General features: G+C 38.2%; 1 protein-coding gene and 1 long non-coding RNA gene across 2 annotated transcripts; one reads left to right on the forward strand and one right to left on the reverse strand.

Annotated features, from left to right (window-relative positions):
* Positions 1 to 5,502: 5,502 nt before the first annotated feature.
* Positions 5,503 to 14,825, reverse strand: LOC18432708 (putative cellulose synthase A catalytic subunit 1 [UDP-forming]). Its single transcript, XM_006842809.4, has 14 exons — positions 14,466 to 14,825; positions 13,380 to 13,575; positions 12,817 to 13,007; positions 11,581 to 11,698; positions 11,245 to 11,431; positions 10,782 to 11,048; positions 10,123 to 10,468; positions 9,692 to 9,829; positions 9,388 to 9,513; positions 8,988 to 9,200; positions 8,432 to 8,690; positions 7,229 to 7,425; positions 6,762 to 7,112; positions 5,503 to 6,562 (listed from the first exon to the last, which is right to left on the reverse strand). The coding sequence occupies exons 1-14, from the start codon at positions 14,544 to 14,546 to the stop codon at positions 5,981 to 5,983; spliced, it is 3,252 nt and encodes a 1,083-aa protein (XP_006842872.1). The 5' UTR covers positions 14,547 to 14,825; the 3' UTR covers positions 5,503 to 5,980.
* Positions 14,826 to 21,727: 6,902 nt separating this feature from the next.
* On the forward strand, positions 21,728 to 55,249 carry LOC148782061 (uncharacterized). Its single transcript, XR_016056148.1, has 3 exons — positions 21,728 to 22,340; positions 24,437 to 24,528; positions 54,323 to 55,249. It is a non-coding gene; the product is annotated as an uncharacterized LOC148782061 (long non-coding RNA).
* The last annotated feature ends 5,699 nt before the right edge of the window (positions 55,250 to 60,948 follow it).

The following is a 60,948-nucleotide window of genomic DNA, read 5'->3' on the forward strand; positions in this document are numbered from 1 at the left end:
CAAAAGATAAACTTGGACGATTTTGTTCTAAATGTCACACTTCTCACTCCACTAGAAGAGCGACATTTAGCAAGGCAAGTTGTTAGTGCGTATTTTTGACGCACTAATTCCCCGATACGAATAATAGAGGAGGTGGTTGCGAGTCATGCTTGTAGGTACCAGCCACACATATAGACTACGGAAGCCGCACATGAACAAGCCATATTTTGAAGAGCCATGATAAAGATGTCATCTTTGCCCCAAATCAAGTATATGAGTCTCCTATGATGATCCTAGGATGCCTTCCAAGTTTCTTCGAATTCAGGGGTGAATAGAAGAAACATGTACCAAATCGGTTTTTGGCCGAGGCTACTAGCATAACCATGGTGCACCGTAGCTAGAACTCTACTTTAGAAACCTTTAATAAATATGGAATCACCGTCAAAAAATTCAACAAGTCGAAAAAAACAACTCAGTCGAATGGACCTTTCTAGGTCTTACTTTCCAAAAATGCAAGCTTTTTACTGTTCACTTGAACCCCTCTGAACCAGTTACTATTTCATAGTAACTGTGTTTTCAAAAAACAAGGCAATTTGTGCAGTATGTTTTCCTCTCGTTTTGAAGTGGATTGACCTCAAATTCGAGTATGTTGTTCCTCTCACCAAAATCTACGATTTGGGGAGTGGCACGTGCGATGGGGACTCTCGCATAAGGAGAAATATTAGAGAGAAGTTCACTAAAACTGCACTAATTGTAGAAAGCTCAAAGGGTTTCATTTTGAGTACTTAATTAGCTAGAAATGGAGGCTAAGAAGGCATCCTGTTAATCTCAAAAGAAGGTATAACTTTCGGTCACCTGAATTCCATTTTTTGGTGACCTTCAAAAATAAAAAATTGATCAAATGGACTCCAAATCGAGGGGTTTTCCTTGCAAAACGATTGCAACAACTTCCCATTCGATTTGTGATAAGAAACATAATCGAGAATGCGGCGAAACGGGCAATATTAAAGATCAAAGATTGCAAGTTTATGGGTTTGGCCGGATTTTGGGTTCATTATCAAATGAAGCCACAAAAATACATATTAAATCAATTGTCTCGAGAAGACCAACATTTCTAAGATGTTGGATCATCCAGAATATCGCCGCAAAGTGTCGAAAATAGGCTCGAACCATAGAAAAGGCAAGATGCCCCTTTAAGGGATGGTCTTGTCATTTCTACAAAAGTATGTAGGGGCATAATGATCATTTGATAAAAAAAATCACTTTTTAATTGTTTTTAATATATTGTTTAGCAATTAGTCATAGTATTGAGCATCCAGTCTTGTTTGATGATGACTTTATATAAGTTCTTTTTCTGCATTTGTAAGCCTAAGTAGTAAGGCATTAAAAAGAAAGGTGCAAGAACTTGAAAAATTAATCATTTTCTTGTGTGTGCCTTCACTTTTCACTTCAAAGAGAGGAGAGAATATTTTTACGCTTGAGAGCTACTCTTTGACTACCAATCCTAAACCCTAGACCATAGTCTCGACCCAACCCTACTATACTCAATAGACCAACAACCCTAAACCCTACACCGTAATCCCTACCCAATCCTACCATACTCCATAGACTACCATTCCTAAACCCTAGACCATAGTTCCTACCCAATCCTATCATATCAACAATCCTAGATCCTATACCATAGTTCCTACCTAATCTTACCATACCCCATAGACTATTAAAGACCTACCTATTCAAAGTTCCATACACCATAGTTCACCTAGGTCCATACCATCCAAACTATATACCTCTTCCACCAAGACCCTAGCCATTCTCAAGAAGGACTCAAAGCACATCGGGACCGCACCTAACATCTGAGCTCAAGCTGTCGGTTTGCCACTAAGTACTCGGTCATTTTCTCTCTCCTCCTATCTCCTTCTTTACCATCTTCTTTTTTCTCTCTCGTTCTCATCCCTTCTCTCCCTCTCTCTCTCTCCTCCCTCTACTAGAGAGGCATGTGACTGGGCCACCCACCTCGCTCTCTCTTCCCCTCTTTTTCTCTCTCCCTCTCTCTCTCTCCCTTTCTTTCTCTCTCCCCCCTTTGCTCGAGAGGTAGGGAACTAGGCCACCCACTTCCCTCTCTCTCTTTCTCTTTCTCTTCTTTCCTTTCTCTCTCCCTTCAAAGCCAGTCAGCTGGGCTGCCCAGCTTTCCCCTCTCCCCCCCTCTCTCTCTCTCTTCCCTCACGTAGGCAGCTAGGCCGCCCACCTCTCCCTCTCATACTCTCTCTCTCATACTCTCTCATTTTCCCTCTCTTCTATTCTCTCTTTATCTCAATCTCATACTCTCTCATTTCCCTCTCTTTTATTCTCTGTTATCTCTTTGCATCTCTCTCCTTACTCATTCTCACCTTTTCCCTTTTACCTCCCACCTCTTCTTTCTTTTTCTCCTCTCCCCTTCTCTTTTTATTTCTCCTCTCCTTTCTTCTTCTCCTCTTCATCTATTTTCCGTCTCTATTCTTTAAGGAGGTACGTGCACTAGGTCAACCTTGGAGATCTCAAGTGCCCAAGAAGTTCGTTCCTTTTCGTCGTACCTCCGGGGTATTAGGTTTCGGCCTAATACCTTTCCTTAGATAATCGGAATAAGTTCTGGGGGAGGTGAGGACATAAGGTTGCAAATTTTAGGGTGGTTGTCACGACCCCTACCATACATGCTGGAGGGTAAAAGGGTACGGGATCACGACAGTGGTTCTCTTCTCCTCTTTTTTCATCCCACTCTTCTCTTCCTTTTTTATTTCTACCCATAAGGAGGTCTGTGTACTAGATCAACATTGGGGCTCTCGAGTGCCCAAGAAATTCGTTCCTTTTCGCCATACCCCCTAGAGGAGGCAATGCTATAAGGCAGCAGGATCCTTGGGTAGTTTTCTTTGTCTTCTTCCTCTTGCTCCCCATTTCTCTTATTTCTTTCCCTCATCTATTCGTTTCTATCCCCATCTAAAGCCCGAGCTTAGCCTGCCTAAGCCTATCACCTACACTGGCAAAAGGGACGAAACCAAAGGGGCTCTCAACCCCAAATTCATAAAGATGAAGGTGTGAAGACAGACAGGTGTCGTGTGTTGTGAAAAAGGAGAGAACTCCAAACCGTACCAAGAATGCCGGGGGGGCTTTCCTAAGTGATCTAAGAGGGCTAGCCAAGCCTGGACGCATCCCTGAACCCACCGAGCAAGGTAGGTGCCTAAATCCCTCGCCACTAAAATCTCTCTCACTCCGTTGACACGTATCTGCACACGGACAGGTGCACACGCGACATACATGCACAGTCCCCGTGCTTTTACGAGAGAGTGTCCTTGGGCCAAACCTCTACTAAGCCATCGAAACGACAAGGATGAGGCCAAACCACCTGTGTTTCTATGATATGGAATGCGGGGGCGAATTTGGCCCCGAATGTGTTGTTATCTGGTTAATAATTTGGAGTCTATTGCTCATTTAAATATTTCCAATCATTATCGCTGACACATTTTTGGAGCATCTACATAGTCTCCAGAATCATCTGGAGCTACATTTGGTTCAATGACATGGGTAATGTAGCTCAATCCAATGGCCCGAACGAGGCATATCACATTGTTATCAATTTCAGGCTCTAGATTTTCCTGGAGACATGCTGACATGGTCTAGGGTCTTCTTTTGACTCTCTCTCTCATATAATTTTTTAGAAAGGAATAGAAAAGGATTTCGTTTGTACTTTTGTTTTAGCTAAAAGGGTGGGATCAAAAGGGATAAAGTTGATCTAAGGGTTAGAAGACATACTATGTGGGATCTCTATGCGACCATATATGTTTTCATACCCTAGGTGTACTGAGAAATGAAACCTTAAAAAAAGGTTTATGGAGATATTTTCTATTTAACTTTCTCTTCTCATTCTTTAATTTTTCTTCGTATCCCTCACTGAACTTTTTTGTCCTTAACATATGCACATTTATTTTAGAAGCTCTCTATCTCTCTCTGCATAGCTAAGATATGTCCATAGATAGCATATGTGACCTACATACACTCTTAAGATGTTCTTCCTTGAAAGTCACGTACCCTATATTCTTCGTCACCTACCTAAATTCTCTCTAGCAATAGGGTTCAATATTATTCTTGTGATAACTGTCCACCGAATTGTGGCTTAATATGGTATAGATAATATCCTAAAAGACACTTTTAGCAAGAATAAGAGGAGGCATCTTCTCACTTAATATCTAACACAATAACAGGAATATTGAGAAGATTCCCTAGTCCTATTGGAGCATACTATCCATTTGCTCCCTTAGGTAAGATCCAAACTAGTGTTTATGGGACTCCAAATTTGTTAGATGCAACCTCCTTACCCTAGTGATCAATTTTCAAAAAGACAAAACAGCACTCAAATTCTATGGGTACCTAAACAAATTAAAGTAAAAATATTGAAGGACTATTCCATTTTTTGATGGATAGATCCAAGTGCTTTAAACTCATTTCAGTTTTTTCTCTTGGTAAAAATTAATTATCTGGTGATGCTCTAGTGGATCTCAAAATTTTAAAGTTGAAAAAACAACAAAATCCTCTTCAATGCCTCTACTGACTCAAAGAAGTAAATTTACACTATGATCCTGCGGGAGCATAACATGCACTCTCGTATAGGGCACCTACGATGGTAATTGTCCCTCTAGATATTTGCTGTTCGTGTATTTATGCAATACCACAAGGTATTGCATTATTTGTATAAGGTTGAAAAGTCACACCGTCCATTTTAGTTTTCTAAATTGCACATATCAATGTTTAAAAGTAGCACGTCTTTTAAGACATCGAAACAATACCATTCATCTAAAGTGCATACGCTTGCCTACAAAAAGACCATTTATCTTTGGGTGCGGACTTTATCTTTGGGTGCAATCAAGTTAGAGCCTACCTTCGAATAATGATGAAAAATATGGTTTCAATATTGAAAATCTTTATGATAGCCTTCAAATACATTTCCATATTATCTATAAAATTTAAAGATAAAAAAATAGTGTATATCAATATATCTATGAAAACTTGAAAATCTTAAAAATTGACTATCCAAAAATACATCACAAAATACACTATTTCCAAAACTTAAGATCCATTTTTTCTCATGTCCATGCATCTCGATATATCAATTTGAAGATATTTCGACACCAAAACAACCTCTTCTAATGCAATGTTTTAAGTTGGCTCAAATTTGAGTATTTAGAGCCTCGACTCTATATAAACTTTTCCCTATTATCTTTTGTACATAGAAGTCAAAATCATTACTCCTAAATTTCAAAATGAATGGTTGTAAGAATGTTATTGAATAAACACAATTCCAAAAAAAAAAAAATTCTCAAACTTCATAACTCATCCCAAGCCATCCAATTTGATATGAATTAATGCATCCTTACTTCTAGAAATTAAGTTAACCTAGTATAAACTTTTAACTTTGCAATTAGGGGAGTAATGGGTATTATACATGACACAGTATGCAAGGTTAGTCCTCTAGCACTATTTGGAAATGATAAATGATTTTTCACTCATCAAAAACTACATTCATTCACAAAATGCTGATTCAATAATACACGCTTTATACTACATCATTTATGCTCTACTAAATTCTCCTGGTATTCTTCAAAGTTCCAAAAACATAAAGATACAAGAAAACCATTAATAAGGTCCCAAACAAAGTATCTCTGACGAATATGACAACGACACAAGACTTGCTGGAGAACCCAATGCCTGGTTCAAGACCCATGCAGGGAAATAAATAAAGAAGCATGACAAAAGAGAACCTCAAAATGTCCTGATTCCACAATGCAAAAAACAAACCACTTTGTCAACCCCGACTGATAAATACAATAGCATAAGCCTTGACTGCACTTTCGCTGTTATTTACAGAGAGAGAGAGAGCGAGAGAAAACGGATAAGTTGGAATTACCTATTGATTCAACAAGGCAAGGGAGAAGTGAGAGAGACTCCAACATCCAGAAGCAAAATGCGATGGGCACTAGCAGTTGATCCCACACTGACCTTGAGCAGTACTGGTTCTGGAAGTGAAGGGATCAATCCTTACCCAAAGCAACGAGAAGATGGAAGCCAAGAGAATCGACCACACAATAACAATGGTGGGTGTTCGGTTTTGGCGACCCAACAAACCCTTGAGGAAAGGGTAGAGATGAACAATAACCCAAAGAGCAAAAAAGAGCTTACCAAACAGGGGACCCCAAGATTGGTATCCACTGTTTATAGCATAAGAAACACCAGCTACTATTCCCACCATGTTTATAAGAAGCACAGTTGTGGGAGGGATGAGAAGAGCGGTCCATTTGAAAACGTAAAGCTCAGCAAAGTCTCCATCCTCATCTGAGGCCTTTGATGTAACCGTGAAGTTGGTATCTATACCAGCAAGAACTTTAAGAAGGCCTTGAAAGACAGCAAAGAGATGGGCAGAGGTACCACCAATAACCCAAAATTGCTCATTTCTCCACCAATCCTCGATACCTACTCCACTCCATCGAAGCTCCAAGATACCGGTGGAAAAAATGGAGATAAAGAGAAGGATGAACCACATGCTAGCATAGTTGCTTATCTGCAAACCAGGAGAGTCAATTTTTTATTTTGATTTAGCCCCAAGAAGAAATAGCTTGTTCTCTCATGCATCTGTGTGTGTGCGCGGAAGCATAAGCACACGTGTATCAACAAGAAGAAAAGTCAAAGGTTCAACGCAAAGTGAGATAAAGAGAGGTACAAGTAAAGCTTTAATAAAAGGTGAGATAGAGAGTACAAACCGCAGGAATGATGAATTTCCCAGTAAGTAGACAAACAGCAGGGAGAACACAGTATGCAACAAGGGGCAATGAGGTGAGTGGGTAAACAATGGTATTGATATAAGCCAGTCTCTCCAAAACCTTCAGCCGGCCACTGTAGCCATACCATATGGGGCAATGCCTACTGAGAAGAATCTCAACTGAACCCAAAGCCCATCGAAGCACTTGGTTCAGACGATCAGAAAGATTGATAGGTGCAGACCCTTTGAATGCTGGTCTTGGGGGCATGCAATAGATGGAAATCCATCCTCTCGCATGCATCTTAAATCCAGTCAAGATATCTTCTGTGACCGATCCATAAATCCACCCAATCTAGATGAAATCCATAAATAAGTATTCAATTTAGTTGTCCAAGAGAGAGAGAGAGAGAGATAGAGAGAGAGAGAGAGAGAGATCGACTGTTTGTGGCTAAACTGCAGAAGAAATACCTCTTTTCCCCATTCAGTTTTGTCTTCATAACCACAGCTGATTACATGGATGGCTTCTTTCAGGAGTGATGCAGGATTTGTAGATGGGGGAATGCCACCTTGTTCCATAAAGGTGGATGCGATGAAAACAGGGGACTGGCCAAACCTCTTCTCTAAGCTCTTCTGAGACATAAGGAGGGACTTCTCATCCTCATAGCCTGCAACAAATGTAACTTCTGAGGTTAAACATAAGATCACTTTGATGAAATGGTTGCGGAAACTCGATTAATATTTGGAAGAGTAGAATAACTAAAAATAGTTGAAAATGCTTTAATCAAAGCAGCCACATATTCGAATCACCAAATGTAGCCAGATGTGAGATCATTGACAAATGAACACCAAATTCAATTCTAGATAGTAGCCATAAATTATTCATTGGCACAATGACATTTTATTCTTTGTAATAAAATGACAATTTATTAATAACAAAATGTTGTTGAATTGTCATTTTCGTTTTCTTGACAAATATTTATCATAGTCAGGTGACAATCTTTGTTTATACAAAACTACGAATGTAAAGCTGCTTTTGTTATGTCCAGATTTTATAAACCATCAAAGAAAACAAGGACACAATACTAGATCATCATACGTACAAACATTTCCAAGACTTACAAGAATTCAATACTCCAAGTAACCCAGTTCAGTGGGAATCAATTTGGTCATTTTTAAATAGAAGAAGAGAATTATGTCATTTTATAAAGGTTGTGGTTTATATAAGGCTCCAACCTTAAACCATCAAAGTAAGGTTCACCTCCAAACCTTGCCGAAAGATGTTGTTTTGGTGCCAAAAACCCTCGTAAAAGTCAGGAAATCTATTTTCACCCCTAATTATAAAATTTGAAGATGCCAACATTGCTCAGATCAAGCAGATCTACAAAGACTTGAGAATCATGAAAATGGCAATCCAGATAATGTGCTACAACATGCACTATTTCCAACACTTGAAATCCTTTCTTTTTTTCCCCATCTCCATGCATCTCAAGGTCGAAATGATAGATTAGATGGTTTTCCGATGTCAAAACAACCTTTTCCTTGTTTTTTTTCTGTAGTATAAAATTGATACCTTGTAAAAACTTTTTCCTTTTTTTTTTTTTTAAATGTTATAAAAACTTTTTCCTTTGTATAAAAGTAATGGATATTTTGCTTAACTAAAAGACCCTATACCTTCTACAGCTTCCTCCATGTCATCCATGTTGAAGATGGGAATAGTGGATTCAGTGCGCGCAATTGCTCGCTTTTTGTCAATGTACTTTTTGTTCTTTCCCCTCTTTCTTGGACCACAACAGCTTTTGAAGACGATGTTGGGCTCTAAATCAGCCTCAGTCAGGACTGGGTCATACCCATACAAAGCTTGCCTGTTGAAGCAACACCCAGTTCCCACATACACTGGACCCTGAATGCCATCCAGACCCTTCAAGTTTATCTGGACAACACAAAAATGAAATATGTTAGCCACTGGTCTCAATACAACACTCTCTCTCTCTCTCTCTCTCTCTCTCTCTCTCTCTCTCTCTCTCTCTCACATTACCAGCCAACTAACTAGCACCCACTTCTCTCTCTCATTACGAGCCAACTAACTAGCACCCACTTGTATTCTATCCTCACCATAGCAAAAGTAGGCACTGGATAAGTGCTCTGGTGAAAGGTGATTCAATAAACAGGGTTTGAACTTTTTCTCTCACCAAATAACACAAAAAAAAAGTGTAAGAGCAATACATACATCAAAAAAGACAATGTTACGATTAGCATATCGATCGTGCAGATCGATGCCATCGAACCTCTGTGGGAACTGAACATAGCAGGTTTTCTTTCCAAGGACGGGGTCCATCATGAAGCACATCGCTTCACGAAGAGCTTTGCTGTTATTGAAGTAATGATCACAATCCACATTTAGAAGGAAGGCTCCATTGGTTAAGACAGCCGATACTCGAATCTGAAAATAAAAAAAAAGGCATTAAAATGTTAATTTACTCTCTCTCTCTCTCTCTCTCTCTCTCTCTCTCCCTCTCTCTCTCTCTCTCTCTCTCTCTCTCTCTCTCTCTCTCTCTCCATATATAGATATATATTTATATAGATATATAGATATAGCTACACTGCTAACTTAAGTGAGAAAAATATACCAAAGCATTCATTGCCCCAGCTTTCTTATGATGCTGAAAGCCTGGTCGCTTCTCACGAGAGACATAAACAAGACGAGGGAGCTCATTCCCATCTGTATCAAGTCCACCACTATGGCCCAAAAATACCTGATTGAAAAAGAAAAAAAGAAATGCTAAGTAGAAATAAATAGGAAGGACGGTGATGTCACAAGTAGCAAGTGAGAAAGTTTGCCCAGGCCCCCTGTGGTTCCCATGGCAACATTACATATCAAACTCCAGAGAAAGAGGGAGACATAAATATGCATGTGGCGCTAGCAATATCTACCTGAATCATGCCAGGATGATCTCTAGGGTTATTTCCAGGCCATGGAGTTCCATCCTGCATTGTCCAACCTTCCTCAGGGGTCTTCTGTGCCTTGGCAACTAAAGCATTGATTCTTACTTTGAACTCCTCGTATTCCCTCTAATTAAGAAAAAAATATCACATTAATAATGCATTATAAAGCCAAAAATTAATTTATCCAAAATATAACCAAATTGAGTCACGACTCACGAATATGCCCAAAATATTAAGCCAAAAGAAATATAGAATTCTGACACAATTCCCAAAATGATAGACCGGAAAAACCAATAAACTGAAGCCAAAAACCTCAAAAAAAAAAAACAAAAAAACCAAATGAGATATTTAGACCCACAAAAATTATTATCAAGCACATTCATGCACAAGATTCAAATAAAAGAATTATAAATTGGTACCTTCATTGCCCGCCGTTCTTTCACAAAAGATGGCTGTATTTTGTCCTTCAAGTAATCTATTTTCTGAGCAAAATAAAATTCAGGAGCCCTCGGTTCAATGTTATGTTTCTTGCAGAAAGGTACCCACTTTCTTGCAAATTCAGATGTCTCAGAAAGGGCTTCAAAAGTTAACATTGCTGAACCATCATCAGAAACATAACAGGAAACCTTGTCAACAGGGTAATCCACAGCAAGAATGGAGAGCACAGTGTTTGCTGTGACAAGGGGGGGCTCTTTCAGAGGATCCACCGTACTAACAAAAACATCAACAGGAGCTAATTGGGAAGGCTCCCCTTCTCTGTCATACCTGTTGAAGGAGAATTTCATAAATAAACTGAACAAAGTACAGAAGTCTTGGCAATCGTAACACCCCTTTGTTAGAAGGGAAGATATCCCGTGGACTATCAAATATCATAGCCCATTGAGGTCATAGGGAGAGAATAGAACCCATGAAAATAGGACAAGAACCAAATGGTGGTCCCACTTTCTCAGTTGCTGTCCATCATTTTATCGGACACTTAGCCTCAAAAGGGCTATAGTTTTCCATGATGGATAATGGCATCTTCTCGCTGATGGAATGCTACTCAAGAAGCAAAAACAAAGCAAACAAAGAAACAAACCTCAGAGCAAGTCTATCAAGGTAGGTTTCACGGTTGACTGGAAACCATTTTGGGAACTGATCAAGAAGCCACGACAAAGCAAACCAGATCTCACATATAATAGAGACCAGCCACAGGGGATAGGCATCATTCACAGGGTGTGTCACACGATATTGCAAGAAAAAGCCCAAGATAATCAGACGGAGTATAATGACAACCCGATAGGGTGTAAGCTGGGAAGATGGAATGGGCACGACCCTGCTTAGAGGTTGGCGAGCATCATCAGCACTGCCACCAAAGCAATAGATTATGTTAGTAACAGAATGATCCCATATTCCCTGATTCCTTCCATTAATTTAATATCATTTCTAACTGTAAGATTTTGATAATCATAATAGAGTCATAAAACTCTGAATTTCCAAGAAAAGAAGATGAATAGATAAATAAATTGAGAAGCCAGTAACTGAGACTCATCATGGCTTACATTAGCAAATCCTCCCCATTCGAACCAGTCCCTTCCATATCTCCTTTCCCATCAGTATAACGACTGGTCATCTGCATCATATTTTTTTCCTGTTTAAGTTTCCAACCTTCGACTCTTTCCTTCCAGTCAACATTTCCAAGGCCATAAGAGTTTAGGTCCTTGGTTGGATCAACAATTCTGACAGGCACTGTTTCAATAGAGAAGCAGTTTAGGGCATTACTTACCCAAAAAAAAAAAGTAGTAGTTTAGGGCATTGATTTAAAGAAGCCAAAAGCTATAGAAATGTAGCTGTAAGTGTGATTGTTATTCTTCTACCAAAGGAAGTGGCAAAGCTACCTGGCAAGCTAGGATCGATATAAGGAAGTGAACGTTTCTCTCCAGAGCTTAATGGACCTGAATTTAGTGTTGCCATGGGTTGGTGTTCAGGTGTGGCATCTGGTATTTCTCCTGACATCTGAAAGAACATGAAATGCATGAGCTAGGATAAAATAGAGTAAAATATTTGAGCAAAATCGAGTAGCATCAACATCCAAGTGAAATCCATAAGAAGAAAACCTTTTGATCAGAGAGGCATTAAGTCGAGGAAGAATTGCTAATTTCCTGTAATGTAGATTTTATGAAATCTTCTAGTAGTTAAAACCATTGCTATCAACACAAACTTTTCAAATAATGAAACCAACAGAAAGATTTCTCTAATATCCCCACTAAAATCAAAGTCATCTATAGACTGGGCGGTCTTCAACAAATCTTCCAAACATTTTCATTTGGAATCTTATGGCTGGGTTTCAAGCAAGACCAAATCATATCCAGAACAAAAACACTTCAGCAAGTGTTACTGACAAAAGAAAAGAGACATAGTTCAGTAAGTAAAGAAAACTATGTCTGGATCACACTGATTAGCCTTCTAAATATAGAAGCTAGTTATATGAGAAACTACCATGTAAAATTTGAGTATCACAAATGTGAGGTCAGTAGACTTTCACCAAATACAACAGGGTAACCAAATGAAAATGCAGCATGTTTCCCGTAAAACCAAAATTTCACAATCCTCCAACCCGACCAAGAATAGGATCCTTTATCGCGATTTAGAATTAGGCCTCCTGCATGAAGCTAAACACTGCAAACCTCAAACCTGAACCCTCCTCTCCCTCACATACAACTTCAAGGTGGTGGTGCTAGGAGTAGCAATGATCATATGAAAAACCACAAAAGGCCCAAAGATCTCAAGAAGAATTCAACAGGGCTATTAAGGTCATAGTATAACAGAAAACACCATAAAGGCAGTTCCATGGCATGAATAGTATTTCAAAACAAAACAAAAAAAACCTGAATTAACAAAAAAATGGGGGAAAACAAAAGAGAGAGAGAGAGAGGGGGAAAACAAAAGAGAGAGAGAGAGAGAGAGAGAGAGAGCATTGCTTTCAATACATTTTACACTAACATCCACAAATAAACTACAGATCATGAAAAAGTAACAATGAGTTGTTTTTTGAGAAATGTTGACTTAAAGCAACAATGAGTTGTTCAAAAACATAATCTAAATTCTCACAAATTCTGTGGGGAGGCGTATACCTGCTGACCATTGGTGAGAAGGGGTATTGGTTGTTGAGAATTGGGCCCGGAAGAAGCCGATAAATTAGCATCTTCACCCTGTCCATACATCTGCCACTGCCGCTTCGAATTGCCATTCCCGCGATAATTGAATTCATTTTCCAAGTCATCAATATCCTCTTCGTCATCATCACCCTCAACTCTGGGACTCCCTAATGAAATTTTGACAAATATAGAACTATGTAAACCTAGCCCATTTTATAAATTCTTTTGATAGTCATAAATCCAATCCAATATTTGAAACAGTCAAAGAGGATTCTTTTTTCTTAAATCAAAGACGATAGTATAAACAGAATTCTTGTCAGGAAAAAACCAGTCACTCAAACTACTCATATAAGAGACACATGATATAGATACAACACTAACACATAAGCTTACCCATCTTTTTTCTTTTGACAGTCTTAAAGCTGACCCCAGTATCAAAGACCATCAAAGACAGTAAAAATCATGTTCCAGAAAATGTAGTCACCATAACTTTTACATATATCAGATGCTTGTGATCTAGAGAGCACAAACCAGCTTACCTTTTTGCCTCTTGTATCTAGTTTTGCATTGAGGACAAGACTGGTTCCCATCTTTCCTCTCATACTCGTAGCAAGGGCGACAAACTGGGAAGGCACACTCATTGCAGGCCACAAATGGCTCCCCTGAAGCTGTGAGCCCCACAGTGTCTCCACATATTTGACATACTTGGGAGTTCAAATTCTTAATAGGCTTAGGCTGCATTCACAACAAAAGAGAAGACCCAGTGAGAACACTGAAGAAAACTGTGAAACATCTACAAAGTTCTCGATCAAAAGCAAACCCTTGAGTGTACATTACATGTTGTTTTCTGAATTTTAGCTCAAGTTCTAGTCACCAGATTTCTGGAGTGATAGACCCCATTGTACTGTAAAGAAAATCTAATAGCCCATAAATAGATTACATTAAATATAAAAAGAGATCACTCCAGTTTTTTCTGCATAGCAGAACTCACATCTACAAAAGATGCCACTTTTATTGATCAGATGAATCAGAAAGACGGAATCAAGCAAAGATAAGAATTATTCCATATCAAAACTCAAAATTAAAAAAAAAAACCATGACAATAGAGAACTTAAAATATCAACACTGATTAGATAATAATATGTAACATACGTAAACAGGGAATAATGAATTTCCCATGCGAGAGAACCTGCATTCTCAACTAGATATGGTCAACATAATTCAAAACAGATATCAAATAATGGATTTCCCATGCGAGAGAACCTACATTCTCAACTAGATATGGCTCAACGCAATTCAAAACAGATATCATGTACCAGATCCGGCAGAAATACAGCAGATCGTGGCCAACAACGAGTAACAAGAGGCACCCAAATGGGTAAACAGGAAGATCTAATATCATGAAAACAATAAGACACTAGCTAAGAATTCATCTAAGAAACCAAATATTTATCTCCACTTCCACTACATTGAGCTCAAGTATAAGCTGAAAACACCATATATATATTTCACAATTCACTAAATTGAGCTCAATTATCACTACCCAACTCTTCATTCCAATGCATCAAATAATAAGAAAAAACCAAAAAAATTGGGGAAAAAAGTATTGAGGAAGAGGATTTTACCCCAACTTCTCCTTCATGGCGGATCATAACAAACTCATTTCTCTTGTGCGAACCAGCCACCATTCCAGCATTAGCCTCCATGACTGAAACTATCTCTTCCAAAACCAATAATCAAAACCCACAAATTCCAGAGCTTTCGTAAAGCATTCGAACCACTTGAGTGTTCAATCACAAATGCTGTATATCCACCATCGAAGCCCTAATTCCCGTTATTGGCTTGCGTTAAGCCATCAAAATGTGCAGCTCTCTCTCCCTCTATATCTGAACCCTAATTTCTATGATGGCTAAGAGCCATCCCATCAAAAGTTGCAGTCTCTCTCTACCTCTCACTTTCTTTTCTCCCTTCTTTCTCTCTGCCACTTTTTTACATAAACCCCAAAACAAAAGCCAGATATCAGAACCAGATAAGACTGGCTTAACCGGTAACGTTGCAATAAAATCTAGACCAGTGAACGGCTAAACCGGTAACACGCCCTTGCTGTGTCCAGCCTGGCTGTCGACCAAGACCGGAAATCCCCGGTCTGTGCCGACGTCAGCTTCGGGCAGCTCGGGCAGCTTGACCTGCCCGAACCAGCTACTGCTGCGATGTGTCGGCGCCTTGCCCTCCAAACGTTGAGTTAAAGAACGTTGATCTCTTTTTTCTTTTCTATAATTGTATGGAATATGTTTAATTTAATCTTATTGGTATGTTTTTTGTGCCCCTATTCTAATGGAGAAAATGCCAAGCAAAATGTTTGTTTAAGCTTAATCTATTGGTTGTCTTTTTGCCCGCATTCTCTTATGCTTTGAAGAAAATGATGGTTGATTATGTTAATAGAAAATGATGATTGTTTTCTATGTAGTTTTACTATTAGCAATTTCACTTTCACATGGAAGATTTTATATTACTAGACTACCCTAGATAGTTCTCCTCCTTTCTATCCCTCGAGTTCGTCGATAGAATATAGTTGGGCTTCTTCAATTGGTTTGGTAGGCGAAAAATTAGATGGCGTTGAGAATGGCTTAGGACCTATTGTCAAGCCCTTGATAAGGTTTCTAATTTCATTCTCACCAAAGGGTAGGCACTCAAATCCCTATTAATTTATCACATTTTAACTACCAAAAAAAAAAAATCTAATGATGTTGATGCGGAAGAGAGTAGTATTTTAAAACATAGTGATCTCGATTTATATCGTCAATTCGGATGGGAATCAGTTTGGATCCCTATTAATTTATCACATTTTAACTACCAAAAAAAAAAAAATCTAATGATGTTGATGCGGAAGAGAGTAGTATTTTAAAACATAGTGATCTCGATTTATATCGTCAATTCGAATGGGAATGAGTTTGGATCGGATGGATTTCGGGATGCTATGGGTCTAAAGCCTCCTATATCTATTTCTCTTTTTATTTTAAGCATATAATATATTTTTTAGGTTCTCTTTACATTCCCACCTCATAAATCTCTATTTTAATTTCCTTTTATTCACTTTTAATATTTTCTAGATCCCCAATTCAAACTGATAAATACCCAATCTGGATCATTGATCTAATAATCTGATACCGACCTATATGTGAACGGTTTTTCCCACCAATATGGGTTTTAAAAACAGAGAGAGAGAGAGAGAGAGCATTGAGGCATTTTAAGCATGAAATGGGGTTCTTAGGGGATCAGCCATTGCAAATGGGCATTTTTTTTTCCTTAACGCATCCCCCCCTCCACCCCCCCACCCCCCCCCCCCCCCCCCCCCCCCCCCCCCCCATCCCCAGCCACACACACATTAAAAAATTGAATTTTTTGAGTAAAACACCTCCATGTTTTAACCCAAGTTTTTCTCTCTGGTATAAAGACCTAGTGTAGTTTTTCTACATATTTTAGTGTCGAAATGTCTTCTTTGGGACTTTAAGGCCAATTCGACACACTTAGTGCCATATCAACTTCTTGAATCCAAGACACCATTTCAACACAAAAATGTGTCAGACTAGCTTACTGGGGGCAAGAAGTCAGCCTAGTATGTATGCCAGACTGGCTTCTTGTGGAGCAAAAGCCGTATAAAGTGTGCCAAATTGGGTTAGAGAGAGAAATTATATATTTGGGGTCATTTCGGGTCTTTTGACAAGCGAGAAACTAGGGTTAAAATGAAAGGGTATTATTGGTCCTATAAAAGTTAACTTTTCAATTGAAAGGTAAGTCCTAAATATACAAAATTCAGGGTTCACGCTATGGTTTCAGAAGTACTTAGGGGCATACTAACAAAGCAAGGGTATCTATAATTTTTCATTTTCAAAACCTTTGCTGGCACCAAAAGTATATTTATAATAAAATTTAGAAATATACACTTTGATTTGATTATTTAAAGTTACAACTTTATACAAACCGCACCCCAAACTAAATCAGGTAGACCCACCGAAACAAGGGTAACATTGAATGGTTGTGCTTACAGGAGCCAGCCCAATAAAACCCCTCAAAGGGCAATCTTGTCTTTTGGATGATAAAATATTCTATCATTTTGTTTTATTGCACCTATCGGTTGTTAACTTGTAATAATGCACTATTTTAGGGAAATATTGTAATAAGAATTAGGTTGGGGGTCACATTGTAGCATGGACTTAAGGTTTCCAATACCGAGTGTCGGTGAGAGGAGAGAAATGCATCACATGGATCTTTGTGTTTTGCTTTCTTTCGTCCTCGCATGGGTGGACCCTCATTAAAAAAAAAAAAAAAGTGACCAACTTTATCTTACATCATAGAGATAAACCAAAGTAACAAGCAACCTGAGGCCATAGCATGTGAAATATATAATGGCTAGATTACCACAATTATATTGACACCGAAGAAGGGTAACCCAATTATATTGATCTTAATAAATCTTCTTTTAGGATGTCTTAAAGCCAATGTTTAAAGAAATGGATAGGTGATCTGGATCGCCTATCCTAAAACCAGTCTAAATCAACGAATCAGCAGTCTAGATCGTTGGATCAGCCAGATCTGGCGTTAAAAATCTTTTTAAAAAGTATTAAAAATCATTATAAATGTTATTTTTTTAATTTTCAAAAAAAAAAAAATTATAGTGCATTATGGACTTTCAATATTGTTACAAAATACAAGAATGTTGACATGTTGTTTGTTGTTTGAGTGCCTGTTGATATTAATTTTGATAATAATTTTTATATAGTACTTCTAAAAAGAAAAAAAAAATACTCATTTTATGACTTTTAGTGAAGAAATGAGGGAAAAAACGATTTTTGTGATTTTTTATACTAATTTCGTGATCCCAATTGTGACTTTTGATACTAAGTTATTCTTTTTTTGTATTTTTATATTAATTTTATTATACGAATTGTGATTTTGTGAATGCCTCTCTCTATCTCTCTTAAAATTGATCTTATTTATGCAAATATTATTCATGTCACTCTTGTTGTAGAATCTCTCTCTCTTACAAACATTTTTATCTCTATTATGCAAATATTCTTTAATGTTGAAAGCACAACAACTTTTAATTATTCATGATTTTTGTATATGAAACTTAGAGCAATTGATGAGTATTTAGCATACCAAGTAAAGTATTTGGTCGAAGGAAACTTACTTATTTGCAACATTAGGGGTTGGGATTAGTGGCATATCGGGTAGCTTGGGGAAGCATTTGGGGGCTTTGCCACTATAAAATACCATTCCATCTCAAAATGAATGTAGCCATTCCATCTCAAAATGAATGTAGCCGCTTAACCTTGCAAGAGCGGGGCCAATCCATGAAAATGTGAGGCCGGCCATCTCCATCTTTAAGGGCAGCTGATGGTGAACCAAGCGAGTTAGAGTCACAAAGACTTCTAACCACCGGTTTATGAGCAGTAGATGACGAGCCAAGCGAGTCACAAGAACCCTTAACCACCGGCTTATGAGTAGTTGATAGCGAACCATGTGAGTCAAAGTCACAAAGATCCCAAACCGCCAACCTATGATCAGGTATTAGCGAACTGAACAAGTTAGAGTGGCGAAAACTTTTAACCACCAGCTTATGAGCAGATAACGAACTAAGCAAGTCAAAGTCACGAAGACTTCTAACAGCAGTCTTATAAGCAATTGGTGGTGAACCAAGCGAGTTAAAGTCACGAAGAATTTTATTTATTTTTTAGTAAGTGTGATATTCATTAAGGTAATAAAAAGTTACAGGTCACAAAGACTTGTAACCGCCAGCTTATGTGCAATTGATAGCTAACCAAGCGAGTCAGAGTCGCGAAGGCCTCTAACTGTTTGCTTATAAGCAACTGGTGGTGAACCAAGCGAGTTAGGCCTACACAGACTTTTAACTGTCGGTTTATGAGCGATCTTTAACGAAAAGGGAATCCATATAGTCAAGGTTGGAGACCAAGAAGCTTGACATGGAAAACCTGAAGGGTGCATAGACGGAGGCATGGCTTCGATATTCTTCACGCTCTTGGAGCCTGTTTCCCGATAGCGAGCATTGTGAGTTTCACGTGATGGCGTAAACATCTGGTGTTCAAAGAAACATCACGATCAGTAGAAAAGATCTCGCTACTGCAATTCAATACTTGCTGGCGTGGACTTGGATAAGTCAAGACAACTCGGAGTGGCCTACTGCCTACAACGATATCAATCTCAGGCAAAGCCATGTGTTTTAATTTGGCTTTGGAGGGTTGCAGCTTGCAGGCATGGACTTGGATAAGTCAAGACAGCTCGAAGTGCCCTACTGCTTGCAACGATATCAACCTCAGGCAAAGCCAAGCGTTTTAATTTGGCTTGGAGGTTTGCAGCTTGCATCTCTACGCTGCACCCCGTTTTTCTACTATGCCGGGCCTAACCAAAGTTTTGCTGAGAATGGGCTGGTGTGCCAGCATGGAAAGCATGAGCGAGACGTCTATAGTCCCAACCAAGAATGATGTTGCAACAACAACCATAAAAAACACTATCTTTGACGACCAGTGCATAACACAGGGGATTTCTCGTCAAGGTATATATATATATATATATATAAAGTGACTGACCCACAGGGAAACTCCTATGCAGAGAGAAGTTATTTATTTTTCTTGACCCAATCAGAGTTGAAGGGTGAACTTGTCCCCAGTAGAGTCGTCAGAGATTTGAACACTCCGAAAATGTGATGCTTAAATTAATTAACATGTTTCAAATAAATATTAAAATCCAAATGAATAACTAGAGAGCAACACACTTGGAGCCAAATTTGCATGTGCATTCCATATCATAGAAACACTGGTTTTATATATATTATTGGGAACGAACAAGTTCCAGAGGTTTAACCCCTATTACAATTTACATCAGCTTAAGCTAAGCTGAATACACTTGATTTTCGATTCTAAGAAAGAATATATACAGACGCACTAAAATGAAACACAACACCAAGGGTGTATGGACCCATATGCCTGAACTTAAACTCAGGGGTACTATTTGTGTAATCTGCTATTTCTTTGAGATTGGGCTTCAAGTGGATCAAAGTAAAAATATAATAAAGTTATCACTCTATCTATCAGATACCTTTTAGCAGAATCATATATGGGACTATTTCTTCAAGCATTGCATATATAGTATCTCTCTCTTACGCTAAACATTGTGATTCAATCTTGTCAATCCAATGGAATTGAGCCCTTCTCTAATGGAGAGATGAGGTTTATATAGATTTGTTAATTAGTAATCACAAAATCTTCAATTGAAAGCCAAAAAGTTATCATCTTCATCTTCACGTTGATTTGTGCCTTCATCTTTACACGTCAATCTTCATGATGATAATCACGCCACTTAACTTGATAATCACATGATTTAAATGGATTAGTATACACACGCCAATGTCTTTTGATGATAATCACACATTTCAGTCAATGTTCATCTTTATAATATTCAAATTCAAACTCGTAGATTCCAAATTCAACATAGACATTGTGTGAGAAAAATTAGGGGATTCTGTTTATCGAGCGTTAGTTAAGCTCTTGCAACACAATTTTGATATGCCTTCTTCAACCGATTTCAAGTGGTCTTTGAACATGAAGCTTCGAGAGATGAAAGAGGACTCAAAGATGAAAACCATGGACTAAGTCTCGCTTTAAATGGATCACAAATGAGAGAGATCCTGTCTGTCAAAAGTACCCTGTTTATACTGGAAATTGCATAAGCAAACCAGGATATTGCGGATGGAAACACTTCCAACATAAATATCATAATGCCACACCTTTTAAGGGTGATAGGATATCGAGTCAAAAATCTAATAGTCCTGGTCTCATGAGAAAATCCATCATATCTAGAGAGAAATCTCAATTTTGGTGACCAGGATCATCCTAGCTTTAACACGCGGTGTATAAAGCTTTTAAGGCTTTAACTGCCAGGGTATGCAAATGATGGGTTAAAGTATTTTTATGGAAATGAAATAATGAACTCTTTGTTGTTTCATTATTTGTTATGAGCTGATTACTGGGATGTTAAAGTATTTTTATAGATATATTTTTTGTTCTTTGGAGTCCAGAAGCTAATATTTCATGTCCACCCCGCTCTGAGTCTCACTTAGACATGATCAGTTAGGACTTAGCTCCTTGTCGAGAGTATGTAAAATTTGGGTAGAATAAATTAGAAACACATGCATCTTATATTATTTTTTTTCTTTTTTTGCATAAAAAATATACGAATATTTTATCTGTTGTTTTGATCATTATTTTGGGAGATTTCTTGTCATGTGCCCTATTTCTTAGTTTTCCCCCATTTCTCATGAAATGTTTTTCCAACCAATAATTTTTGTTATTTTTTAATTGTCCCATTAATACGACCTTACTTAAACTTTTAATGTTGTTCATAGTTTATTTTATTTTATTTTTTATATTTATTTTATTTTTACTATTTATTTTATTGGTTTATTTTTTCAGCCCTTTTTTTGGCCATGTGCACTACCTGGCAATTTCCCCATGCTTGCCCAAGTATCTCGGCTCATTTGGAGCCCAAGTCTAGAGCCCTAACCAAGTTTTCATAACTCCTTTTATTATATTTATGAGTAGAAAGTAGATTTGTCATCTATGCGCATTCTATAACTCTTAAATTCTTTGGGCACTCTATAACTCTTAAATTCTTTCATTTTTTAATATAAAAAAGGGAAATGATCATGTATATTTTGAATACACTTTGTTGTTGTGTATCATTGTTCGAAAAACCGGCTGGTCTGAACCAAAACAGGGCGGTTAGATCGATACTGGCAAGGTACTGACTCTGGTTAAGGCCAGTTTTGTGGTAATAACAGATATCCCGGTCTCTTAAAAAAAAAAACGATACCAAAACCGGCCGGTTTATTGTCGAACCAACGGTTTTAATTCAAAACAGGCCAGTTTTTGCTAACTGGTCTGGTTTACCGATATAACACCCAATATAATGCACAAAACGGTACATCTCAAATAACGGTCGTTGTTTGACACAACGGGCGTTATTTGTAACAAAACCTGTGAATCTAATTTTGCAGCCTTTCTGTATTCTAATTTCTGATTTTTTTTATTTTTGTCAATCAATTATTGCACTTATACACCAGGAATTTTCTATAAATAACAATAATTTATTGAATCAAAATCGAAGAAGAACGAGTTTTTGGTGGATTGAAAATGACGGATTCTGAAACTGTGAAATTTCCGCCATTTTGGCAATCTGAGCTTCGATACCCATGAATATGCATGGAAATGGAGGGCTTTGATGCATTATTGAAGGCTTAAACTTTTCCCTACTTCAATTTGTCGAAAAAGATGAATATGTGGGGTTGATTTCGACCGAAAGTGAGCAGCAGCGAAGAACTGTATTCAATGAAAAAAATTGATTTTTGATCCATGAATTGATTGTTGTTTTTCGAATTGATCAGTGAAGTTGATCATAAAGGCTTCATCAATCGAATACATTAGGTATGTTGATTTATCATTGAGGAAATATATTTATATGAATTTTTTTTCGCTGCATTTTTGTTTTGAAAATTTTGTGAAGTGAAATATCCACAATGTTTAGAAGAACAATCTCAATAGTGAATGGATCTTCATGAAATTTGGGGCATTTGAATCGTAATTGAAGCATCTATCATATCCCTATGTCAATTTGTTCAAAAAATGAAAGATTTGGGGTTGATTTTGACTCTAAAGTTTCTATGTTCTTTGGCTCGATTTTAGGGTTCCTAAAAAAAAATTGTTTTCTTTTAATAAAATTATGTTTTGTTTTTGTACAAATATGTTATTTGTGATGAATATGAGAAAAAATGTATATATTCTTTCTTTTTAATTTTATATATTTTTGGTGAGCTTGTTGGATTGCTTTTAATGTTATATATTTTTTTACAAAAATATGTTTTTTTGTGATGAATATGAGAAAAAAATATTCCTTTCTTTTTAATGTTATATATTTTTTGTTAGCTTGTTGAACTGTTTTAAATGTTATATATTTTTTTTATAAAAATATGTTTTTTGTGATGAATATGAGAAAAAAAAAATTCTTTCTTTTTAATGTTATATATTTTTGGTGAGCTTATTCGATTGTATTTAATGTTGTATATTTTGCTTATAAAAATATGTTTTTGTGGCAAAATAGGTTAATATCTTGAATATCTTTGTTGTCGAGGTGATTATTTTCTGGTTATGAATGCTATTTATTGATTCATGGTCATGATATTTTAGGGGAATAATCTATCAATGGCCAATTTTGCTTTTCTTTTTATGTATGATTAGTAGTGCTTCATTATTTTTCTGTAACTATTTATTTATTTATTTTTTTGTTCGTATAATGATTTTGTTTTGATCCTTAATTCCCATTGATTCAAGGTCTCATTGGTCCTCATTCCTAAAACTGTGCATCATGTTTTTGCTCTCAATCATATTTTTTTGTTCATGAATTGCTAGTTTATGGGATTATTGTTGATTTTTTCAGTTTAATGAAAAATTTGATAACTGACTATTGGTGTATTTGTTATCTGTGTTGTCAACTTCTTGTTTGGTTGTGACATTTTCTTCTAATTTATTTTTTTATTTGTTACAAGTTATCTATCATTTGTTACAACTTCATACTCCTAAAATCTGTTTATTAGCGTCTATGAAGAAAAGAGGTAGAAACTAAAAAGTGTTTTACTCATCTCCAGTGTTCGCAAAACCGAATCGGAACAGTTCATCGGGCCTTACTATGGCACAACTGCAGTATTACAGACTCTACTAGGCTTTACTTAGATTTTTCGCCTCGTAAACCCTGATAGTAAAATACAACAGTACCATGATCCCCCTCACCACTCTCATTACTACTAGCCATTGTTAGTTGGACTTTGTAACTTCATTAATTGAATTAATGTCAAAGTATAGTATTCAAATATTAATATATTTATAAAATTGTTTTAGATTTTTATTTGTAAGATAAATGTATTTAATATGATAGTGTACATTTCATATAAGCTTTTCTATTGTTTTTTTAATTTTTTTGAGGGGTTTTTTACCCATTTGAAAAAAAAAAAATTTACTTGACCGGTTAGTCCAGTTAATCGCCCTGGTTAGTCCGGTTTCGGTTCAAACCGCTGCCAGCCCCTTGACTGGTTAACCGTTCCGATTTGATTTTTTAAACACTGTTGTGTATTAATATTTTGCACCATCCATCTATGCGACTCTTCACATCCAAAAAATATGAAAACATATTAGCCTTTAATTGTCTTTTAATAAAATTATTATTTTATTATTTTTCCCTTCACTCGTGTTGGTCTCTCTCATTCCCTCCCCCTTTCTCTCTCTACCAATTTCATTTTCTTCGTCTCTCTCCCCCTTTCTCTCCCTACCAATTTCATTTTCTTCGTCTCTCTCCCCTTCTCACACTTCTCTCTCTCTCGATCACTTTCGCCTCTCTCTCTCTCTCTCTCGTGGGCCCAAGGAAATGGGCCTGGGTGTCCTTATGAAAAGGAGGTGAAGGTGTGGAACCAAATAGCCATTAAAGGAATGATGTCTTTTTCATAATACATGAATGCCTTCGTGATAACCAGATGATTTTTTACAAGGAAAAGCAACATAAGAAGGAAAATTAGGCAGGTATTCAAGCATGCTCGACATTGGTGGAACAAAGACACAATCCAAGGTAAATTTTATATTATCAAAGAGCCTTGCAAAATCCATGTTTCAGTCTGATGTCAAAGAGCTTCTAGAGTTTCGATATGATTTAAGGGATGTTTAATGCATCGAAGAGACAAGACCCTAAAGCAAAGAATGAAATTTTTTCTTTCCCAAAAATCAGTTGGATTTGCAAAACTACAGCAAAGATTGCTTAAGAAAAGAAAAACCCAAAAATTAGTTAGATTTGCATAAAGTTATGTATGTGATCTTATCAAACCCCCATCATTCATATGATGTAGCCCTTGTTGATATATTTATTTCTATTACCCTTTGTTCAGCTAAACGTTCCCAATTGGTTCGGTTCCCCTGCTTTTGATCTCATCAAGTTAGGGAGGAGGGAATACAACTTCTTGTCAATAGAAGCTATATTTGTAGACACCCGATCTCGATTGAGGAAACTACCGTGGACAAAAAAAACCCTAGCAAGCTACCTCGATACTTGAACCGTTCATACCTATCTTAACTCAACCGCAAACCAGCCTCCACAAGCCCTTGGAACACTTGGGCATAGCTAAAGGCACTTGAAAAGCGATAAGTTAGAACCAGCCTAATGGAAGCCAAAGTAAAGGACAATCCGAAAGCAGAGAGGCTAGGTGCCACTCCAAAATGGCGTTAGAGACACTCCCAATGGTGACACAAAGGTGAACCCTACATGCAGTAGACACCAGCAACCAGAATAGAGAGAGAAGGGCTCGACGCCATTCATAGTGGCGTCGATACCCCTTGAATTGCCGTCAGACTGGAAACACCTTAAAACGGGGACGGTCTGTAGAAGTGACTTAAAGTTGCGTGATTATGCTTGTCAGTACAGACTAATACCTGTCAAGACATACTGACGTGTCCACCAGTGTCAGTATCGACTTGCTTGTTGACTTTTAATTGGTCAAGGAAACATCCACTCAATCGCTGACATATGAGGCGCCAAAGTAGCCTCCAGACACCATCATCATCGCCAAAGTAGCTGCCAACATACGAGGAATTCCAAGCAGTGACGCATCCAGACCCCTCGTACAACCAGCCGTTCAGAGCACGACACATGGCATTTTGGCTCGTAGAGCAGGTCTGAATGGCACCGGAGCCATTGCAAGTGGTGCCCAGTTCTTGACACACTTGCACCTGATTTAACCATTGTGATTTGAAAGCAACTAAATGGATTAGATGACCAGTAAGGCAATATTTAATTTCGAAGGCTGCATTAAACGCTAAGTAATGGTGACCTCGTCGTGGCATCGGAGACATTCCAACTCGCATCATTAAATGGGTGGTCAAGATTGCCCCCAGAAACGATCCAAATGCCTATCTTGAGCTCGATTTCGTTATATATATGGCACTTAACCTTAGGTTAAGTGTGTGATCTTTATGTATTAAGTGTGCGAGCTCTGCCAAAGAAAACCTAGATCACACCCGAACCTTCGCCCAAGCTTCTAAACTTGAACTTTTAACCTATTCAACTGCACTTTATCCGAAGGTGACTCGGATAATCAAATCTTCTGAGCACCTTTCCACCTATATTCACTTGCTTTGTCTAAATCCAGAGGACCGGGATCAACCGTGCAACTACTCACTCTGAATCGGCGCCGACTCTGGGTGTCCTGCTTGGGGGCCCAGCCTAAGGTCCCGTATCTCTTTCTTTCAATTTTAAATCATCTTATCCATGTTTTTTCTTCTCATCCATTAATGAATCTTTATTGCTTTCTTTAAGCTCTCTCTCTCTCTCTCTCTCTCTCACACACACACACACACACACACTCATTAAAGATCCCTTATTAAAGCTCACATTCTCTTCTCTTCCTTCTTTTATTTCAATTATTAGAATTACTAAGGTTCATTTATCTTCATCTTTAATGCCTTTATAGTTATTCATGAACATGATTAGAAGTTATCTTAGATTGGCTTGGTTTTCTCTAATTTGTCTAATATTGCAGTTAACTTTTCTACTTCTAAAAAAATCTTCATTAAAATCTCTCTCACTATTCATTAAACCACTTTTAATGCTCGTCTTGAACTCTAACGCTAAGGTGTACGGAAAGTCGACTTTGCTGACGGTCCGTGTGAGATACGGTCTCATTGCCCAATTCTCTCTTGGGACGTAATTTGATGGGACCCTTTCTATATCAACTCTTTGACCTATTTGCACTCGAAACCAAGGCGGGGAATCGAGTTCTTTGCCCAAATTTTCGAGTATAAATAGTCTGGCACCCATCGTGGGGCCAATTAAGCTTTCGTTGCACCATAGTTGTTGAAGTGACTCTCTGAACTGGGCCACCATCCACTCAAAGTTCATCTTGGCAACATTTGAGCCATCCTTTGCTTTCCCGAAGCCCGAAACTGACAAGAGACACTAGAAATAGCTTCAAACGTCATCCCCAATACCTCATGTTTGCCATGATAGTCTCTTTGCACTCTCTGGAATCTAAGAAGCATGTCGCCTATTACAGTGGCGATGGCGCCACAATTCTAAGACCCCAAAAAGTTCTTCTGGTCGTTTCGACCTTCTGCGCAAGCTTCTGTGAGGGAACTATTTATTGTTGCTGGCAGTGGCACTGACGCCATTAGCATATGCACTAGAAAGTTTCATCCCAATGCCCCATTTTCTGTCATTTTTCCTGCTTGGTAGAGTAATTTTTTCGACATCTTTTTGCCTCCTTCACAGTTTTGGAAAAGAGGGTTCCTCACCCTCACTTGGAACCACACTTCAAGAAGGGTTTCACTCGACTCAAAGTGTGCCTGGCTCGGCATATGCTGCACCTTTCATTTGGACCATGCCTTGGTCAATTTACCCCCCAAACCGCACATCATTGGTGCCTGACACTCACTCATTGTTGGGGAGCCTAACCCTTCACTCTCATTGCCCTTTGGTCGCTTGTCGACCTAGGTTGACATCACTCAGTACCCATGTGCCTGATATTCACTCATTGCTGGGGCATTTAGGCCTTCACCTTCATTACGCTTCGATCGACTTTGCCGACTAAGAGCGCGCATTGCTTGGTACCATACTTTTCATTCATTTACATGTTAGTTCACATTCTTGCATGTTTGTCACATTTTAGTCATGCACACTTGTGTTGTTTGACACACCCTTGCACGCACTTGAAAAATATTCCAGAATTAGTTTTTCGAAAAACCTGCATTTGGCTTTCAACCTCTTAGAGTAAGAACACAGTTTTAGAGGAAGAGCAGTTTGGATCGTGGGCTCACAACGGGAAGAACCCCTGACCCTTTGTACATTGCTATCGGCCTCTAAGAAGATCCCCACAATACTTTGGTCTCATAACTGTTTATATGAGACGTTCAGACCAAAGGTGGGCGATACCATGTCACCCCATCTCATGTCTCAAAAAGGTGCAGATAAGTAGGAACTCTAGCCCGGGTTTACCCACATGCAGTTTAAAGGGACTCGTGTCTTTTTTATTGTTATTGTGCCTAAGTAGAGAGATGTACTATGACCCAAGTATGGGGCATGGGACTCGGACATCGAGTCCACCGCCAACTCAAACAGAAAGTCAGGTGTGTTGACCGGCCGCCCAGTGAGACAACGTATTGTCGTCCTCTAGGACTTGGGACAACTTTAGTTTGAGCCCATGGTCAAGCCACCTAGCTATTTTTTCGAGGACCAACTGACTCATCAACCGGATACTAGAGGTCATCAGGTTTATAGCGTACCTTGAACAACTAAGGGGTCCGATCAAGCACGATTTTCAACAGGCTAGAGTATTACAACTGCCATGATGTCGGGCACAAGACTGAGTTTGCACCTTCAGCTGCGGCCATGCCAATGATCTAAGCATGGACAACCCCCCAAACCCTTTAGTTTCCCCCGGCCTAGTAGGGAGAACTTCCCTAGGAATAGTGCAATCGAACCCTCCAATGCCCGTGGCAGCCGTAGGGTTGATAGAACACCTCTTAGAACTAGCTTACTGTCACAGCCCCACCCCCTGACCTCTGCCGAACATGCCGGAGGGCAACAGCGTGCGGGATCGTATTTCAAGGTAGCGAATGCCACTCAGGTGGAGTGTGCTTAATGCTTTGAAGAGATGGAAATCAAAGCCAACCACAAAAGAAAAACCAAACTAACTAGACACAAAGCACACAACCACAAAATTTGGGCAAACATGTCCCAAACTGTATATAAAAGCTCCAAAGTATTACAAAAGAGTCCAAGGTACCAAACGCCCAAGAAAAATACATAGCTTCAACATCAAAGACAACTATATTGCCAAACTGGCATCCAAAACATACAATCAAAAGAGGCTTCTACAAGAAGTATGGGACTCCACCGCCAACCGTGATCACCAAGCTACCCGTCCACAATCCGCAACTATCACTCTACATAGATGAAAGTTAAAGGGATGAGTTGTAAATCTTACTAAGTAGATCATGGTGCCATGCTTTCCTGCGTATGAATATCATCTCATAACAATGCTCAAGGTGCTATGCCAATCTAATAAAACATGAGTCGTTTGTCATAATCATATCTACTAATGTGTCGTGCATGGTTCATAATGAAGCAATAATAAAATCTGATCAATCATACATGATATGAAGTAGAGGTCAATCAAATCATTTAACCATACAAATCTTAACAAATCAACATATTAAAGTAAGCATCACAATTACCGACTAACTAATTCCTTAAATCGCCTACTCTCGAAGTAGAAGCCCTATCCACCAGGCTAAGCCAATCCCATTGCTTAGGACTTCTACCATCACTCGGGAGGGAAGATAATGACAATGGGTGACCCATTCAGTAATGCCTTCACACGCACACACACAATCCCCAGCGTACTTTGGGGCGTTTGATAGGCTCTTGGCCTTGCAAGACACGACCATCTCTTTGCATCTCCGTTAGAGGGCGTTACACTACCAAAGGGGTCTCACTGGATAGTGCCCAAATATATCTCTTGGGGGATGCGACCCTCCCAGATTCATATCACATCCTAGCTCCCTTCCTATCATTGGGAGTCAGAGAACGATTTCATCGTGGTGCAAGTCCACGTTGCCACATCACATCTCATCGTGGTGCAAGTCCATGATCCCACATCACATCTCATCGTGCATTCATATAGTAACAGAGCATATCTTAATATCATGCATTCATATCATGGCTGAGCAAAACATGTCAAGGAAATCACATATCACTTATCACAGGGCTGACCACACAGGTATTATCACGTAGCACTTTTCACATATTTAACCAACAGGTCTTATCACATAGCTCTTATCACATAACACACGACATATCTCAAAATCATGCACACATATCACTGACCACATGGGCTTTTATCAAACAATTTGTCTCAAAATCATGCATACATATCACAATAAAACATGTATCATAATCATGCACACATATCATGATAGAGCATGTCATACTACATGCATACATAACATAACAGAGCATGTATTACTACATGCATTCATATCGAGCATGCTTTTATTTCATAACATAGCTTACCTTCATTTTATAACAGAATATGCCTCCTTCTCATGTATTCAGTTCATAATAGAGTATGCCTCATTATCATACATTCATATCGTAGCTGAGCATGTCTTACTATCTGCATTCATATCATAACAGACCATGTCCTACTACATGCATTCATATCATAACAGAGACATACTCTTATGAAATAACAATATATTTAAAGAATACTACATATCATCAAGGTCATTAGCTCAAAGGTCATCTTCATATTATTTTTCTCGTTTTTCAAAGTGAACACAGTTCACCTTTAGAGACATATCATGAAATTCAGAATCCATTTAGACCTAAAACCACTTTTGTAACAATCTAGCCTCATATAAACACAACTTTCATCAAGGGGGTTAACCCAAATGTCTGATTAGAGTTTATCAAACTATTTCATGTTCTTGAGCAAAGTTTATGTTTTCATAGCAGAAAATCCAAGATGACATACTCATATGAAAACATGCATAACATTCAAACTACAGGGAATTTTATCATCATTCCAAAACCATTTTTGAAATAGATTTCTTTATCTTTTATTTAGAACTAGTTTGAGCACATTCTGATACATTTTAGTTGATTAACAGTTCTACGAAAAATACATAACAGTTTTGGAAAGTTCTTGTTTTTACAGCAGAAAACTCAGTGTGACATCCTCATAGACATTGGATATGACTTTCAAACTGCAGGGAATTTTCATGTTTTCAAAACTATTTTGGAAATAGACTCCTTTATCTTTCATTTAGAAGTAGTTTGAGCTTATTATGATACATTTTAATTGATGAACAATTCCACAAAATACACGTAACAGTTCTGAAAAGTTCCTGTTGTTACGGCAAAAAAACTACTGTGACATCCTCATGGAAATTAAGCATAACATTCAAACTGTTGGGAATTGTATCATGATTCCAAAGCTATTTTTGAAATAGACTCCTTTATCTTTCATTAAGAAGTGGTTTAGTCTCATTTTAATATTTTTTGGTCATTGAAAAGCTCGACATAAAAATACATAAAATCCTTAGAATTCCATTTCACAAATCTGACATGCTTTAGAAAATGGTAAATAAATTTTCAACCAAAAGGTGTATTAGCAAGAGGTCTTTTCCATAATAAAATAGACTCAATTATCTACGTTTTCACAAAATTTCGTGATCGAAAGAGATATATAGGATACTCAAACAATTTCTCAAACCAGAGCCATAGTTCTGGAAAACAGAGTATACTCTAGCAGGATTTCAGTAACATTCATACACGCCCATTTTCACACCCATGTTCATTCTTGAATTTCATACTTTGATAACCTAAACAAATATGCATCAATCTAAAGAATAAAAATATGGAAACCAGATCCATTTACAACACTAAATGAAACTCTAAAGTGCTCCACTCGGATTTCACTCCAAACATCAAGCTCCACAAAGATTGGGTTCAAACTCACATGTTTAAGGCTTGAAGAGGTCTCAAAGTTCAAAGTCTTAAGGCAAGAGGGGGAGAACGTGGGTGAGAGAGGGTAGGGTGTAGAGAGAGAAAGAGCAAACCAAAGGGATGGGTGAGAAGGGGGTATAAGTAAGCTTGGGTGGTGGCAGCATGCTATTGCCACATGGCATTCAAAAGGTCATGTATGAGGAGAGAGAGAAGGGCAAGTATGGGGTACATCATCATGAGATGGAAACATGCACTTGACAAGTGGAATGCAAGAGGAGAGAGAGGGAGCAAGCATGGGGGACATCATCATTATAGGCTTGAGCAAGCTTGTGCCACATGACATACATGCATGGAGAGAGAGAGAGAGAGAGAGAGAGAGATCATGCAAACATGAGAGAGAAAAGTTCCCCCCTTTAGACTACCGTACACCACCCGTGCCCAACGGTGCTCACAAATGCTCATGTTCCCAGCAGCGAACTAATCTACCCGTGCTCACAATGCGCATCCATATCTGTCTATGCTTGCCAGTGTGCCATAACCATCTGCGCTCAACAGTGTGGGTGGATAATAGTCATTCGCGCACCCCAGCACACAACCCATCTACGCATCATCGCGTGCCCATTGTGCTTAACAGCGCACTTATTCTCCCACACCTTACTGTGTGTACCCACATCCGCGCTCTCACACGCGCACACACATCTGCCTGCACGTGGTTTAACACGTAACCACATGCACGAAATTGCCTACTCGTACTTAAATATGCACTGATTACCCAGCACTCTCAAGAGTGTTCGTGCATCAGTTCACTCGTGCTGACGACTCGCCGGTGCACTACAATATGTCGGAAAGTCCAGATCCTTACATCATCCCCCCCTTAAAAAGGATTTTGTCCTCAAAATCCTACGTCTGCTAATCAAACAAATGGGGGTACTTATTTCGAATCTCATCTTCATGTTCCCAGGTCGACTTCCTGTGAATGGTACTACCATAAAACACGGACTAGAGGGATTTCCTTATTCTGCAATACCTGCACCCTTCTATCCAGTATCTGAACTAGCTACTCAATTAAGGTCAGGTTTTCTCTAATTGATATAGGTTCATACCTCAAAACATGGGACAGGTCGGGCTGATACTTCCTCAACAAAGACACACGAAAGACATTGTGAATGTTCGCCAATTCGGGTGGTAGGGCAAGTCCATGTGCCATGCCTCCAATTCTCTCAAGAATCTCAAAAGGTCCGATAAAACACGGGCTCAACTTCCCTTTCTTGCCAAATCTCATGATGCCCTTTGTTGGTGACACCTTCAAGAAAACCCGATCACCCACCTCAAATTCGAGGTCTCTTCTTCGGTTATCAACATAACTCTTCTACCGACTTTGAGTTGTCCTGAGCCTTTTTCGAATCAAAACAATCTTTTTTAAGGTCACTTGGACAATATCTGGCTCTAAAAGCCTTCTTTCACCAATCTCATCCCAACAAATAGGTGACCTGCACTTCTTTCCATAAAGAGCCTCAAAAGGCGTCATCTGAATACTAGCTTCGAAGCTATTGTTATAAGCAAACTCAATCAGGGGCTAAAATCAATGACACAAGCTCTTAGCATGTCTTCTAAAGTCTGGATGGTTCTTTCTGATTGTCCATCAGTTTGAGGGTGAAAAGCAGTACTAAAAGTAAGTCTCATCCCCAAGACTGACTGCAGATTAGCCCAAAATCTAGAGGTAAATCTAATGTCCCTGTCGGACAAGATATTGACTGGTATACCATGTAACCTCACTATCTCCTTAATGTACAACTGGGTCAGTCTATCCAAAGTATAGGTCACGTTGATCGACAGGAAGTGGGCAATTTTTGTCAGCCGGTCCACATTGATCGAAATACTATCATGCCCTGAACTTGATCTAGGCAAACCAGAGACAAAGTCCATAGAAATATGCTCCCATTTCCATCCCGGCATGAGTAAGGGCTCCAACAACCGGTGGGTTTTTGATATTCATCTTTCACTTGCTGGCATGTTAAGTACTTAGAAGCAAACAATGCTACTTCCCTTTTCATGTCATTCCACCATAAAGTTTTCTTCACGTCTTAATACATCTTAGTACTCCCGGGATGTATGGTATAACGGGAGTGATGTGCCTCTTCCAAGATTGCTTTCTTCACACCTTCATAATTTGGGACACAAATTTGATCTCTGAATCTCAACAAGTCATCACTGCTCATAGAGAAATCGTCTCTCTTTCCCAACTTTATCTTTTCCACAAATTTCATAAGCTGGGGATCTTTTTTTTGAGCCAATCGGACCTGCTGAAACAATTGGGGTTTTACCCTTATACTAGCGGTCATACCTACCCCATCACTAAGGGGCAGAGCCGGATGCCAACCTACTACATCCTCTAGCAACTTCATCCCTCAGACCATTAAATGAGCCATCAATACCATGAGCTTCCTGCTCAGAGCATCTGCTACCACATTAGTTTTGCCCCGATGATAATGGATGACACAACCATAATCGTTCAATAGGTCCATCCATCTCCTTTGCCTCATATTCAACTCCTTTTAGGAGAACATATACTTGAGGCTCTTGTGATCTGTCAGTACCTTAAATTTGGCTCCATAGAGATAGTGTCTCCAGATTTTCAAGGCAAATACTATAGCCGCGAGCTCCAAGTCATGAGTTGGATAGTTCTGATCATACGGTTTCAACTATCTAGAGGCATACACAATGACCTTCCCTCATTGCATAAGTACACATTCGAGCTCTTTATGAGAGACATCGGTGTAAACTACAAAGTCCTCATTTCCTTCAGGGTAAGGTTAATATCGGAGCCGTGGTCAGCCTTTTCTTTAGATCCTGGAAGCTTTTCTCACAGTCATCTGCCCACACAAACTTCACATCCTTCTGGGTCAGCCGAGTTAGAGGAAGCGCTATCTTAGAAAATCCTTCTACAAAGTGCCTATAATATCCGGCTAACCCTAGAAAATTACAGACCTCAGTCACGTCGGTCGGTCTTCCCCACTTGAGTACAGCTTCAATCTTACAAGGATCAACTGCGACCCCCTCCTTATAAACAATGTGCCAAAGAAAAGCCACACTAGGAAGCCAAAACTCACTCTTGCTCAACTTAACATACGACTTTTCTGACCTAAGAGTTTGAAGGACTACTCTCAGGTGCTGCTCATGCTCCTCTTAGCTCTTTGAATACACTAAAATATTATCAATAAAGACCACAACAAAATTGTCTAAAAAGGGTCTAAAAATCATATTCATCTGGTCCATGAAAATAGCTGGGGCATTAGTCAATCTGAATGGCATCACAAAAACCTCATAGTGACCATATCGAGTTTTGAACGCAGTCTTGGGAACATCTCCTTCCTTGACACGCAACTCATGATAACCCATTCAGAGATCTATCTTAAAAAACACCTGGGACCCTTGAAATTGGTCAAAGAGGTCATCAATCCTAAGCAAAGGGTACTTGCTTTTCACTATTACTTGATTCAATTGCCTATGTTCGATAAAAAGCCTCATGGACCCATCCTTCTTCTTTACAAAAAGGACCGTTGCACCCCAAGGAGACACACTAGGTCGGATGAATCCCTTCTCCAACAACTCTTACAATTGCCCTTTCAACGCCTTTAATCTGCTGGAGTCAACAGTGGCATGGTGTGTGGACAACCAATCCATGCTCAAAATAACATGAAAGTCCTGAATATCTAAAAGTATCAAGTCTATGGGCAAGACCCCTCAAGCAAAACCCACACTGTTTGTACCCCATATTAGTTTCTATAAAATACCCCACAAATGTGCACACTACTAAAGTACAGTCAAGGAGTGAAGGTTCAATATTTAGATGACATGCAAAATGAGGTGCAACAAAAGAATGAGAGGAACTAGGGTCTATCAGAATTCTAGCCTCTCTACCACAAATAAAGAGCATACCTCGGATCACTGAGGTAGACGCCTAAGCCTCTTGCTCTGTGAGTGTAAACACCCGACCTTGAGCCTTGGGTCGGTTCTCAGACTTCTTCATAGGGCAGTCTTGGATCAAGTAGCCAAGCTTGCCACATCCATAACACATTCCCGGCCTCTTGCGGCATTCTGCTGCAGAGTGGTTGCTCAGTCTGCAGTAAGAGCATGTCGGGCACTGATTATCCCTCATGTCGCCTGAGAAAGTCTTCTGGGCCTTCATGTTGCCCTGGTGAGTCCGTCCTCTAAAATTTCTCTTAAGAGGAGGTAGAGTCTTCCTCCCAAATTTCCAAATGACGCGGACCTTACTCTCCCTTCCTTCCTCAACCGAGACTCCTCAATTTCCTTCTCAATCTTCATAGCTAAGTCTACGAATGGGGAGAACGACTTAAGTTTTGCTAACATTACTCTCCCTCAAATATCTGACCTAAGGCCCCTCTCAAACTTGCTCGCCTTACGCGCCTCTGTATTGATGATATGAGGTGCATATCGAGAGAGCTCCACAAACTTGGTAGCATATTATTTTACCGATAGTCTTCCTTGCTGCAACTCAATAAACTCAACTTCTTTTCTCTCTCAGAGATAATCAAGGAAATACTTCTCATTAAACGCCACTAGGAAGTTCTCCTAGGTGCCCACAGTCCTTGTCTCTACACAGGACTGTTTCACTGAATTCTACCAATGCTCGGCATCCCCTTCTAGCATAAAGGTCCCCAATCTAACTTTTTTCTCATCCGAACAATGCAGAACCTCAAAGATCTTCTCTGCTTGTCTCTTCCATCTTTCAACGTTTTCCACTCCTCAATGCAGGAGGTGCAAGTCTCCTAAATCTCTCAATCAGTTCACTATCTACCTGGTCTGAGGCAGCGGCAGCCAGGGTCAGCATACAATCCTTCATAACTTGAGTCATGACCCCAAGCGTCCTAAAGAATTCCCAAAAATCCTCCGTGCTCCCATTACTCGAGCTCGAATTCTTAGCACGAGTCCTCGGCATCTTGACCTATAACAGGAACACCCAGACGCTAATTACTATCCTATCCAAAAGCCACTCTAAGTACACTTCTAGAACTCTCTAGGTCAATAATGCTATCTTGCCCCCTGACCCCAGCCATACTTGCTAGAGGGCAACAGAATGCAGGACTGTGATCCAAGGTAACGAATGCCACTCAGGTGGAAGAACGCTCAACGCTTTGAAGAGATGGAAATCAAAGCCAACCATGAAATAAAAACCAAACTAACAAGACACAAAGCACACAACCACAAAAGCTGGGCAAACATGTCCCAAACTGCATATAAAAGCTCCAAAGTCTTACAAAAGAGTCCAAAGCACCAAAGGCCCAACAAAAAATACATAGCTTCAATATCAAATACAACTATATGGCCAAACTGCCATCTAAAACATACAATCAAAAGAGGTTTCCACAAGAAGTATGGGACTCCAACCGCCAGCCGTGATCACCAAATTGCTCAAAAATTCGGGGCTATCACTCTACATAAATGAAAGTTAAAGGGATGAGCTGTAAAGCCCAATAAGTAGATCATGGAGCCATGCTTTTCTGCCTATGAATATCATCTCACAACATTGCTTAAGGTGTTATGTCATTCTTATAAAATATGAGTCATTTGTCATGATCATATCTATCAATGTGTTGTACATGGTTCATAGTGAAGCAATAACAAAATCAGATCAATCATACATGATATGAAGTAGAGGTCAATCAAATCATTCAACCATACAAATCTTAGCAAATCAACATATTAAAGTAAGCATCAACAATTACCGACTATCTCACTCCCTAATTCACCTACTCCCGAAGTAGAAGCCCTATCCATCAGATCAAAATAATCCCATTGCTTAGGACTTCTACCATCACTCGTGAGGGAAGACAATGAAAATGGGTGACCATTCAGTAATGCCTTCACACGCACACACACAGTCCCCAACACGTTTTAGGGCTTTTGATAGGTTCTTGGCCTTACAAGACACTGCCCTCTCTTTGCATTTCTGCTAGAGGGTGTTACACTATCAAAGGAGTCCCAATGGATAGTGCCCATATATATATATATATATATATATATATATATATATATATCTTGGGGGCCACGTCCCTCCCAGATTCATATCACATCCTAGCTCCTTTCCTTTCATCGGGAGTCAGGGAAAGATTTCATCATGGTGCAAGTCCATGCTCCCTCATCACATCTCATTGTGGTGCAAGTCCACGCTCCCACATCACATCTCATCCTATATTCATATACTAACAGAGCATATCTTAATATCATGCATTCATATCCTGACTATGCAAAACATGTCAAGGAAATCACATAGCACTTATCATATGGTTGACCACACAGGTCTCTTGTCACATAGCTTGCCACACAGGTCTAATCACATAGCTCTTGTCACATAACACACAACATATCTCAAAATCATGCACACATATCACTGACCACATGGGCTTTTATCACATAATTTGTCTCAAAATCATGCATATATATCACAATAAAGCATGTATCATAATCATGCACACATATCATAATAGAGCATGTCTTACTACATGCATGCATAACATAACAGAGCATGTATTACTACATGCATTCATATCGAGCATGCTTTGATTTCATAACATAGCTTACCTTCATTTTACAACAGAATATGTCTCCTTCTCATGTATTAAGTTCATAATAGAGTATGCCTCATAATCATACATTCATATCATAGCTGAGCATGTCTTACTATATGCATTCATATCATAACAGAGCATGTCCTACTACATGCATTCATATCATAACAGAGACATGCTCTTATGAAATAACAATATATTTAAAGAATACTACATATAATCAAGGTCAATTAGCTCAAAGGTCATCTTCATATTATTTTTCTTGAGCAAAGTTCTTGAGCAAAGTTCCTATTTTCAAAAACTCCAAGATGACATACTCATAGGAAATTAGGTATGACATTCAAACTACAGGAAATTTTATCATCATTATAAAACTATTTTTTAAATAGACTCCTTACATTTCATTTAAAACTTTTTTAAGCTCATTTTGATACATTTTAGTTGATGAACAGTTCCACATAATACATATAACAATTCTGGAAAGTTCTTGTTTTTACAGTAGAAAACCCAGTGTGACATCCTCATGGAAATTTGGTATAACTTTCAAACTAATAGGGGTTTCATCATGATTCCTGAACTATTTTTGAAATAGACTCCTTTATATTTCATTTAGAAGTAGTTTGAGATCATTCTAATATATTTTAGTCGATGAATAGTTCCACACAACACATGTAACAATTCTGGAAAGTTCATGTTTTTATAGCAGAAAACCCAGTGTGACATCCTCATGGAAATTGGGCATAACTTTCAAACTATTGGGAATTTTATCATGATTCCGGAACTATTTTTGTAATAGACGCCTTTATATGTCATTTAGAAGTAGTTTGAGCTCATTTTGATATGTTTTGGTCATTGAAAATCTCTACATAAAAATATATAAAATCCCTGGAATTCCATTTCATAAATCTGACATGATTTAGAAAATGGTAAATAACTTTCAAACCAAAAGGGATATCAGCAAGAGATCTTTTCCATAATAAAATAGACTCAATGACCTACTTTTCCACAATGACCTAAAGAGATATATAGGATACTTAAATAATTTCTCAAACCCGAGCCACAGTTCTAGAAAACAGAGTAAACTCTAGCAGGATTTCAGTAACATGCATCCACACCCATTTTCACAACCATATTCATTCTTTAACTTCATACTTTGATAAGCTAAGCAAACATGCATTAATCTAAAGCATGAAAATGTTGAAACTAGATCCACTTACAGCACTAAATGAAACTCTAAAGTGCTCCACACATATTTCACTCCAAATACCAAGCTCCACAAAGATTGGGTTCAAACTCAAGGGCTTAAGGTTGGGAGACGCCTCAAAGCTCAAAGTCTTAAGGCAGGAGAGGGAGAACGTGGGTGAGAGAGGACATGGAGTAGATAGAGAGAAAAAAAACCAAAGGGATGGGTGAGAAGGGGGTATAAGTAAGCTTGGGTGGTGGCAACATGCTATTGCCACATGGCATCCAAGAGGGCATGCATGAGGAGAGAGAGAAGGGCAAGCATGGGAGATGGAAGTATGCAATTGATAGTGGCATACTGGAGGAGAGAGAGGGAGCAAGTATGGGGACATCATCATTATGGGCTGGAGCAGGCTTGTGCCACATGGCACACATGCATGGAGAGAGATAGAGATCATGCAAACATGAGAGAGAAAAGTTCCCCCTTGGACTACCGTATACCACTCACGCCCAACGGCGCACACAAACGCCTACTTTCCCAGCAACAAACTAATCTACCCGTGCTCACAACATTCGTCCATATACATCTGCGCTCGCCAGCACGCCATAACCATCCGCGCTCAACAGCTCTCCAATCCACCCGCACACAAAAGCGCAATAGCCATTAGTGCAACCCAACGCACAACCCATCTGTGCATCATCGCGCGCCTGTTGCTCTTAACAGCGCACTTATTCTCCAGTGCCTTACTGTGCGTACCTACATCCGCACTCTCAAACACGCACACACATTTGCCTGCATGCGCACTTTAACGCATAACCACCTGCGTGTAATCTCCTTCTCGCCCTTAACTGTGCACTGATCCGCCAGCACTGTCAAGAGTGTCATGCGTTAGCTCACTCATGCTGATGACTCGCTGGAGCACTACAATACGTCGAAAAATTCCGGGTCCCTAAACCTACCTAAATTGGGGGTAGCACAAGACCCAAGCATGTCTTAGATCCCTCAAGGGCTGGCCACACCATAGACCTAACTGCCATAACCCACGTTGTTCTCCAATCCATTACAAACCCTAGCATAGGACATGCGACAAACGTCTCAGCCTGACCCAATCTGAACCCTCTTAGTTTGATCGAGTGCCACCTGACCTTGGCATGGTGCTAAATTGACCCGCCTTTGATCTGTCTTACCATTTTCACTCTTCCTAACCTAAGAAGACACCATCAATCCCCATGGCACCAGCCTATCCACCAGTGCCTCAACCAACACATGTTTGCCCAGTCCCACAACCGGGCACTTTGGGAAGTAACCCCTAGGTACCTTCCGCACAGGCGTATGCTAAGTACCTTTCTTTGGAAAACCAGGTTAAGGTCATGAGAGGAGTCCTGCAACGATCACAAGTCGATGACGCAACCCTCATGGACCCCTATGCTGAATTATACTTAAATGGCCTGACCGATCTCCCCATCAACTTTATATCATCAGATTTCTAAAATCGTTTAAATGGAAAGGGGTATGCCAGCCTACATGTGATGACTCGCCGTCCCTACCTTGCGTGACAAACCAACTGCCCTAAGGTGATGTTTGTTCACAGTCTCGCACGAGACTCAGTCACATGGTACAACAATTTTGTGAGGGACTACCCTGTGGCCTCATGTCGAGATATGTTTAAGAAATTTGTGATAGATCACCAGGCTAAGAAACCACACTTGATCTAACTCAGAAAACTAATAGCCTTCAAACAGGGAACCGACAAAGTGTTCACATACTTTTCGGACTGGTTCAATGCTACAGCCGCAAGGGTCACAAAATGCCCTCTCTCAAACCCTGCTAAGATCAGCATGACACTGGAAAATGCCCACCTGGAGTACAAGACAATTTTTAGTCACTTCCATATTATGTAAGGTAGGATCATACTGTATGAGAGGACCAAGTCCAATTGGTCAGTATTAAGCTGGTTGAAAACCAAAGGCTTAACGAGCTCTCAAGAAAAATAGCTCGAGGAAAAACACAAGAAACTGGGGAGGTGAATCAAATCATACCCCACCAAGCAGCCCCTAACAACTAGAACCCTTTAGTTGATCAAAATCAGCAAGGAAATCTAGTCATGGATAAAACAAGGTACATGTCGTATAATCAACTTATAAAACTACAAAGGCGCTTCACTATCCTAAGCAACCTTTGACTGAGGTCCTTCACCAACTACTCAAGGAGGGTGACTGAGTGCTTTCCCCCCAAATTCCGCCACCTTATGAGGTGAACGGCAAGACCAAATGGTGCGAATGGAATCGACATTACCACGACACTACCCAAGATTGTGTCTCCTTGAAACATCAAGTTCCCTCCAGGAGAACACAACAAATTGTTCCATTATGGATCAAACTCCTGAGCTTGCCATTGGTGTTTTGGGAATCAGAAATTATGTCTTGGATTTTCTCTAGCGTGGGAAAACTCATTTTCATAGACAAATCTACGAAGATGCGCTCAAGGGCCGAACGAAGAGTGTGAATTGTGATGAATTTAGATATTACATGCCCAACTGAAGTTTGGATCGACATCAATGGGCAAGAATATTGACAAGAGATTGTCTATGAGTTTATCACTTCAACATGTTCTAAGTGTCAAAGGGTGGGCCATAAGCCCGGACTTTTCCTTTTGAGTTTTGTTAAAAAAAAAAGCTCCCTTCATGCCTCAGGCTAAATCAGGTCATAACATTGGTTCTCTTGTACAATTAGCATCAGGGGTGGAAGGCTGGAAGGTTGTGAAGGGAAAGAAGCAGTTCATAAACAAGAAAAAGACACAGGCATCATTTCAAATGGTTTTGATATTTTATCGATTGTATCAAAGGATGCTCACCTGCTGGCTCAGAAAGCTAATGGTCTTGAAGATCACATAACAGTTGGCACTGGTGACTGTGGGTGTCCAACTGGCTCTTATCAGAAGCTTGAAGCTTTAGCCAGGGGTGTTGCCATAGACCCAAGTGAAGAGGTAGATGGGATGAGACATGTATTGATACTGTTGATCATACTCAGTAGGAAATCTCTAAAAAAGAATCTCTTTCTTTAACAACAGAGATGACTGGTGATGAGCCCTCTAGTGTTCTCGCATTTGTGGATGTGTCTTTGTGTGTAAACATGCTGAATGAGAAGGCAGATGTTGTCGTAATAATAGACAATTGTCACACCCCAAGAATTTACAATACTGTTATTTCTGAGATGTAACAGACAAAACATATATACATCTATTAATAGGACAAATATACACTGGCGAGGTCTTACAAAGTAACAAAAGAAAGCTAGCACAACAACAATATCTTCCAAGGTTGATCTTGACTAGCACTCAAAATGAATTTGCAGTTATCCTGAAAAAATGTTTACCATAGTTTGATGAGTTTGGCTACTCAGTAAGTGATCATCATAATCCTAAAAATAATCATGGTTCAAAGATATCAATAATTTCAAAAAGAAGATTTATTAACAGAAATGCATCAACAGTTTCACTTTCAATAAATGTATAATTAAATATAATCCGAATAATTGAAATGCATATAACACTTTAACGGCAGTGCATAGTTCAAAGGATTTCACAAAATACCCTACTGGCGTCCCAAGTAGGTCACCTATATACCCCATCAGCCTCCTAATGGGTCCACTTAATCCCTATCGGCATCCCAGAGAGGTCCACTTAATCCCTACAGGTCCACTTATACCTCACCGGCATACCGGATGAGTCCACTTAATCCCTACCGGCGTCCCGGATAGGTTCACTTATACCTCACCGGTGAACCGGATGAGTCCACTTGCATACTTAAATTATTTTTAAATCTCTTTAAACATTTGAAAGCAGCAAATATCATGTACTCAACATATCACTGAAATCATTAATATGAATTTCACTGAAACCATTAATAACAGTCACTTTCAATAACATTTCAAAAATAACCAATCAAATATTTTGAGCTCAAATTTAGAAAGGTAGCAGTTCGTAAAGACATTCTAGCATAATTGCCAATTTAATATGTATAGAAAAACTCTTATAGAAATTCAAGAATACTGAATTATCACAATTTATGGGATGTCAATTCACAAATAAACATTTCACAACAATGCTGTAATCAATTGTAAAAATATCAATTTTTAAATAATAAGGCAGTCATTTACACATGAAATTTACAATGTCTAAATATTCAAAAATAGAAGAAAGAAATCTTACAATTTTACTAACAGCAGAAATATCATATTTATTTCTAATAATTTTACAACATTTAAAATTTCTAACATAATTAAAATATCACAATTTTATTAAACATATTATTTTTCAAAATAATGAGGTAACTTGCGTATAAAATTTATCGTGCCTAAAATTCATGATAATAAGCAAAAATAATTATTTCATTTCATTTTAAAAAAAAACGGATTATTTTTCAAGATAATGAAATCACTTACACATAAAACTTATAAAATAAAGATCCTGGACGGAAATATCACTATTTATTAAAAACAGACTATTTTTCTGGAAGACGATGTCACTTACTTTAATTCCGAAATTGGGTGAGCATCAGTTTTGGATGTGGGCTTATCATATGCGTCATCGTAGTCTCGTGTGTATATGGTTCATAGGCCATGGTTAGAAAGAGAAGTTATAGATGCAAAGGGTCCAGTACAGAGAGTAGAGATAGGGAAGGTTTTGAGATGAAGGTTGATGAGAGAAAAAGAGAAGCCTCTTGACTTACAAACGCAGAGAGAGAGAAAAAGAAAGACCTGATGTTTTAAGAGAAAGAGAGAGAAAGAGGCGTATAAAAAGATACACGTCAATGCAAGGTGTCGTTTAAAGGAGTGTGATTATAAACCTTTAAGGTGGTGGACCTAAGGTCCACCCAAGTAAAATTAGACCCTCAAGAATATTAACAATGATATCTTTTATTTATTGTTAATATAAAAGCAACAATATCCTAACGTTATATTACTATTAGTATTATTATTATTATCATTACTAATATATAATTATTTATTTTTTATATATTTATTTTAATTAATATTGTTACATTCTTCCCCCCTTAAAGAAATTTAGTCCTCTAAATTTGTGTATCTGATTACAGAAAAAGATAGGGATATTTTTCTCTGATATCGTCTTCTCGTTCTCAAGTCGACTCTTCTCTTGAATGGTATTGCCATAATACACGGACCAAAGGAATCTCTTTCTTGCGCAACACTTGTACCCTTCTATCCAGTATCAAAATTGGCTGCTCAATGAAGGATAGGTCCTTTCTGATCGGTAAAGGTTCATATTTCAAGATATGGGATGGGTCGGGCTGATATTTTCGTAGTGAAGATACATGGAAGACATTATGGACGTTTGCCAATTCAGGTGGTTAGGCAAGTCTATAAGCGACACCTCCGATTCTTTCTAGGATTTCAAATGGTCCGATGTAACGTGGGCTCAGCTTTTCTTTCTTGCAGAATCTCATAATGCCCTTTATTGGTAAGATTTTTAGGAAAACTCGATCACCTTCCTCAAATTCAAGATCTCTCCGTCGATTATCGGCATAACTCTTTTGCCGACTCTGAGCTGTTCTGAGCCTTTCTCGAATTAATGCTATCTTATCGGTGGTTACCTGGACAATTTTTGGCCCCAAGAGTTTTCTTTCACCAACCTCGTCCCAACAGATGGGTGACCTGCATTTCCTTCCATACAGGGCTTCATATGGTGCCATCTGAATACTGGCTTGGAAACTATTATCATAAGCAAACTCAATTAAGGGTAAATGATCATCCCAGGTTCCCGTAAAGTCCATAACACAGGCCCTCAGCATATCTTCCAAGGTTTGGATGGTCCTCTCCGATTGTCCATCAATTTGAGGGTGAAAGGCAGTACTAAAGGTGACTCTCGTCCCCATGGCTGACTGTAGTCTAGCCCAAAATTTAAAAGTGAACCGAGTATCCCTGTCTGATACAATACTGACCGGAACTCCATGCAACCGTACTATTTCCTTAATATATAACTGGGCCAGTCGATCCAAAGTGTACGTCGTGCGAATCGGTAGAAAGTGGGCAGCTTTGGTCAACCGGTCCACAATGACCCAAATGATATCATGTCCTGAATTTATTCTAAGCAAGCCAGAGAAAAAATCCATAGAAATGTGCTCCCACTTCCATTCTGGCACAGGTAAAGGCTGCAACAACCCAGCGGGCCTTTGATGCTCAGCTTTTACTTGCTGGCATGTTAGGCACTTAGACACAAATAGTGCTACCTATTTTTTCATATTATTCCACCAAAAGGTTTTCTTTAGGTCCTGATACGTTTTAATACTTTCGAGATGTATCGTATAACGTGAGTGATGTGCTTCTTCCAAGACAGTTTTCTTCACACTCTCATCATTTGGGACACAAATCCGACCTTTGAATCTTAGCAAATCCTCACCACATATAAAGAATTCATCTCTTTTTCCTTGCTTCACCTCTTCTACAATTCTTATAAGCTGAGGGTCTTTCTTTTGTGCCGACCGAATCTGTTGGATTAATTGGGGTTCTGCCTTAATGTTGACAATCATACTTACCACACCATTAATGGACGGAGTCGGATGCCAATTAACTATTTCCGCTAACAATCGCATTTCTTGGATCAGTAGATGAGCTAAGACTCCTGTAGATTTTCTACTTAGAGCGTCAGCCACAACATTCGCTTTTCCTAAATGATAATGGATTGTACAATCATAATCTTTTAAGAAATTTATCCATCTTATCTGCCACATATTTAAGTCCTTCTGAGAGAAGAAGTATTTCAAACTCTTCTGATACGTGTATATTTCGAATTGCTCACCATATAGATAATGCCTCTATATTTTCAAAGCGAATAAATTTGGAGCTAACTCCAAGTCATGACTTGGATATTTTTTTTCATATTCTTTCAACTGTCTGGATGCATATGCCACTACTTTCCCATATTGCATTAATACACAGCCCAAGCCTTTATGTAAAGCATCACTATAAATCACAAATCTCCCACTCCCCTCAAGAATAGTTAAAATAGGTGCTGAAGTTAATCAAACTTTTAGTTCTTGAAAACTCTCCTCACATTCACTTGTCCACTCAAATTTGACATTCTTCTGTGTCAATCGAGTCAATGGGGTTGCGATTCTAGAAAATCCTTCTACAAATTTTCTGTAATATCCTGCCAATCCCAAAAAGCTTCGAATTTCAATCACATTACTTGGTTGTTTCCAATTAACAACGGCTTCAACCTTTGAAGGATCAACTGATAGACCTTCCTTCAATATGACATGCCCTAAAAATGTCACTTGTTCAAGCCAAAATTCACATTTACTAAGTTTGGCATACAATTTCTTTTCTCTTAATATTTGCAATACCATTCTTACATGCTGCTCATGTCCCTTCTGATTCTTGGAATAAATTAAAATATCATCGATGAATACCACAATAAATTTATCCAAAAAGGGCTTAAAGATCCGATTCATCAAATCCATAAATGCGGCCGGTGCATTAGTTAATCCATAAAAATTCAAAATGGCCATACCTTGTTCTGAAAGCTGTCTTGGGAACATCTTCACTTTTAATCTTAAGCTGATGGTATCCAGATCTAAGATCAATTTTTTAAAACACTTGTGATCCTTGTAATTGATCAAATAAATCATCAATTTTAGGTAATTGATACTTATTTTTCACTGTCACTTGGTTCAACTGTCTATAATTAATACACAATCTCATAGTCCCATCTTTCTTTTTAACAAATAGTACTGGAGCACCCCAAGGTGACACACTGGGCCTGATAAAACTTTTATCTAATAATTCTTCCAATTGTTGTTTCAGTTCCTTAAGTTCTGCAGGTGCCATTCTGTAAGGTGCCTTAGAAATTGGTGCTACCCCTAGTAATAACTCAATGGATAATTCAATTTCCCTATCAGGCGGTAATCCTGACAGTTCTTTTGGAAAAACGTCGAGAAATTCTAGGATAACCGGAGTGGTATCCAAATTTATTTCTTCTTTCCTATCTTCTTTGATATAGGCAAGAAGCCTTGACACCCTTTTCGAAGGAGGCGATTACCTCGAATACAAGAGATTAAATATGATGGGGAGTCTTCTTTGATACCATTGAAGTAAAATACTGGTTGATTCGGAATGCTAAAGGTAACCATTTTCTTATAACAATCAATACTTGCATGGTATGCAGAAAGCCAATCCATGTCTAAGATTACATCAAAATCTTGAATTTTCAGGAGTATTAAATCAACCAACAGTTCCTTTTCTTCTATCTTTATTACACATGATTTATACACTATATTGGTGTTAATTGAATTTCCCTTCGGTGTGGCTACCTCTAGAATGTATTCTAATTGTTCTGGTTCTACCTTTAAGTGGCATGCAAAGTGTGATGACACAAATGAATGAGTAGATCCAGGATCAATCAAAACATAAGCTACTTTTTGGAAGATAATAAGAGTACCTTGCATCACTGATTTTGAGGCCTAAGCGTCTTGCTCGGTGATTGCAAATACTCTTCTCTTCATATGCGGCTTTTGAGCTATCTCTCCCTGCTTTGGAAGCTGTTGCATCTGTAAGCTAGAACATTGTCTAATCTAGTGTCCCAATTTTCCACATTTAAAACAGGCTCCGGTATTCCAATAACAAGGGCTGGATCCATGGTTTTTCCCACATTTCTTACATGGTTCTATTGGGCTTTGAAGTGGCAAGGGCCTTGGCTTCTTGTTTGCCCTTTCAAACTATTGTCGATTAGATGGTGTGGGTTAACATGGCTTTTTCTGATTTTTTGTCTTTTGGTAATCTTCAAAATCTTTTTCGACAATTTGGGCTCGATCCACTATTTCAACATAAGTTCTTAATTTCAAGACTGATATCCTGCTTCTGATAGCTGGCTTGAGACCCCTTTCAAATTTTTTCACCTTTCTTGCCTCATTGTTAATCATATGTGGTGCAAACCTGGCCAATTCAGTAAACTTGGCCTCGTACTGTGCTACTGTTTGATTTCCTTGGATTAATTCCAAAAATTCCATTTTTGGATTCCACTTTCCTATCATCAGGACATTCCATTACCTCGAATATTTTCTCTAATTGCATAATCCATCCCTCGACTTCCAGTGGGTTTACAACACCCTTAAAAGAAGGTAGGTTCATTTTCTTAAATTGTTCGATATTACTCCCATCATTTCCTGTAACTGACTGCCTGGGTGGATTGTTGTTTTCCATCTGATGTTGCATTAGAGCAACCATAGTTTCCAAAGCTTTGTGAATTCCTTCCATATTGGCTTCAGCTATTCTAGATCTTGACTTTGTCCCGATCTGTACACACAATAAATGTGATTTTAAGGACATTCTTTTTAAATTTCCTAAGAATCTTAAACCTATTGCTCTGATATCATAATTGTTACACCCCAAGAATTTACAATATTGTTATTCCTGAGATGTAACAGAAAAAACATATATACATATATTAATAGAACAAATTTACACTGGCGAGGTCTTACAAAGTAACAAAAGAAAGCTAGAACAACAACAATATATTCCAAGGTTGATCTTGACTAGCACTCAAAAAGAATCCGCAGTTATCTTGAAAAAATGTTTACCATAGTTTGATGAGTTTGGCTACTTAGTAAGTGATCATCATAATCCTAAAAATAATCATGGTTCAAAGATATTAATAATTTCAAAAAGGAGATTTATTAACAGAAATGCATCAACAGTTTCACTTTCAATAAATGTATAATTAAGTATAATCCGAATAATCGAAATGCATATAACACTTTAACGGCAGTGCATAGTTCAAAGGATTTCACAAAATACCCTACTGGCGTCCCAAGTAGGTTACCTATATACCCCATCAGCCTCTTAACGGGTCCACTTAATCCCTATCGGTGTCCCAGAGAGGTCCACTTAATCCCTGCAGGTCCACTTATACCTCACCGGCGTACCGGATGAGTCCACTTAATCCCTACCGGCGTCCCGGATAGGTCCACTTATACCTCACCGGCGAACCGGATGAGTCCACTTGCATACTTAAATTATTTTTAAATCTCTTTAAACATTTGAAAGCAGCAAATATCATGTACTCAACATATCACTGAAATCATTAATATGAATTTCACTGAAACCATTAATAACAGTCACTTTCAATAACATTTCAAAAATAACCAATCAAATATTTTGAGCTCAAATTTAGAAAGATAGCAGTTCGTAAAGACATTCTAGCATAATTGCCAATTTAATATGTATAGAAAAACTCTTACACAAATTCAAGAATACAGAATTATCACAATTTATGAGATGTCAATTCACAAATAAACATTTCACAACAATGTTGTAATCAATTGCAAAAATATCAATTTTTAAATAATAAGGCAGTCATTTACACATGAAATTTACAATGTCTAAATATTCAAAAATAGTAGAAAGAAATCTTACAATTTTACTAACAGCAGAAATATCATATTTATTTCTAATAATTTTAAAGCATTTAAAATTTCTAACATAGTTAAAATATCACAATTTTATTAAACAGATTATTTTTCAAAATAATGAGGTCACTTGCACATAAAATTTATCGTGCCTAAAATTCATGAGAATAAGCAAAAATAATTATTTCATTTCATTTTTAAAAAGAACGGATTATTTTTCAAGATAATGAAATCACTTACACACAAAACTTATAAAATAAAGATCCTGGACGGAAATATCACTATTTATTAAAAACAGACTATTTTTCTGGAAGACGATGTCACTTACTTTAATTCCGAAATTGGGTGAGCATCAGTTTTGGATGTGGGCTTATCATATGCATCATCATAGTCTCGTGTGTATATGGTTCATAGGCCATGGTTAGAGAGAAAGGTTATAGATGCAGAGGGTCCAGTACAGAGAGTAGAGATAGGGAAAGTTTTGAGATGAAGGTTGATGAGAGAAAAAGAGAAGCCTCTTGACTTACAAACGCAGAGAGAGAGAAAAAGAAAGACTTGATGTTTTAAGAGAAAGAGAGAGAAATAGGCGTATAAAAAGATACACGTCAATGCAAGGTGTCGTTTAAAGGAGTGTGATTATAAACCTTTAAGGTGGTGGACCTAAGGTCCACCCAAGTAAAATTAGACCCTCAAGAATATTAACAATGATATCTTTTATTTATTGTTAATATAAAAGCAACAATATCCTAACGTTATATTACTATTAGCATTATTATTATTATCATTACTAATATATAATTATTAATTTATTTATTTATTTTTTATATATTTATTTTAATTAATATTGTTACAACAATCAACAGAAAGAAGAGGCAGGAGTTGATGCTACACGAAGTGGGAAAGATGATGTCATTGATCGAGAATAAATACTTGTAAATGTTATCCAACACCAGTTAGATGGCACATAGCCAATGCATGTTGAGGTTGTTGCTGCTACTCGAGAACAGCTGTGCGTTGATGCTGCCAATCCGCATGGCTAGTTCGATTGGCCTAAGGAAAGTGATGGAGATATGCTTATTGCTTCTATTATTGTTAAGAATACTCATGAGCATGATGATGGCATTAATGATCACGGTGATGTTCTTTCATCAGAGGACAATAGGGCTATTGATGCTATGGCATGTGAACAATGGAATTATACTAATGCCCAAAAGCAGCTATTTGACTATATTGACCATGTTGACCACGTATCTGGTTGTTGATATACATAATAAAGTCGACAATGGTTATAAGTCCAAGTTTCGGCCAAAAAAACATAGCACCTTTAGTATTTATTAGTGATAGAAAAGTGGGTTGTCGCAAGACTCAAAAACATTTAGAGGGTACCGTATTGGTGAGCAAAGGTAAGCCTCCTTCCGGCAAGCCTTTTCATTCATAATTTATTTATGTCACTGGTTGCATGGAATGTTCATGCCTTCAAGGCCATGGTAGAGTGTTTGATATTAGTGTCATTAAAAGTCAGAATAATGTTGAATTATTATTTATTTTAGAGACTAAATTGCCAGTGGATTTGACTAATGTCTGGTCACAGAAGTTTGGGTTTTATAATAATTTTATTGTTCATGGTCGATGGTAGATCCAAAATCAGATTACTTTGGAATCCGTAAATATATTTCGTCGATGTGACTAATATCAATGATCAAATGATTACCATTGAGGCTACTCATTTATATAATGGAAAAATGTTTGAGATATCTGGGGTATATGCTTTTAGCTGTCTCAGAGGGCTTTACTTTGAGATCATATGAGATGTATAGGCTCCACTACAGCTCCCTGGTTGGTACTAGGGGATTTTAACATAATATTGGAGAGTTTAGAGAAACAGAGGGACAATGGCTTCTTAACCTCGAACTCAAAACACTTTGCTCAGGTTATGTCTAACTGTGCTCTAACAAATCTTGGAGTTGCAAGAGGGTGTTTCTCTCGGTCTAATAGTTAGCTTAAAAAGAGATGTATAAGAATAAGATTGAACGGTGCATGGCAACCATGGATTGGGTTTTGACTTATCTAGAATCCAACGAAAAAGTTTTCACCAAGGGGAAATCTGATAATCAATGACAGATTTGGGTCTCGACAGACCTAAACACTCTAAGTACTTTTCAACCTGGGAAAATGCACATGGTTTTATTGATTTAATCTCGAAATCTTGGCAAGGCCAAGTAGGGGGGAAGCCTATGCTTCGTTTTGTTACTTAGTTGAAAAGATTGAGGGGGAACCTACATGCATGGAACAAATATGTGTTTGGTCATGTGGGTGATTCTATTACAGTGGTCCAACAACACTTATCTTCTATACATGATAGCTTGTGCATTGATCCTTCTAATGATGCCTTGATGATAGAGGAGAAAGAGTATACTCAGAAATTCTCTTGGGTCATGAAGAGAGTATATGGAGACAAAAATCGAGGCAGAAGTGGTTAAAGGAAGCAAATTCTAATACTAAATTCTTTCATTTATATATTGTGATAAGGAGAAGGGGCTATCACATTATCTCTTTGAAAGATTAGAATGGGAACTCTCTAGCTATAGAAGTAGATATTGACAATCATATGATTGGTTATTTTGAAGATCAGTTAGTCTAGGAAAGTAATATCGACCTTAATCTGGTTGATCAATTTTTTCCTCCATCTTTGCTTAGTCCTAATCTGAAGGAACAACTGGTTAAGGAGGTGAGCCTGGATGAGATAAAATATTGTATTTGGGGCATGAAGTGTCATAGTGCTCGAGGCCCTGATGGTTTTTCAGTGGAATATTATAAATTCGGGTGGGACATAATCAAGAAGGATCTCTTTATGGCTCTCCGTGATTTCTTTAAGAAAGGTAAAATCCTTAAACAAATCAATTCCATCTTTATTTGTTTAATTCCTAAAGTATCTTCCCCCAAGGTTATGAAATATTTCCGCCCTATTGGTTAGCGTAATGTTTTGTACAAAATCATTAGTAATCTCATTTCTAATCATTTACAGGTGGTGCTCAGCAATCTTGTTGACCCTAAATAAGATACCTTCTTGAAAGGTAGATTTATCACAGATAATATTCTTATGGTAAATAAGCTTATTTCTCTTTGATATAGGAATGCAAGAAGGGATAAGATGTGTTTGCAACTTGATTTGAGTAGTGCATATGATAGAGTATCGTGGGCCTTCCTTTTAGCTAGGCTTCATGCCTTGGGATTTCCAGAGATGTTTGTTTTATGGGTCCAACTATGCATTTCCACTACCTCTTTTCCAGTGTTAAGAAATGACTCTCCAAAGGGTTTCTTTAGAGGTAAAAGAGGATTAAGGAAATGGGATCCTTTGTCTCCATATTTGTTCTTGCTGGTTATGGATTTTTTTAGTAGAATAATTATGATATGAATAAAGGTATGATTCCTAGGGCCTTTCCTTAGGGATGTGAGTATGGTGTTTCACATTTATTTTATATTGATGATGCTATAATTTTTTGTGAAGCATCTATTACTTCTGCCATCACTATGAAAGTGTTTCTCTCTAACTTTGAACTTACTACTGATCGAAAGCTAAACACTGCAAAAAGTAAAGCTTTTTCTTTGGGGTAATGCAGGCTATTTTATCATTGATTTTGAAAGAGTTGGACTTTAGGAAAGATATATTATCAGTAAGATACTTGAGTCTACCTCTATGTCATGGCCATCTAAAGCATATTTTTTTGTCATGGTTTGGTTGGAAAGGTTATTGGTAAGATTGGTACATCGCAAGCTCTTTGTCTATCTTATGCAAGGCGTTACAGTTGTTGAAATCAGTACTTAGTGCATCATCTATTTTTTAGATTTTATCTTTTATTCTTCCAAAATGAACCTGCAATATGCTTGAAAGGTTGTAGAGGACCTTTCTTTGGGCAGGTGTGATAAAAAAAAAGGTGTTCCTCTTGTTAAATAGAAGACAATTTGTTTTACTAAAAAAGAAGGGGGGTTAGGGTATATAATATTGTTGATTTTAATACTGCAAAAATGATTAAATTGGCCTGGAGGATTTTGTTAGCTCCCTTGTCTCTATTAGCTTGATTTTTTAAGCACAAATATTTTAGGAATAATTTCATATGGAAGGTTAAAGCAAAACCGTATTGTTCTTATTCTTAGAGGGTATCTTACTGGGCTTATCTCATTTGAAAGATAATGTCCAAGGGATTGTCGGAGAAAGTCATTTGATGAATTTTTAGGTTGATCCTTGGTTATCAAGGCAACCCATTTGGGATTCCTTTGGTAGTAGAGTACATGAGGATTTGGGGGATTTCGCTTCGTGTAAGGTGTCTGATTACATAGAAGGTTCCCCTCAGTCTTGGAATCTTCCCTGAACCACATCAGCTTCACTTATCAGCATTTGGAGGGAGGTTAGGAGTTATATTATACCTTTGAAGCTTAAAAAGGATATTTTAGTATGGATGCACTCTGCTAGTGGCCTTTTCTCAATTAGAGAGGCCTAGGATTTTATTCGAGATAAAGGATCTTCACAACTTATTTTACATGCTCTCTGGTCTTCTTAGTTTCACCACGGAGCCAAATGTTTTTCTTGGTTGGCCTTCATAATTGCTTATTCACTACATTTCTTTTGCAGCAACGTGGTGTTGATTTGGTTTATGTATGCCCTTTTTATAGGAACAATGATGATAGCCTTCATCATCTATTATTTCATTGGGTGTTCTTGTAAGGTGCATGGAGGTCGATTGCATGGCGGTGTGATAAGTGTTTCACCCCTGGTATTTCTGTTCCTGTTATGCTAAGAAGCTGGTTAGCCATTAGATTTAAATCAGATGGACTTCTTAATATTTAAACTTCTATCTTCTTTACATTAATATGATTTTTATGAGAGGAACGAAATAGGAGAATTTTTCATTCAAGGTTTACAAGAACGGAACAAATTGTTCGGTGGATTTCTTCTCATGTTAAGGAGTTGGCGGATGTAAAAAAGTGGACTTTTCATTTGATAGAGAGAGCAATCATCAATAATTTCCAGATTACATGGCGTTTGCAGAAACCTTGATCCATTATTCCAGTGCCTTGGTCATTCCCTGAGCCTCAACATCTCAAGTTGAATATCGATAGAGCTTCTTTGTATAACCCAGGATTAACAGGTGGTGGTGGTGTTATCAGAGATAATAATGATGCTTTTGTGGTTGCCTTTACTAAGCTATTCAGCACTGTCTCTAATAATTATGTAGAATTTTCTGTTCTTGAAGAAGGACTTAATCTGTCCACAAAGAAGATTTGTTTGCCTCTACAAGTAGAAAGTGATTCATTTTTACGTGTTAATGTCATTCATGATCCCTGTTGTGCACCATGGAGGTTACATACGGTTGCCGTTAATTGTAGCAGTAGGCTTTCCACTCATACATGATCAATTTCCCATATTTTTTGTGAAGCTAATATGGTAGCCGATGCCCTAGCTAAGAAAGTATCTTTCAGTTATGGAGTCATTATTTGGCGATCCAGACCTCCAGACTTTATTTCCCTACTTTTATTTCATGATCTAGCACAACTGCCCTATTATAAGGTTGTAAAATAATGAATTCGTTCTGCCTTATTTTTTATTAATGAAAAATGAGTAGGGGACCTTCTCCCCCACTGACTTACCCAAAAACAAAAAAACATTTGTGTGAGAAATAGCTCCCATGAACCATTTGCAATAAGCATGCACCGGTCTGTATGACCTGGACTTGTCTCAAGGGGGACCTATAGTCTGTAGACTAGTATTATGTTCTCATCACCTATTAGTTGACTTCAGTAGTCCAATTAAGAACCTCAGTGAGGAACTGTCAGTCATGAGAACTATTAGGTCAATGTGAGAAAGTGAGTGTGGGACATAGTCACCAATAGAGATGGAGTGCCTCAGTAAATTCACATTTTTCTTAAAGAAGATGGATCTAATTACCATAAAAATAATTTTAAAATAATTAATTTTATCTAAAATATTTTTTAGAGTATTAAAATGAATTTTTAAAAGCCTTTGGATATTCTATTTTATCAAAATTAATTTTTTAAATTAGCAAAAATTGAAAATTTCAAGTATATAAGTATTCAAAGAGAAAAATATTATGATTTTAAAAATCAATTTATTAATTTTAAAATTTAATTAAGCTTGTGGGGCCCAAGATTTAATGGAGCCCATTACATTAGGCCCACTTATGTGTGGCGTGGGGCCCACTTTTGCCATCCACGAATGGGACACCCTACATATTCCACTTTCTTTCTTATGATATAAGATGGTTTGTTGAGGAAGCCATGTAGAAGGTGTGTAGAGCTTTGGTTGATTGTTTCAAAAAGATGAAAGTATGACTCTTGATTAATAATCATATGACATTAATTTTAAATATATGACATTCTTCATAGAAAAAGATTTTGATGGGATTAGGTTAAGGAAGCAAAGAGATAACGTTCTTTCACCTTCCATTATTAGCAATAGTTAAGATCTCTCACTCCACAGTTACATATTATCAAAGATCAAATCTTCATAGGGATGACTAAACCATAAATCCCAAACCCTAGGCACACTATCATAAATGCATGTTATTACGGGGTAACATCTCTGCATCCTAATTCTCTTCTCTCTCTCTCTCATGGGTGGTACACCACCCTCTCTCTACCCTTCTCTCTCTCATACTCTTTTATACTCATAAGAAAAGGAGAGGGGGTACGCCCCTAGGTGGTTAGCAAGCAAAAAGGGGTTCACCCTACATACTTAGAGAAATAGGAGAGGCCCAACCTAAATACACATGCTCTCATAGTTTGACTAGAGGGTTTAACCAACCTTCCCAATTACTATGATTCAAGAAAGACTATGAATCACGTACGCCATTGGTGGAGGAGACCCGGTGTAGGGTGTATAAAGTCCATTAGAGGTAATCTTTTGGCACATTGCTTTATTTTCTTCTTTCTTATGCTTTTATTTTTCATAATCTCTATTGATTTAATTCGCTCATGTACGACGAAATTTAAAAAAGTGGCAACAAGTGAGAATCCAAATCTTATTTTGCTTATTTATTCGAGTTACAATTGTAATTCTTTGACGTATATAAGTGTTCTAACTGGTATTTCAAAAAAAATTTGAAATTATATGTAATATGCTAGTTCACGTCGTCCATGTTCAGTACATTATTTGAGACGCTGAATGTAATTAATAAGGTGTCTATATGTACCTTGGACCTATTAGAGTTATGACTTTTCAAGGCCTTAAATCTAAGATTCTCTCACTCAGTGGGTATGAATAAGAGAAGATGATTCTAGGCTCTTTGCATACTGGGGCCTAGAATCTTATAGCACAAGAACCAATGAGGTATAAGGGTGTGTGAGAGAGAGAGAGACATTGCTACTTTTAGAGGTGTGAGGGTCACCTCTAAGTAAGGGGACATAATTAGACTACATGCCTCGTGGGATTATGTGTTGGTTAGGACTAAGAGAACCAAAAAGAGATTAGAACCTGAGTACCTTAGTATAATGACCTTATATCGGATGGTCATGATTCATGGGACATGAGCTCGTACCTTGAAATCAGACTGCCTTATGGAATGTATATCCAAAATCGCGCAGGAAACCACTTTTCTGATGTGTTATAATCTAACTAGGAAGAGCTAGTTCACATATACCTTGAGTGGATCTCTGCATATGATTATTTCCATATGCCCAAGGGTGCACATCTAATCCAGTGACACACGAGTGTGATGGGAAATTGATTGGGGGGATTTTGATAAAGTTCTTGTAGAGACCATTAAGAATAGGCTTTTTGGGTAATTCCAAAAAATTGGATCATCATTTTGGACTAACGTAGTAGAGTACTTTGATACATAAAATTCAACCTAGATATATCATTTACCTATTGTCCAATTCAATTTGATGTTACAATGAGCATTTCAAATGGAAAAAGATTTAAATAATTTTTTAGAATTGTTTAGGATTTTTCATAATTTTCAAAGCAAAAATATAAGGTTTTTAAATATTTTTTTGGGGCAATTTCAATCAAGGATATCTGGGGTCCCCACGTGCCACCCAAGTGACCATAGGGTGACACATGGCATCTCCATAGCCACCCCATAGTGCTGACATCAACATGATGTTGAACCTCCTTAGGTGTCCTCATGTGGTACTTTGTGATTTGCTGATGGAGTATTTTATAAGGTTTTAAATGAAAAATAGTTCTATTATTCAAGTGAGAAATTTAATCACATGCCTAGCTGCACTCATGTGAGTTCGTTTACATGTCTATAGGGTTAATGGTAAGCCATTATAACATGTATTAAACCATGTCATGCTGGTTTGAACCGCAAACCAGAAAGATCTTGAGCAAATGTTAAAAACCGAAGGGTTTGGACTCAAGGGTGGAGCGATCCCCAATGAAGGCGCCAAAAAAGATGTATTTCTTTAAGAGGTGCTCAAATGTGTACATTGGATGACTCAATAGCCAAGATAAAACCGATAACGTACATAGTGGAAATGACAATATTTTTATTGCTTATAAAAGCAAATACAAGGGGGGGAGGAGGGGGCAGGCGAAATAACATTGGCTACCAGATCTGGCAAAAGTCAGACCCTCTTAGACCACCACTGCTTGGTACTGAGGAATACCTTGTTGGATATATGGCCTTATATGCAATGCCAAGAAAGTTATGAGTCATAGTGGGAGTGACCAGTGGCTACCAAATGTTTTGCTTACTGGGATCCGGTTAGGCCAAAATAGCCCTATTTAGATTGAAGCAAGGTTCTTGGAGCGTATGATGAACCCAGAGATTTTAGGGTTTTTTACTTTAGTCAGGGCCAGCAGAATTAGTTTCACCACATGTCTTGTGAGCTAGAAAGAGTTTGAGCAAATGTGGAAAACCTGAGGGTTTGGACTCAAGGGTGGGGAGTCCCCAATGGAGTCGCCAAAAAAGATGTGTCGTTTTTTTTGGGGGGGGAGGGGGGAGGGGGGGGAGAGGACATTGGCTACTGGATCTGGCAAACGTCGGACCCTCTTAGACCACCATTGCTTGGTATTGAGGAAGACCTTGTTGGATATATGGCCTTATATGCAATGCCAACATTGTTTTGAGTCATAGTGGGACTGACCAGTTTCTACCAGACTTTTTACATACTGAGATCCGGTTAGGCCAAAATAAACGCTATGGTTCTTGGAGCGTATTATGAACCGAGATGTTTTAGGGTTTTTCCTTTAATCAGGGTCAGTAGAATTAATTTCTCATCATGTCATGTGACCAAGGTTTGGGGATCAGTGGATCCCGATTTATGATATATATGTTTGCTTTTTATAAGCCATGTGTGAATATAGCTGGGTCGTAAGAGGACATAAGCTCAAATTCTTGACATGTGGAGCATGCTCATAGCATTTCCACATACAATCGCTTTTTTTGGAAGTTGTTTTGATACGGATCCACCTATCATAATTGTGCACACGTGCTGAGAAAGGACCCCTGAATCCACAAGAGTGCATGTCCTTGGGGGCACCTGTAGTCCACTGAATAATCTTAGAGTCTATCCACAATCAGTCAGTTTTGATAGGCACACTTATGGTCAAACTGAAGTCTGTAACGCATAGGCGTCTATTAGGCTGGTTAGAGAAGTAGGATTGGGCTTATGGGTTTAAGCCCAGTGGAGTAACATACAACCCGACCACCTGTTGAATAGGGTTTTTCAACCTGGATTTATTAGAAGTGCCAAACCTTAATATTTTTATTATAAACAATGAAAAATAATTTATCGTGAGTTTATATACTTTTTAGAAATTTTATTTCATTATAAAATGCTTTGACAAAATTGTTATGTGAAAAATTCATTTAAAGACAATCGCACATATGGCGTGTGTAGCACACAAATAGTCAATGTGTGCCACACATGTCAGCCATGGGGTGCCATGTCATAGCCCAATGAGCATCACATAGAATCCCAAACCATAGGCAAGGATGCCCTTGTTTGGATAAATCACGTGAACATGTTATGTGTAATATGCTTTTGGCATATGTGTGAACTCACATGTGTGGTGGCTTGTGTGAGTGTACAGATTTCTTTTTTATTAAACCATTCATTCTTTTTATAACTTATTTTGTTGGATTGAATTATCCATTTGAATCTCATATAGTGAGCTTTCATTAGTGTAAAGGTGATAATGGGACAAGCTTATGATATGGCCATCACCTTGATAGTGACATCTCATGAGGTTGAGTGTAGGTTGCTCTTCACTATTAAAAATCCACATGGGAGGCATGCACCATCCATTAGAGGCTTGATGGTGAAACACGATCATGGAAGATGGAGATTTGATGGTAATAGAAGCAATGGTGGAGATGGATTAATATTTGAATTTTATGGATAAGGGGCACTTGTGAAATATCTGAAATTGAGTAAATGTGATATGTGGGTGTGGTGATAATGGTGTATGCTCTAATCACCATTCATATGATAACCATCAATAGTGATTAATTAGATTAGATCTTTAACCTCTCTCAACCCTTAAACTATTCAATAGGTGGATGAGATCAAATCAAGTGTTTACTTCTCACATGAATTGTTCGCTAAGGGGACCATCTCTCATTCCTTTGCACACTTTTTGCTTAAGAAATTTGACAAACCAACCTCTCTTCCATAGGCGTCGCGCCCCCACCTAAATTCTCTCTCATTCTCTCTCTTGCCTTGCTGGTTTTGAAATCACTCTCCTTGGATGCACCACTTCCATTGTAATGAAAGTGCGTCCATCTTAACTCCCACTCCAACTCTATTAAATGAGAACCTTCATTTTCCAGATCCTTATTGCTGCTTGGTCCTTTTCTCGCTCAAATTATTTGATTAGTAGTTTGCTTTACTATATCAACTTGTGCACTAAATTAGTGGTCCTTTTAAGACTTAGTGCTAACTATTATGCTGTTCGAAATTCCCCTTGAGCCCTTGTTTGTGTAAAAGTTTGAGCTTTGATATTGAACCCAAACTATGACATTTCAAGGTAGTTTGGGATCCGGTATAGTATACATTTTGGCTAGATCGATGGTTTAAAAAAAGGATCGGTGACCCAGATCGAGTTCCCAAAAAACCGATCCGGATAGGCGAATCGGCGATTCGGATCGGGAATCGGGTGAATCGGTCAGAATAAAGCTTAAAAAAAATCCGAAAAAATGATTAAAATTTATTATAAATATTGTTTTTTAAGAATTCAATAAGAAATGAGGGTACTCCATTAAGAATTTTCATGTTTTTGAATGAATATGCGAATATTGATATGTTCTTTCCCTGCATGAACCGCCATT

This window comes from Amborella trichopoda, chromosome 5, assembly GCF_054954075.1.
Source record: "Amborella trichopoda isolate Santa Cruz 75 chromosome 5, AtrichopodaSantaCruz75HAP2 v2.0, whole genome shotgun sequence".
Taxonomy (NCBI): Eukaryota; Viridiplantae; Streptophyta; class Magnoliopsida; order Amborellales; family Amborellaceae; genus Amborella; species Amborella trichopoda.

Excerpts from the sequence above, each read along its gene's own strand:
- LOC18432708 (XM_006842809.4), bottom strand. The coding sequence starts at position 14,546 with ATGGAGGCTAATGCTGGAATGGTGGCTGGTTCGCACAAGAGAAATGAG. Across the intron at positions 11,432-11,580 it reads TATCGATCCTAGCTTGCCAG|TGCCTGTCAGAATTGTTGAT; the intron begins GTAGCTTTGCCA and ends CTATTGAAACAG. Across the intron at positions 11,049-11,244 it reads AATGGGGAGGATTTGCTAAT|TGCTGATGATGCTCGCCAAC; the intron begins GTAAGCCATGAT and ends CTTTGGTGGCAG.